This window comes from Nicotiana sylvestris, chromosome 5 (genome assembly GCF_000393655.2).
Source record: "Nicotiana sylvestris chromosome 5, ASM39365v2, whole genome shotgun sequence".
NCBI lineage: Eukaryota > Viridiplantae > Streptophyta > Magnoliopsida > Solanales > Solanaceae > Nicotiana > Nicotiana sylvestris.
In genome coordinates this window covers 48760038-48832126 of record NC_091061.1, presented here as the reverse complement: position 1 = coordinate 48832126, position 72089 = coordinate 48760038, and the positions used below count along the sequence as shown (strand labels likewise).

Below are 72089 nucleotides of genomic sequence, written 5' to 3'. Positions count from 1 at the left end.
CTAATGCTGACTGAATGGAAAAAGTTCAGTTTAGGGTTTAAAACCCTTATGTTGACTAAAGGAAAAAGTTCAGTTTAGGGTTTAAAACCCTAATGCTGACTGAAGGAAAGAGTTCAGTTTAGGGTTTAAAACCCTAATGCTGACTGAAAGGAAAAGCTCAGTTTAGGGTTTAAAACCCTAATGCTGACTAAAGGAAAGAGTTCAGTTTACGGTTTAAAACCCTAATGCTGACCAAAGGAAAAGTTCAAGTTAGGGTTTAAAACCCTAATGCTGACTGAATGGAAAAAGTTCAGTTTAGGGTTTAAAACCCTAATGCTGACTAAAGGAAAAGTTCAGTTTAGGGTTTAAAACCCTAATGCTGACTGAATGGAAAAAGTTCAGTTTAGGGTTTAAAACCCTATTGCTGACTAAAGGAAAAAGTTCAGTTTACGGTTTAAAACCCTAATGCTGACCAAAGTAAAAGTTTAGTTTACGGTTTAAAACCCTAATGCTGACTGAAGGAAAGAGTTCAGTTTAGGTTTTAAAACACAAATGCTGACTGAAAGGAAAAGTTCAGTTTAGGGTTTAAAACCCTAATGCTGACTAAAGGAAAGAGTTCAGTTTAGGGTTTAAAACCCTAATGCTAACTGAATGGAAAAGTTCAGTTTAGGGTTTAAAACCCTAATGCTGACTAAATGGAAAAGTTCAGTTTAGGGTTTAAAACCCTAATGCTGACTGAATGGAAAAAGTTCAGTTTAGGGTTTAAAACCCTTATGTTGACTAAAGGAAAAAGTTCAGTTTAGGGTTTAAAACCCTAATGCTGACTGAAGGAAAGAGTTCAGTTTAGGGTTTAAAACCCTAATGCTGACTGAAAGGAAAAGCTCAGTTTAGGGTTTAAAACCCTAATGCTGACTAAATGGAAAAGTTCAGTTTAGGGTTTAAAACCCTAATGCTGACCAAAGGAAAAAGTTCAGTTTAGGGTTTAAAACCCTAATGCTGACTGAATGGAAAAAGTTCAGTTTAGGGTTTAAAACCCTAATGCTGGCTGAAGGAAAGAGTTCAGTTTAGGGTTTAAAACCCGAATGCTGACTGAAAGGAAAAGTTCAGTTTAGGGTTTAAAACCCTAATGCTGACTAAAGGAAAGAGTTCAGTTTAGGGTTTAAAACCCTAATGCTGACTAAATGGAAAAGTTCAGTTTAGGGTTTAAAACCCTAATGCTGACTGAATGGAAAAAGTTCAGTTTAGGGTTTAAAACCCTAATGCTGACCAAAGGAAAAAGTTCAGTTTAGGGTTTAAAACCCTAATGCTGACCAAAGGAAAAAGTTCAGTTTAGGGTTTAAAACCCTAATGCTGACTGAATGGAAAAAGTTCAGTTTAGGGTTTAAAACCCTAATGCTGACTGAAGGAAAGAGTTCAGTTTAGGGTTTAAAACTCTAATGCTGACTGAAAGGAAAAGTTCAGTTTAGGGTTTAAAACCCTAATGCTGACTAAATGAAATAGTTCAGTTTAGGGTTTAAAACCCTAATGCTAACTGAATGGAAAAGTTCAGTTTAGGATTTAAAACCCTAATGCTGACTAAATGGAAAAGTTCAGTTTAGGGTTTAAAACCCTAATGCTGCCTGAATGGAAAAAGTTCAGTTTAGGGTTTAAAACCCTAATGCTGACTAAAGGAAAAAGTTCAATTTAGGGTTTAAAACCCTAATGCTGACTGAAAGGAAAAGTTCAGTTTAGGGTTTAAAACCCTAATGCTGACTGAATGGAAAAAGTTCAGTTTAGGGTTTAAAACCCTAATGCTGACTAAAGGAAAAAGTTCAGTTTAGGGTTTAAAACCCTAATGCTGACTGAATGGAAAAGTTCAGTTTAGGGTTTAAAACCCTAATGCTGACTGAATGGAAAAAGTTCAGATTAGGGTTTAAAACCCTAATGCTGACTAAAGGAAAAAGTTTAGTTTAGGGTTTAAAACCCTAATGCTGACTGAAAGGAAAAGTTCAGTTTAGGGTTTAAAACCCTAATGCTGACTAAAGGAAATAGTTCAGTTTAGGGTTTAAAACCCAAATGCTAACTGAATGGAAAAGTTCAGTTTAGGGTTTAAAACCCTAATGCTGACTAAATGAAAAAGTTCAGTTTCGGGTTTAAAACCCTAATGCTGACTGAATGGAAAAAGTTCAGTTTAGGGTTTAAAACCCTAATGCTGACTAAAGGAAAAAGTTCAGTTTAGGGTTTAAAACCCTAATGCTGACTGAATGGAAAAGTTCAGTTTAGGGTTTAAAACCCTAATGCTGACTGAATGGAAAAAGTTCAGTTTAGGGTTTAAAACCCTAATGCTGACTGAAGGAAAGAAAGTTCAGTTTAGGGTTTAAAACCCTAATGCTGACTGAGGGAAAGAGTTCAGTTTAAGGTTTCAAAACCCTAATGCTGACTGAATGGAAAAAGTTCAGTTTAGGGTTTAAAACCCTAATGCTGACTGGCTGGAAAAGTTCAGTTTAGGGTTTAAAACCATAATGCTGACTGAATGGAAAAGTTTAGTTTAGGGTTTAAAACCCTAATGCTGGCTAAATGGAAAAGTTCAGTTTAGGGTTTAAAATCCTAATGCTGACTGAATGGAAAAAGTTCAGTTTAGGGTTTAAAACCCTAATACTGACTAAAGGAAAATGTTCAGTTTATGGTTTAAAACCCTAATGCTGACTGAATGGAAAAGTTCAGTTTAGGGTTTAAAACCCTAATGGTGACTGAATGGAAAAACTTCAGTTTAGGGTTTAAAACCCTAATGCTGACCAAAGGAAAAAGTTCAGTTTAGGGTTTAAAACCCTAATGCTGACTGAATGGAAAAATTCAGTTTAGGGTTTAAAACCCTAATGCTTGCTAAATGGAAAAGTTCAGTTTAGGGTTTAAAACCCTAATGCTTGACTGAATGGAAAAGTTCAGTTTAGGGTTTAAAACCCTAATGCTGACCAAAGGAAAAACTTCAGTTTAGGGTTTAAAACCCTAATGCTGACCAAAGGAAAAAGTTCAGTTTAGGGTTTAAAACCCTAATGCTGACTGAATGGAAAAAGTTCAGTTTAGGGTTTAAAACTCTAATGCTGACTGAAGGAAAGAGTTCAGTTTAGGGTTTAAAACCCTAATGCTAACTGAATGGAAAAGTTCAGTTTAGGGTTTAAAACCCTAATGCTGGCTAAATGGAAAAGTTCAGTTTAGGGTTTAAAACCCTAATGCTGACTAAATGGAAAAGTTCAGTTTAGGGTTTAAAACCCTAATGCTGCCTGAATGGAAAAAGTTCAGTTTAGGGTTTAAAACCCTAATGCTGACTAAAGGAAAAAGTTCAATTTAGGGTTTAAAACCCTAATGCTGACTGAATGGAAAAGTTCAGTTTAGTGTTTAAAACCCTAATGCTGACTGAATGGAAAAAGTTCAGTTTAGGGTTTAAAACCCTAACGCTGACTAAAGGAAAAAGTTTAGTTTAGGGTTTAAAACCCTAATGCTGACCAAAGGAAAAGTTCAGTTTAGAGTTTAAAACCCTAATGCTGACTGAATGGAAAAAGTTCAGTTTAGGGTTTAAAACCCTAATGCTGACTGAAGGAAAAAGTTCAGTTTAGGGTTTAAAACCCTAATGCTGACTGAAAGGAAAAGTTCAGTTTAGGGTTTAAAACCCTAATGCTGACTAAAGGAAAGAGTTCAGTTTAGGGTTTAAAACCCTAATGCTAACTGAATGGAAAAGTTCAGTTTAGGGTTTAAAACCCTAATGCTGACTAAATGGAAAAGTTCAGTTTAGGGTTTAAAACCCTAATGCTGACCAAAGGAAAAAGTTCAGTTTAGGGTTTAAAACCCTAATGCTGACTGAATGGAAAAAGTTCAGTTTAGGGTTTAAAACCCTAATGCTGGCTAAATGGAAAAGTTCAGTTTAGGGTTTAAAAACCTAATGCTGACTAAAGGAAAAAGTTCAGTTTAGGGTTTAAAACCCTAATGCTGACTGAATGGAAAAGTTCAGTTTAGGGTTTAAAACCCTAATGCTGACTGAATGGAAAAAGTTCAGTTTAGGGTTTAAAACCCTAATGCTGACTAAAGGAAAAAGTTCAGTTTACGGTTTAAAACCCTAATGCTGACCAAAGTAAAAGTTTAGTTTACGGTTTAAAACCCTAATGCTGACTGAAGGAAAGAGTTCAGTTTAGGTTTTAAAACACAAATGCTGACTGAAAGGAAAAGTTCAGTTTAGGGTTTAAAACCCTAATGCTGACTAAAGGAAAGAGTTCAGTTTAGGGTTTAAAACCCTAATGCTAACTGAATGGAAAAGTTCAGTTTAGGGTTTAAAACCCTAATGCTGACTAAATGGAAAAGTTCAGTTTAGGGTTTAAAACCCTAATGCTGACTGAATGGAAAAAGTTCAGTTTAGGGTTTAAAACCCTTATGTTGACTAAAGGAAAAAGTTCAGTTTAGGGTTTAAAACCCTAATGCTGACTGAAGGAAAGAGTTCAGTTTAGGGTTTAAAACCCTAATGCTGACTGAAAGGAAAAGCTCAGTTTAGGGTTTAAAACCCTAATGCTGACTAAAGGAAAGAGTTCAGTTTACGGTTTAAAACCCTAATGCTGACCAAAGGAAAAGTTCAAGTTAGGGTTTAAAACCCTAATGCTGACTGAATGGAAAAAGTTCAGTTTAGGGTTTAAAACCCTAATGCTGACTAAAGGAAAAGTTCAGTTTAGGGTTTAAAACCCTAATGCTGACTGAATAGAAAAGTTCAGTTTAGCGTTTAAAACCCTAATACTGACTAAAGGAAAAAGTTCAGTTTAGGGTTTAAAACCCTAATGCTGACTGAATGGAAAAATTCAGTTTAGGGTTTAAAACCCTAATGCTGGCTAAATGGAAAAGTTCAGTTTAGGTTTTAAAACCCTAATGCTGACTGAATGGAAAAGTTTAGTTTAGGTTTTAAAACCCTAATGCTGACCAAAGGAAAAAGTTCAGTTTAGGGTTTAAAACCCTAATGCTGACTAAATGGAAAAATTCAGTTTAGGGTTTAAAACCCTAATGCTGGCTAAATGGAAAAGTTCAGTTTAGGGTTTAAAACCTTAATGCTTGACTGAATGGAAAAGTTCAGTTTAGGGTTTAAAACCCTAATGCTGACCAAAGGAAAAAGTTCAGTTTAGGGTTTAAAACCCTAATGCTGACCAAAGGAAAAAGTTCAGTTTAGGGTTTAAAACTCTAATGCTGACTGAATGAAAAAAGTTCAGTTTAGGGTTTAAAACCCTAATGCTGACTGAAGGAAAGAGTTCAATTTAGGGTTTAAAACCTGAATGCTGACTGAAAAGAAAAGTTCAGTTTAGGGTTTAAAACCCTAATGCTGACTAAAGGAAAGAGTTCAGTTTAGGGTTTAAAACCCTAATGCTAACTGAATGGAAAAGTTCAGTTTAGGGTTTAAAACCCTAATGCTGACTAAATGGAAATGTTCACTTTAGGGTTTAAAACTCTAATGCTGACTGAATGGAAAAAGTTCAGTTTAGGGTTTAAAACCCTAATTCTGACCAAAGGAAAAAGTTCAGTTTAGGGTTTAAAACCCTAATGCTGACCAAAGGAAAAAGTTCAGTTTAGGGTTTAAAACCCTAATGCTGACTGAATGGAAAAAGTTCAGTTTAGGGTTTAAAACCCTAATGCTGGCTGAATGAAAGAGTTCAGTTTAGGGTTTAAAACTCTAATGCTGAGTGAAAGGAAAAGTTCAGTTTAGGGTTTAAAACCCTAATGCTGACTAAAAGAAATAGTTCAGTTTAGGGTTTAAAACCCTAATGGTAACTGAATGAAAAAGTTCAGTTTAGGTTTTAAAACCCTAATGCTGACTAAATGGAAAAGTTCAGTTTAGGGTTTAAAATCCTAATGCTGCCTGAATGGAAAAAGTTCAGTTTAGGGTTTAAAACCCTAATGCTGACTAAAGGAAAAAGTTCAGTTTAGGGTTTAAAACCCTAATGCTGACCAAAGGAAAAAGTTCAGTTTAAGGTTTAAAACCCTAATGCTGACTAAAGGAAAAAGTTCAGTTTAGGGTTTAAAACCCTAATGCTGACTGAATGGAAAATTTCAGTTTAGGGTTTAAAACCCTAATGCTGACTGAATGGAAAAAGTTCAGTTTAGGGTTTAAAACCCTAATGCTGACTAAAGGACAAAGTTCAGTTTACGGTTTAAAACCCTAATGCTGACCAAAGTAAAAGTTCAGTTTACGGTTTAAAACCCTAATGCTGACTGAAGGAAAGAGTTCAGTTTAGGGTTTAAAACCCAAATGCTGACTGAAAGGAAAAGTTCAGTTTAGGGTTTAAAACCCTAATGCTGACTAAAGGAAAGAGTTCAGTTTAGGGTTTAAAACCCTAATGCTAACTGAATGGAAAAGTTCAGTTTAGGGTTTAAAACCCTAATGCTGACTAAATGGAAAAGTTCAGTTTAGGGTTTAAAACCCTAATGCTGACTGAATGGAAAAAGTTCAGTTTAGGGTTTAAAACCCTTATGTTGACTAAAGGAAAAAGTTCAGTTTAGGGTTTAAAACCCTAATGCTGACTGAAGGAAAGAGTTCAGTTTAGGGTTTAAAACCCTAATGCTGACTGAATGGAAAAGTTCTGTTTAGGGTTTAAAACCCTAATGCTGACTAAAGGAAAGAGTTCAGTTTAGGGTTTAAAACCGTAATGCTAACTGAATGGAAAAGTTCAGTTTAGGGTTTAAAACCCTAATGCTGACTAAATGGAAAAGTTCAGTTTAGGGTTTAAAACCCTAATGCTGACTGAATGGAAAAAGTTCAGTTTAGGGTTTAAAACCCTAATGCTGACTAAAGGAAAAGTTCAGTTTAGGGTTTAAAACCCTAATGCTGACTGAATGGAAAAGTTCAGTTTAGCGTTTAAAACCCTAATGCTGACTAAAGGAAAAAGTTCAGTTTAGGGTTTAAAACCCTAATGCTGACTGAATGGAAAAATTCAGTTTAGGGTTTAAAACCCTAATGCTGGCTAAATGGAAAAGTTCAGTTTAGGGTTTAAAACCCTAATGCTGACTGAATGGAAAAGTTTAGTTTAGGGTTTAAAACCCTAATGCTGACCAAAGTAAAAAGTTCAGTTTAGGGTTTAAAACCCTAATGCTGACTAAATGGAAAAATTCAGTTTAGGGTTTAAAACCCTAATGCTGGCTAAATGGAAAAGTTCAGTTTAGGGTTTAAAACCTTAATGCTTGACTGAATGGAAAAGTTCAGTTTAGGGTTTAAAACCCTAATGCTGACCAAAGGAAAAAGTTCAGTTTAGGGTTTAAAACCCTAATGCTGACCAAAGGAAAAAGTTCAGTTTAGGGTTTAAAACCCTAATGCTGACTGAATGAAAAAAGTTCAGTTTAGGGTTTAAAACCCTAATGCTGACTGAAGGAAAGAGTTCAGTTTAGGGTTTAAAACCCGAATGCTGACTGAAAGGAAAAGTTCAGTTTAGGGTTTAGAACCCTAATGCTGACTAAAGGAAAGAGTTCAGTTTAGGGTTTAAAACCCTAATGCTAACTGAATGGAAAAGTTCAGTTTAGGGTTTAAAACCCTAATGCTGACTAAATGGAAATGTTCACTTTAGGGTTTAAAACTCTAATGTTGACTGAATGGAAAAAGTTCAGTTTAGGGTTTAAAACCCTAATGCTGACCAAAGGAAAAAGTTCAGTTTAGGGTTTAAAACCCTAATGCTGACCAAAGAAAAAGTTCAGTTTAGGGTTTAAAACCCTAATGCTGACTGAATGGAAAAAGTTCAGTTTACGGTTTAAAACCCTAATGCTGACTGAAGGAAAGAGTTCAGTTTAGGGTTTAAAACTCTAATGCTGAGTGAAAGGAAAAGTTCAGTTTAGGGTTTAAAACTCTAATGCTGACTAAAAGAAATAGTTCAGTTTAGGGTTTAAAACCCTAATGGTAACTGAATGAAAAAGTTCAGTTTAGGTTTTAAAACCCTAATGATGACTAAATGGAAAAGTTCAGTTTAGGGTTTAAAATCCTAATGCTGCCTGAATGGAAAAAGTTCAGTTTAGGGTTTAAAACCCTAATGCTGACTAAAGGAAAAAGTTCAGTTTAGGGTTTAAAACCCTAATGCTGACTGAATGGAAAAGTTCAGTTTAGGGTTTAAAACCCTAATGCTGACTGAATGGAAAAAGTTCAGTTTAGGGTTTAAAACCCTAATGCTGACTAAAGGAAAAAGTTTAGTTTAGGGTTTAAAACCCTAATGCTGACCAAAGGAAAAGTTCAGTTTAGGGTTTAAAACCCTAATGCTGACTAAATGGAAAAAGTTCAGTTTAGGGTTTAAAACCCTAATGCTGACTGAAGGAAAAAGTTCAGTTTAGGGTTTAAAACCCTAATGCTGACTGAAAGGAAAAGTTCAGTTTAGGGTTTAAAACCCTAATGCTGACTAAAGGAAAGAGTTCAGTTTAGGGTTTAAAACCCTAATGCTGACTGAGGGAAAGAGTTCAGTTTAAGGTTTCAAAACCCTAATGCTGACTGAATGGAAAAAGTTCAGTTTAGGGTTTAAAACCCTAATGCTGACTGGCTGGAAAAGTTCAGTTTAGGGTTTAAAACCATAATGCTGACTGAATGGAAAAGTTCAGTTTAGGGTTTAAAACCCTAATGCTGACTAAATGGAAAAGTTCAGTTTAGGGTTTAAAACCCTAATGCTGACTGAATGGAAAAAGTTTAGTTTAGGGTTTAAAACCCTAATGCTGACTAAAGGAAAAAGTTCAGTTTATGGTTTAAAACCCTAATGCTGACTGAATGGAAAAGTTCAGTTTAAGGTTTAAAACCCTAATGGTGACTGAATGGAAAAAGTTCAGTTTAGGGTTTAAAACCCTAATGCTGACTAAAGGAAAAAGTTCAGTTTAGGGTTTAAAACCCTAATGCTGACTGAATGGAAAAGTTCAGTTTAGGATTTAAAACCCTAATGCTGACTAAAGGAAAAAGTTCAGTTTAGGGTTTAAAACCCTAATGCTTACTGAATGGAAAAATTCAGTTTAGGGTTTAAAACCCTAATTCTGGCTAGATGGAAAAGTTCAGTTTATGGTTTAAAACCCTAATGCTGACTGAATGGAAAAGTTCAGTTTAGGGTTTAAAACCTTAATGCTGACCAAAGGAAAAAGTTCAATTTTGGGTTTAAAACCCTAATGCTGACTGAATGGAAAAATTCAGTTTAGGGTTTAAAACCCTAATGCTGGCTAAATGGAAAAGTTCAGTTTAGGGTTTAAAACCCGAATGCTTGACTGAATGGAAAAGTTCAGTTTAGGGTTTAAAACCCTAATGCTGACCAAAGGATAAAGTTCAGTTTAGGGTTTAAAACCCTAATGCTGACCAAAGGAAAAAGTTCAGTTTAGGGTTTAAAACCCTAATGCTGACTGAATGGAAAAAGTTCAGTTTAGGATTTAAAACCCTAATGCTGGCTGAAGGAAAGAGTTCAGTTTAGGGTTTAAAACCCGAATGCTGACTGAAAGGAAAAGTTCAGTTTAGGGTTTAAAACCCTAATGCTGACTAAAGGAAAGAGTTCAGTTTAGGGTTTAAAACCCTAATGCTGACTAAATGGAAAAGTTCAGTTTAGGGTTTAAAACCCTAATGCTGACTGAATGGAAAAAGTTCAGTTTAGGGTTTAAAACCCTAATGCTGACCAAAGGAAAAAGTTCAGTTTAGGGTTTAAAACCCTAATGCTGACCAAAGGAAAAAGTTCAGTTTAGGGTTTAAAACCCTAATGCTGACTGAATGGAAAAAGTTCAGTTTAGGGTTTAAAACCCTAATGCTGACTGAAGGAAAGAGTTCAGTTTAGGGTTTAAAACTCAAATGCTGACTGAAAGGAAAAGTTCAGTTTAGGGTTTAAAACCCTAATGCTGACTAAATGAAATAGTTCAGTTTAGGGTTTAAAACCCTAATGCTAACTGAATGGAAAAGTTCAGTTTAGGGTTTAAAACCCTAATGCTGACTAAATGGAAAAGTTCAGTTTAGGGTTTAAAACCCTAATGCTGCCTGAATGGAAAAAGTTCAGTTTAGGGTTTAAAACCCTAATGCTGACTAAAGGAAAAAGTTCAGTTTAGGGTTTAAAACCCTAATGCTGACTGAATGGAAAAGTTCAGTTTAGGGTTTAAAACCCTAATGCTGACTGAATGGAAAAAGTTCAGTTTAGGGTTTAAAACCCTAATGCTGACTAAAGGAAAAAGTTCAGTTTAGGGTTTAAAACCCTAATGCTGACTGAATGGAAAAGTTCAGTTTAGGGTTTAAAACCCTAATGCTGACTAAATGGAAAAGTTCACTTTAGGGTTTAAAACCCTAATGCTGACTGAATGGAAAAAGTTTCAGTTTAGGGTTTAAAACCCTAATGCTGACTAAAGGAAAAGTTCAGTTTAGGGTTTAAAACCCTAATGCTGACTGAATGGAAAAGTTCAGTTTAGCGTTTAAAACCCTAATGCTGACTAAAGGAAAAAGTTCAGTTTAGGGTTTAAAACCCTAATGCTAACTGAATGGAAAAATTCAGTTTAGGGTTTAAAACCCTAATGCTGGCTAAATGGAAAAGTTCAGTTTAGGGTTTAAAACCCTAATGCTGACTGAATGGAAAAGTTTAGTTTAGGGTTTAAAACCCTAATGCTGACCAAAGGAAAAAGTTCAGTTTAGGGTTTAAAACCCTAATGCTGACTAAATGGAAAAATTCAGTTTAGGGTTTAAAACCCTAATGCTGGCTAAATGGAAAAGTTCAGTTTAGGGTTTAAAACCTTAATGCTTGACTGAATGGAAAAGTTCAGTTTAGGGTTTAAAACCCTAATGCTGACCAAAGGAAAAAGTTCAGTTTAGGGTTTAAAACCCTAATGCTGACCAAAGGAAAAAGTTCAGTTTAGGGTTTAAAACCCTAATGCTGACTGAATGAAAAAAGTTCAGTTTAGGGTTTAAAACCCTAATGCTGACTGAAGGAAAGAGTTCAGTTTAGGGTTTAAAACCCGAATGCTGACTGAAAGGAAAAGTTCAGTTTAGGGTTTAAAACCCTAATGCTGACTAAAGGAAAGAGTTCAGTTTAGGGTTTAAAACCCTAATGCTGACTAAATGGAAATGTTCACTTTAGGGTTTAAAACTCTAATGCTGACTGAATGGAAAAAGTTTAGTTTAGGGTTTAAAACCCTAATGCTGACCAAAGGAAAAAGTTCAGTTTAGGGTTTAAAACCCTAATGCTGACCAAAGAAAAAAGTTCAGTTTAGGGTTTAAAACCCTAATGCTGACTGAAGGAAAGAGTTCAGTTTAGGGTTTAAAACTCTAATGCTGATTGAAAGGAAAAGTTCAGTTTAGGGTTTAAAACCCTAATGCTGACTAAAAGAAATAGTTCAGTTTAGGGTTTAAAACCCTAATGGTAACTGAATGAAAAAGTTCAGTTTAGGTTTTAAAACCCTAATGCTGACTAAATGGAAAAGTTCAGTTTAGGGTTTAAAATCCTAATGCTGCCTGAATGGAAAAAGTTCAGTTTAGGGTTTAAAACCCTAATGCTGACTAAAGGAAAAAGTTCAGTTTAGGGTTTAAAACCCTAATGCTGACTGAATGGAAAAGTTCAGTTTAGGGTTTAAAACCCTAATGCTGACTGAATGGAAAAAGTTCAGTTTAGGGTTTAAAACCCTAATGCTGACTAAAGGAAAAAGTTTAGTTTAGGGTTTAAAACCCTAATGCTGACCAAAGGAAAAGTTCAGTTTAGGGTTTAAAACCCTAATGCTGACTAAATGGAAAAAGTTCAGTTTAGGGTTTAAAACCCTAATGCTGACTGAAGGAAAGAGTTCAGTTTAGGGTTTAAAACACAAATGCTGACTGAAAGGAAAAGTTCAGTTTAGGGTTTAAAACCCTAATGCTGACTAAAGGAAAGAGTTCAGTTTAGGGTTTAAAACCCTAATGCTAACTGAATGGAAAAGTTCAGTTTAGGGTTTAAAACCCTAATGCTGACTAAATGGAAAAGTTCAGTTTAGGGTTTAAAACCCTAATGCTGACTGAATGGAAAAAGTTCAGTTTAGGGTTTAAAACCCTTATGTTGACTAAAGGAAAAAGTTCAGTTTAGGGTTTAAAACCCTAATGCTGACTGAAGGAAAGAGTTCAGTTTAGGGTTTAAAACCCTAATGCTGACTGAAAGGAAAAGCTCAGTTTAGGGTTTAAAACCCTAATGCTGACTAAATGGAAAAGTTCAGTTTAGGGTTTAAAACCCTAATGCTGACCAAAGGAAAAAGTTCAGTTTAGGGTTTAAAACCCTAATGCTGACTGAATGGAAAAAGTTCAGTTTAGGGTTTAAAACCCTAATGCTGGCTGAAGGAAAGAGTTCAGTTTAGGGTTTAAAACCCGAATGCTGACTGAAAGGAAAAGTTCAGTTTAGGGTTTAAAACCCTAATGCTGACTAAAGGAAAGAGTTCAGTTTAGGGTTTAAAACCCTAATGCTGACTAAATGGAAAAGTTCAGTTTAGGGTTTAAAACCCTAATGCTGACTGAATGGAAAAAGTTCAGTTTAGGGTTTAAAACCCTAATGCTGACCAAAGGAAAAAGTTCAGTTTAGGGTTTAAAACCCTAATGCTGACCAAAGGAAAAAGTTCAGTTTAGGGTTTAAAACCCTAATGCTGACTGAATGGAAAAAGTTCAGTTTAGGGTTTAAAACCCTAATGCTGACTGAAGGAAAGAGTTCAGTTTAGGGTTTAAAACTCTAATGCTGACTGAAAGGAAAAGTTCAGTTTAGGGTTTAAAACCCTAATGCTGACTAAATGAAATAGTTCAGTTTAGGGTTTAAAACCCTAATGCTAACTGAATGGAAAAGTTCAGTTTAGGATTTAAAACCCTAATGCTGACTAAATGGAAAAGTTCAGTTTAGGGTTTAAAACCCTAATGCTGCCTGAATGGAAAAAGTTCAGTTTAGGGTTTAAAACCCTAATGCTGACTAAAGGAAAAAGTTCAATTTAGGGTTTAAAACCCTAATGCTGACTGAAAGGAAAAGTTCAGTTTAGGGTTTAAAACCCTAATGCTGACTGAATGGAAAAAGTTCAGTTTAGGGTTTAAAACCCTAATGCTGACTAAAGGAAAAAGTTCAGTTTAGGGTTTAAAACCCTAATGCTGACTGAATGGAAAAGTTCAGTTTAGGGTTTAAAACCCTAATGCTGACTGAATGGAAAAAGTTCAGATTAGGGTTTAAAACCCTAATGCTGACTAAAGGAAAAAGTTTAGTTTAGGGTTTAAAACCCTAATGCTGACTGAAAGGAAAAGTTCAGTTTAGGGTTTAAAACCCTAATGCTGACTAAAGGAAATAGTTCAGTTTAGGGTTTAAAACCCTAATGCTAACTGAATGGAAAAGTTCAGTTTAGGGTTTAAAACCCTAATGCTGACTAAATGAAAAAGTTCAGTTTCGGGTTTAAAACCCTAATGCTGACTGAATGGAAAAAGTTCAGTTTAGGGTTTAAAACCCTAATGCTGACTAAAGGAAAAAGTTCAGTTTAGGGTTTAAAACCCTAATGCTGACTGAATGGAAAAGTTCAGTTTAGGGTTTAAAACCCTAATGCTGACTGAATGGAAAAAGTTCAGTTTAGGGTTTAAAACCCTAATGCTGACTGAAGGAAAGAAAGTTCAGTTTAGGGTTTAAAACCCTAATGCTGACTGAGGGAAAGAGTTCAGTTTAAGGTTTCAAAACCCTAATGCTGACTGAATGGAAAAAGTTCAGTTTAGGGTTTAAAACCCTAATGCTGACTGGCTGGAAAAGTTCAGTTTAGGGTTTAAAACCATAATGCTGACTGAATGGAAAAGTTTAGTTTAGGGTTTAAAACCCTAATGCTGGCTAAATGGAAAAGTTCAGTTTAGGGTTTAAAATCCTAATGCTGACTGAATGGAAAAAGTTCAGTTTAGGGTTTAAAACCCTAATACTGACTAAAGGAAAATGTTCAGTTTATGGTTTAAAACCCTAATGCTGACTGAATGGAAAAGTTCAGTTTAGGGTTTAAAACCCTAATGGTGACTGAATGGAAAAACTTCAGTTTAGGGTTTAAAACCCTAATGCTGACCAAAGGAAAAAGTTCAGTTTAGGGTTTAAAACCCTAATGCTGACTGAATGGAAAAATTCAGTTTAGGGTTTAAAACCCTAATGCTTGCTAAATGGAAAAGTTCAGTTTAGGGTTTAAAACCCTAATGCTTGACTGAATGGAAAAGTTCAGTTTAGGGTTTAAAACCCTAATGCTGACCAAAGGAAAAACTTCAGTTTAGGGTTTAAAACCCTAATGCTGACCAAAGGAAAAAGTTCAGTTTAGGGTTTAAAACCCTAATGCTGACTGAATGGAAAAAGTTCAGTTTAGGGTTTAAAACTCTAATGCTGACTGAAGGAAAGAGTTCAGTTTAGGGTTTAAAACCCTAATGCTAACTGAATGGAAAAGTTCAGTTTAGGGTTTAAAACCCTAATGCTGGCTAAATGGAAAAGTTCAGTTTAGGGTTTAAAACCCTAATGCTGACTAAATGGAAAAGTTCAGTTTAGGGTTTAAAACCCTAATGCTGCCTGAATGGAAAAAGTTCAGTTTAGGGTTTAAAACCCTAATGCTGACTAAAGGAAAAAGTTCAATTTAGGGTTTAAAACCCTAATGCTGACTGAATGGAAAAGTTCAGTTTAGTGTTTAAAACCCTAATGCTGACTGAATGGAAAAAGTTCAGTTTAGGGTTTAAAACCCTAACGCTGACTAAAGGAAAAAGTTTAGTTTAGGGTTTAAAACCCTAATGCTGACCAAAGGAAAAGTTCAGTTTAGAGTTTAAAACCCTAATGCTGACTGAATGGAAAAAGTTCAGTTTAGGGTTTAAAACCCTAATGCTGACTGAAGGAAAAAGTTCAGTTTAGGGTTTAAAACCCTAATGCTGACTGAAAGGAAAAGTTCAGTTTAGGGTTTAAAACCCTAATGCTGACTAAAGGAAAGAGTTCAGTTTAGGGTTTAAAACCCTAATGCTAACTGAATGGAAAAGTTCAGTTTAGGGTTTAAAACCCTAATGCTGACTAAATGGAAAAGTTCAGTTTAGGGTTTAAAACCCTAATGCTGACCAAAGGAAAAAGTTCAGTTTAGGGTTTAAAACCCTAATGCTGACTGAATGGAAAAAGTTCAGTTTAGGGTTTAAAACCCTAATGCTGGCTAAATGGAAAAGTTCAGTTTAGGGTTTAAAAACCTAATGCTGACTAAAGGAAAAAGTTCAGTTTAGGGTTTAAAACCCTAATGCTGACTGAATGGAAAAGTTCAGTTTAGGGTTTAAAACCCTAATGCTGACTGAATGGAAAAAGTTCAGTTTAGGGTTTAAAACCCTAATGCTGACTAAAGGAAAAAGTTCAGTTTACGGTTTAAAACCCTAATGCTGACCAAAGTAAAAGTTTAGTTTACGGTTTAAAACCCTAATGCTGACTGAAGGAAAGAGTTCAGTTTAGGTTTTAAAACACAAATGCTGACTGAAAGGAAAAGTTCAGTTTAGGGTTTAAAACCCTAATGCTGACTAAAGGAAAGAGTTCAGTTTAGGGTTTAAAACCCTAATGCTAACTGAATGGAAAAGTTCAGTTTAGGGTTTAAAACCCTAATGCTGACTAAATGGAAAAGTTCAGTTTAGGGTTTAAAACCCTAATGCTGACTGAATGGAAAAAGTTCAGTTTAGGGTTTAAAACCCTTATGTTGACTAAAGGAAAAAGTTCAGTTTAGGGTTTAAAACCCTAATGCTGACTGAAGGAAAGAGTTCAGTTTAGGGTTTAAAACCCTAATGCTGACTGAAAGGAAAAGCTCAGTTTAGGGTTTAAAACCCTAATGCTGACTAAAGGAAAGAGTTCAGTTTACGGTTTAAAACCCTAATGCTGACCAAAGGAAAAGTTCAAGTTAGGGTTTAAAACCCTAATGCTGACTGAATGGAAAAAGTTCAGTTTAGGGTTTAAAACCCTAATGCTGACTAAAGGAAAAGTTCAGTTTAGGGTTTAAAACCCTAATGCTGACTGAATAGAAAAGTTCAGTTTAGCGTTTAAAACCCTAATACTGACTAAAGGAAAAAGTTCAGTTTAGGGTTTAAAACCCTAATGCTGACTGAATGGAAAAATTCAGTTTAGGGTTTAAAACCCTAATGCTGGCTAAATGGAAAAGTTCAGTTTAGGTTTTAAAACCCTAATGCTGACTGAATGGAAAAGTTTAGTTTAGGTTTTAAAACCCTAATGCTGACCAAAGGAAAAAGTTCAGTTTAGGGTTTAAAACCCTAATGCTGACTAAATGGAAAAATTCAGTTTAGGGTTTAAAACCCTAATGCTGGCTAAATGGAAAAGTTCAGTTTAGGGTTTAAAACCTTAATGCTTGACTGAATGGAAAAGTTCAGTTTAGGGTTTAAAACCCTAATGCTGACCAAAGGAAAAAGTTCAGTTTAGGGTTTAAAACCCTAATGCTGACCAAAGGAAAAAGTTCAGTTTAGGGTTTAAAACTCTAATGCTGACTGAATGAAAAAAGTTCAGTTTAGGGTTTAAAACCCTAATGCTGACTGAAGGAAAGAGTTCAATTTAGGGTTTAAAACCTGAATGCTGACTGAAAAGAAAAGTTCAGTTTAGGGTTTAAAACCCTAATGCTGACTAAAGGAAAGAGTTCAGTTTAGGGTTTAAAACCCTAATGCTAACTGAATGGAAAAGTTCAGTTTAGGGTTTAAAACCCTAATGCTGACTAAATGGAAATGTTCACTTTAGGGTTTAAAACTCTAATGCTGACTGAATGGAAAAAGTTCAGTTTAGGGTTTAAAACCCTAATTCTGACCAAAGGAAAAAGTTCAGTTTAGGGTTTAAAACCCTAATGCTGACCAAAGGAAAAAGTTCAGTTTAGGGTTTAAAACCCTAATGCTGACTGAATGGAAAAAGTTCAGTTTAGGGTTTAAAACCCTAATGCTGGCTGAATGAAAGAGTTCAGTTTAGGGTTTAAAACTCTAATGCTGAGTGAAAGGAAAAGTTCAGTTTAGGGTTTAAAACCCTAATGCTGACTAAAAGAAATAGTTCAGTTTAGGGTTTAAAACCCTAATGGTAACTGAATGAAAAAGTTCAGTTTAGGTTTTAAAACCCTAATGCTGACTAAATGGAAAAGTTCAGTTTAGGGTTTAAAATCCTAATGCTGCCTGAATGGAAAAAGTTCAGTTTAGGGTTTAAAACCCTAATGCTGACTAAAGGAAAAAGTTCAGTTTAGGGTTTAAAACCCTAATGCTGACCAAAGGAAAAAGTTCAGTTTAAGGTTTAAAACCCTAATGCTGACTAAAGGAAAAAGTTCAGTTTAGGGTTTAAAACCCTAATGCTGACTGAATGGAAAATTTCAGTTTAGGGTTTAAAACCCTAATGCTGACTGAATGGAAAAAGTTCAGTTTAGGGTTTAAAACCCTAATGCTGACTAAAGGACAAAGTTCAGTTTACGGTTTAAAACCCTAATGCTGACCAAAGTAAAAGTTCAGTTTACGGTTTAAAACCCTAATGCTGACTGAAGGAAAGAGTTCAGTTTAGGGTTTAAAACCCAAATGCTGACTGAAAGGAAAAGTTCAGTTTAGGGTTTAAAACCCTAATGCTGACTAAAGGAAAGAGTTCAGTTTAGGGTTTAAAACCCTAATGCTAACTGAATGGAAAAGTTCAGTTTAGGGTTTAAAACCCTAATGCTGACTAAATGGAAAAGTTCAGTTTAGGGTTTAAAACCCTAATGCTGACTGAATGGAAAAAGTTCAGTTTAGGGTTTAAAACCCTAATTCTGACCAAAGGAAAAAGTTCAGTTTAGGGTTTAAAACCCTAATGCTGACCAAAGGAAAAAGTTCAGTTTAGGGTTTAAAACCCTAATGCTGACTGAATGGAAAAAGTTCAGTTTAGGGTTTAAAACCCTAATGCTGGCTGAATGAAAGAGTTCAGTTTAGGGTTTAAAACTCTAATGCTGAGTGAAAGGAAAAGTTCAGTTTAGGGTTTAAAACCCTAATGCTGACTAAAAGAAATAGTTCAGTTTAGGGTTTAAAACCCTAATGGTAACTGAATGAAAAAGTTCAGTTTAGGTTTTAAAACCCTAATGCTGACTAAATGGAAAAGTTCAGTTTAGGGTTTAAAATCCTAATGCTGCCTGAATGGAAAAAGTTCAGTTTAGGGTTTAAAACCCTAATGCTGACTAAAGGAAAAAGTTCAGTTTAGGGTTTAAAACCCTAATGCTGACCAAAGGAAAAAGTTCAGTTTAAGGTTTAAAACCCTAATGCTGACTAAAGGAAAAAGTTCAGTTTAGGGTTTAAAACCCTAATGCTGACTGAATGGAAAATTTCAGTTTAGGGTTTAAAACCCTAATGCTGACTGAATGGAAAAAGTTCAGTTTAGGGTTTAAAACCCTAATGCTGACTAAAGGACAAAGTTCAGTTTACGGTTTAAAACCCTAATGCTGACCAAAGTAAAAGTTCAGTTTACGGTTTAAAACCCTAATGCTGACTGAAGGAAAGAGTTCAGTTTAGGGTTTAAAACCCAAATGCTGACTGAAAGGAAAAGTTCAGTTTAGGGTTTAAAACCCTAATGCTGACTAAAGGAAAGAGTTCAGTTTAGGGTTTAAAACCCTAATGCTAACTGAATGGAAAAGTTCAGTTTAGGGTTTAAAACCCTAATGCTGACTAAATGGAAAAGTTCAGTTTAGGGTTTAAAACCCTAATGCTGACTGAATGGAAAAAGTTCAGTTTAGGGTTTAAAACCCTTATGTTGACTAAAGGAAAAAGTTCAGTTTAGGGTTTAAAACCCTAATGCTGACTGAAGGAAAGAGTTCAGTTTAGGGTTTAAAACCCTAATGCTGACTGAATGGAAAAGTTCTGTTTAGGGTTTAAAACCCTAATGCTGACTAAAGGAAAGAGTTCAGTTTAGGGTTTAAAACCGTAATGCTAACTGAATGGAAAAGTTCAGTTTAGGGTTTAAAACCCTAATGCTGACTAAATGGAAAAGTTCAGTTTAGGGTTTAAAACCCTAATGCTGACTGAATGGAAAAAGTTCAGTTTAGGGTTTAAAACCCTAATGCTGACTAAAGGAAAAGTTCAGTTTAGGGTTTAAAACCCTAATGCTGACTGAATGGAAAAGTTCAGTTTAGCGTTTAAAACCCTAATGCTGACTAAAGGAAAAAGTTCAGTTTAGGGTTTAAAACCCTAATGCTGACTGAATGGAAAAATTCAGTTTAGGGTTTAAAACCCTAATGCTGGCTAAATGGAAAAGTTCAGTTTAGGGTTTAAAACCCTAATGCTGACTGAATGGAAAAGTTTAGTTTAGGGTTTAAAACCCTAATGCTGACCAAAGTAAAAAGTTCAGTTTAGGGTTTAAAACCCTAATGCTGACTAAATGGAAAAATTCAGTTTAGGGTTTAAAACCCTAATGCTGGCTAAATGGAAAAGTTCAGTTTAGGGTTTAAAACCTTAATGCTTGACTGAATGGAAAAGTTCAGTTTAGGGTTTAAAACCCTAATGCTGACCAAAGGAAAAAGTTCAGTTTAGGGTTTAAAACCCTAATGCTGACCAAAGGAAAAAGTTCAGTTTAGGGTTTAAAACCCTAATGCTGACTGAATGAAAAAAGTTCAGTTTAGGGTTTAAAACCCTAATGCTGACTGAAGGAAAGAGTTCAGTTTAGGGTTTAAAACCCGAATGCTGACTGAAAGGAAAAGTTCAGTTTAGGGTTTAGAACCCTAATGCTGACTAAAGGAAAGAGTTCAGTTTAGGGTTTAAAACCCTAATGCTAACTGAATGGAAAAGTTCAGTTTAGGGTTTAAAACCCTAATGCTGACTAAATGGAAATGTTCACTTTAGGGTTTAAAACTCTAATGTTGACTGAATGGAAAAAGTTCAGTTTAGGGTTTAAAACCCTAATGCTGACCAAAGGAAAAAGTTCAGTTTAGGGTTTAAAACCCTAATGCTGACCAAAGAAAAAAGTTCAGTTTAGGGTTTAAAACCCTAATGCTGACTGAATGGAAAAAGTTCAGTTTACGGTTTAAAACCCTAATGCTGACTGAAGGAAAGAGTTCAGTTTAGGGTTTAAAACTCTAATGCTGAGTGAAAGGAAAAGTTCAGTTTAGGGTTTAAAACTCTAATGCTGACTAAAAGAAATAGTTCAGTTTAGGGTTTAAAACCCTAATGGTAACTGAATGAAAAAGTTCAGTTTAGGTTTTAAAACCCTAATGATGACTAAATGGAAAAGTTCAGTTTAGGGTTTAAAATCCTAATGCTGCCTGAATGGAAAAAGTTCAGTTTAGGGTTTAAAACCCTAATGCTGACTAAAGGAAAAAGTTCAGTTTAGGGTTTAAAACCCTAATGCTGACTGAATGGAAAAGTTCAGTTTAGGGTTTAAAACCCTAATGCTGACTGAATGGAAAAAGTTCAGTTTAGGGTTTAAAACCCTAATGCTGACTAAAGGAAAAAGTTTAGTTTAGGGTTTAAAACCCTAATGCTGACCAAAGGAAAAGTTCAGTTTAGGGTTTAAAACCCTAATGCTGACTAAATGGAAAAAGTTCAGTTTAGGGTTTAAAACCCTAATGCTGACTGAAGGAAAAAGTTCAGTTTAGGGTTTAAAACCCTAATGCTGACTGAAAGGAAAAGTTCAGTTTAGGGTTTAAAACCCTAATGCTGACTAAAGGAAAGAGTTCAGTTTAGGGTTTAAAACCCTAATGCTGACTGAGGGAAAGAGTTCAGTTTAAGGTTTCAAAACCCTAATGCTGACTGAATGGAAAAAGTTCAGTTTAGGGTTTAAAACCCTAATGCTGACTGGCTGGAAAAGTTCAGTTTAGGGTTTAAAACCATAATGCTGACTGAATGGAAAAGTTCAGTTTAGGGTTTAAAACCCTAATGCTGACTAAATGGAAAAGTTCAGTTTAGGGTTTAAAACCCTAATGCTGACTGAATGGAAAAAGTTTAGTTTAGGGTTTAAAACCCTAATGCTGACTAAAGGAAAAAGTTCAGTTTATGGTTTAAAACCCTAATGCTGACTGAATGGAAAAGTTCAGTTTAAGGTTTAAAACCCTAATGGTGACTGAATGGAAAAAGTTCAGTTTAGGGTTTAAAACCCTAATGCTGACTAAAGGAAAAAGTTCAGTTTAGGGTTTAAAACCCTAATGCTGACTGAATGGAAAAGTTCAGTTTAGGATTTAAAACCCTAATGCTGACTAAAGGAAAAAGTTCAGTTTAGGGTTTAAAACCCTAATGCTTACTGAATGGAAAAATTCAGTTTAGGGTTTAAAACCCTAATTCTGGCTAGATGGAAAAGTTCAGTTTATGGTTTAAAACCCTAATGCTGACTGAATGGAAAAGTTCAGTTTAGGGTTTAAAACCTTAATGCTGACCAAAGGAAAAAGTTCAATTTTGGGTTTAAAACCCTAATGCTGACTGAATGGAAAAATTCAGTTTAGGGTTTAAAACCCTAATGCTGGCTAAATGGAAAAGTTCAGTTTAGGGTTTAAAACCCGAATGCTTGACTGAATGGAAAAGTTCAGTTTAGGGTTTAAAACCCTAATGCTGACCAAAGGATAAAGTTCAGTTTAGGGTTTAAAACCCTAATGCTGACCAAAGGAAAAAGTTCAGTTTAGGGTTTAAAACCCTAATGCTGACTGAATGGAAAAAGTTCAGTTTAGGATTTAAAACCCTAATGCTGGCTGAAGGAAAGAGTTCAGTTTAGGGTTTAAAACCCGAATGCTGACTGAAAGGAAAAGTTCAGTTTAGGGTTTAAAACCCTAATGCTGACTAAAGGAAAGAGTTCAGTTTAGGGTTTAAAACCCTAATGCTGACTAAATGGAAAAGTTCAGTTTAGGGTTTAAAACCCTAATGCTGACTGAATGGAAAAAGTTCAGTTTAGGGTTTAAAACCCTAATGCTGACCAAAGGAAAAAGTTCAGTTTAGGGTTTAAAACCCTAATGCTGACCAAAGGAAAAAGTTCAGTTTAGGGTTTAAAACCCTAATGCTGACTGAATGGAAAAAGTTCAGTTTAGGGTTTAAAACCCTAATGCTGACTGAAGGAAAGAGTTCAGTTTAGGGTTTAAAACTCAAATGCTGACTGAAAGGAAAAGTTCAGTTTAGGGTTTAAAACCCTAATGCTGACTAAATGAAATAGTTCAGTTTAGGGTTTAAAACCCTAATGCTAACTGAATGGAAAAGTTCAGTTTAGGGTTTAAAACCCTAATGCTGACTAAATGGAAAAGTTCAGTTTAGGGTTTAAAACCCTAATGCTGCCTGAATGGAAAAAGTTCAGTTTAGGGTTTAAAACCCTAATGCTGACTAAAGGAAAAAGTTCAGTTTAGGGTTTAAAACCCTAATGCTGACTGAATGGAAAAGTTCAGTTTAGGGTTTAAAACCCTAATGCTGACTGAATGGAAAAAGTTCAGTTTAGGGTTTAAAACCCTAATGCTGACTAAAGGAAAAAGTTCAGTTTAGGGTTTAAAACCCTAATGCTGACTGAATGGAAAAGTTCAGTTTAGGGTTTAAAACCCTAATGCTGACTAAATGGAAAAGTTCACTTTAGGGTTTAAAACCCTAATGCTGACTGAATGGAAAAAGTTTCAGTTTAGGGTTTAAAACCCTAATGCTGACTAAAGGAAAAGTTCAGTTTAGGGTTTAAAACCCTAATGCTGACTGAATGGAAAAGTTCAGTTTAGCGTTTAAAACCCTAATGCTGACTAAAGGAAAAAGTTCAGTTTAGGGTTTAAAACCCTAATGCTAACTGAATGGAAAAATTCAGTTTAGGGTTTAAAACCCTAATGCTGGCTAAATGGAAAAGTTCAGTTTAGGGTTTAAAACCCTAATGCTGACTGAATGGAAAAGTTTAGTTTAGGGTTTAAAACCCTAATGCTGACCAAAGGAAAAAGTTCAGTTTAGGGTTTAAAACCCTAATGCTGACTAAATGGAAAAATTCAGTTTAGGGTTTAAAACCCTAATGCTGGCTAAATGGAAAAGTTCAGTTTAGGGTTTAAAACCTTAATGCTTGACTGAATGGAAAAGTTCAGTTTAGGGTTTAAAACCCTAATGCTGACCAAAGGAAAAAGTTCAGTTTAGGGTTTAAAACCCTAATGCTGACCAAAGGAAAAAGTTCAGTTTAGGGTTTAAAACCCTAATGCTGACTGAATGAAAAAAGTTCAGTTTAGGGTTTAAAACCCTAATGCTGACTGAAGGAAAGAGTTCAGTTTAGGGTTTAAAACCCGAATGCTGACTGAAAGGAAAAGTTCAGTTTAGGGTTTAAAACCCTAATGCTGACTAAAGGAAAGAGTTCAGTTTAGGGTTTAAAACCCTAATGCTGACTAAATGGAAATGTTCACTTTAGGGTTTAAAACTCTAATGCTGACTGAATGGAAAAAGTTTAGTTTAGGGTTTAAAACCCTAATGCTGACCAAAGGAAAAAGTTCAGTTTAGGGTTTAAAACCCTAATGCTGACCAAAGAAAAAAGTTCAGTTTAGGGTTTAAAACCCTAATGCTGACTGAAGGAAAGAGTTCAGTTTAGGGTTTAAAACTCTAATGCTGATTGAAAGGAAAAGTTCAGTTTAGGGTTTAAAACCCTAATGCTGACTAAAAGAAATAGTTCAGTTTAGGGTTTAAAACCCTAATGGTAACTGAATGAAAAAGTTCAGTTTAGGTTTTAAAACCCTAATGCTGACTAAATGGAAAAGTTCAGTTTAGGGTTTAAAATCCTAATGCTGCCTGAATGGAAAAAGTTCAGTTTAGGGTTTAAAACCCTAATGCTGACTAAAGGAAAAAGTTCAGTTTAGGGTTTAAAACCCTAATGCTGACTGAATGGAAAAGTTCAGTTTAGGGTTTAAAACCCTAATGCTGACTGAATGGAAAAAGTTCAGTTTAGGGTTTAAAACCCTAATGCTGACTAAAGGAAAAAGTTTAGTTTAGGGTTTAAAACCCTAATGCTGACCAAAGGAAAAGTTCAGTTTAGGGTTTAAAACCCTAATGCTGACTAAATGGAAAAAGTTCAGTTTAGGGTTTAAAACCCTAATGCTGACTGAAGGAAAGAGTTCAGTTTAGGGTTTAAAACCCTAATGCTGACTAAAGGAAAAGTTCAGTTTAGGGTTTAAAACCCTAATGCTGACTAAAGGAAAGAGTTCAGTTTAGGGTTTAAAACCCTAATGCTAACTGAATGGAAAAGTTCAGTTTAGGGTTTAAAACCCTAATGCTGACTAAATGGAAAAGTTCAGTTTCGGGTTTAAAACCCTAATGCTGACTGATTGGAAAAAGTTCAGTTTAGGGTTTAAAACACTAATGCTGACTAAAGGAAAAAGTTCAGTTTAGGGTTTAAAACCCTAATGCTGACTGAATGGAAAAGTTCAGTTTAGGGTTTAAAACCCTAATGCTGACTGAAGGGAAAAAGTTCAGTTTAGGGTTTAAAACCCTAATGCTGACTGAGGGAAAGAGTTCAGTTTAAGGTTTCAAAACCCTAATGCTGACTGAATGGAAAAAGTTCAGTTTAGGGTTTAAAACCCTAATGCTGACTGGCTGGAAAAGTTCAGTTTAGGGTTTAAAACCATAATGCTGACTGAATGGAAAAGTTCAGTTTAGGGTTTAAAACCCTAATGCTGACTAAATGGAAAAGTTCAGTTTAGGGTTTAAAACCCTAATGCTGACTGAATGGAAAAAGTTCAGTTTAGGGTTTAAAACCCTAATGCTGACTAAAGGAAAAAGTTCAGTTTATGGTTTAAAACCCTAATGCTGACTGAATGGAAAAGTTCAGTTTAAGGTTTAAAACCCTAATGGTGACTGAATGGAAAAAGTTCAGTTTAGGGTTTAAAACCCTAATGCTGACTGAATGGAAAAATTCAGTTTAGGGTTTGAACACCTGGTGTCTTAATTGATTATTTGTTGCAGCGAGCTCAACGGAAGGCATTAGACGTCCTGAACACTTTGGGGCTATCAAATTCTGTAATGAGACTTATTGAGAAGAGGAATCGTGTCGATAGATGGATCAAGTATGCCGGAATGATCTTAACGATCATAGTGCTGATTTTCATTTGGAGGTGGAGAAGATGATAGGTGCTTGACCGTCAAGATGAATTCTTAGTTAAAATAGTCATTGAAAGGATTGTAGAAAAGTTGACTCAAAGCCTTCTAACTCATACACAAATCTTGATAACATTGTATTGCAGTTCGGGTTGCATGCAATCTGTAAAATGAGACTTTGGAAGAAAATATAGTACTATTTCTTTTTTTAGGAGGAGGAGGAGGGGGTCCCATTACTTTATTTTTCTTTTTGAAATTAGGAGAAGTCTTCTTTTCATACAACAAGAATATTGTGCATTGAAAATGCTTAGATTCTCTATCATCTTCAGTTTCACTCTGTGGCCACCTGTTTCTCTGTAATTCTCCTTTTCCTTTTGTTTCCTGTGGCAAATAAACCAACTCTTATAAGAGGTGATCTGAAATGTTATGTCATCGGATGCAAGTCAGCTACACTTATTACTTACTCCGTTCCAGTTTATGTGAACCTATTTCCTTTTTGGTCCGTTCCAAAAAGAATGACCCCTTTCTAAATTTGGAAACAATTTAGCTTAAACTTACAATTCTACCCTTAATGAGAAGCTTTTATAACCATACAAATACTCTGGACCCCTTTTTGACTTGTTTAGGACTACAAATTCCAAAAGTATTCATTTTTTCTTAAACTCCGTGCTCAGTCAAACAGATTCACATAAATTGGAACGGAGGGAGTACCATTTATGGATCTGAATTTGAAGTTTTAAGTCGTTGGATGCAGAGTAAAACTATATTAAAGTTCTAGCAAAAAGCAGATCGTTGTCATGGACCGAAGAATTTATGTCGCATATCAATGATCAACTACGAGCTTACGAGAAGGCAGATGGTAACTGTGTTATCAAATCTTGATATTACTTGTTATCGGTACTATCTTGTTATTCTTTGTTGTTATCTCCGATTTAGTTTTCTAACTACTTGTCTTGCTATCACTTGCTATTAGGGCTTCCTTCACCTTCTTTAGCCGAGGGTCATTCAGAAACAGTCTCGTAAGGCTGCGTACATCCTACCCTACCCAGACCCCACTTGGTGGGATTATATTGGGTAGTAATTGTTGTTGTTTGTGTAGATTCAGTTGATGAACATCTGAAAATAATATTACAGAATGAAGTTGCAGACAACCAAGATTAGAATGAAATTTCAGCAACAGAGTTCTTGCAATCAGTAATATGCATGATAATGAGTATTTACGAGACTTGAATTCTGTGTATAAACTAGCAACGATAATCTTACTGTCAATAGCAATATGGTGTTTACTGAAAACTTATCCAGTTGAGGATATCAACATGACTACATTTTGAACACGATTAGGCATTGATTGAACCATTAGGTTCTTAAATTCTCCACTCTCAGGATCATAGGAAACTAAGATTCCACCATTGTACTCCAACAAGATCTCTCCACTCTTAAGCATGTATAGAACTCTGGGTGATTTGTCCGACTGAAATATTTACCATCATTAAAACTCCATGGTAAGTAAGGCTTCACAGAGAACATCATGACCCAAATCCCCAACCATTCCTTAACGCAAAGATTTACTTAAACAGCAGAAAGACACCCTCCTATAACTGCAAGATGATAAGCAGACCTGTCCAGTTGGTTAAAGCTGAAATTAGGCCTAGGGACCTGACCAAATCTCTCATCATCTAGGTCAAGGGACACAATGGATCTCTCGAAATGGCCATTTTGCCTTCTCCTTTTACTCAACCAATGTAGCCGTCCCTTCACCAAAACTCCTGTTGATTTGGTGTCAAGAAAATAGTGTACTTCCCCAATGCTCCTGCATTTACTTCTACTAAGACTAAATATTTGAACGTCGCTTCTGCATAGCATCCACACTTCAACATTACGGATCTTTGAAGGTATGCTATAGGTATTTGAGTAGTACACAATCTTGATAGCCTTGTACTCCTTTGTAATAGGATGAAATCCAAATCCAGATATTACTTGTTGCTCTTCAAACTCAATAAATTTTGGGAGCTTCTTGTAGTCACCAGTAAAAGGATTGTTCAGAATGAGTCTATCATTGAGTAATGAATCATATATAAACATAATAAGCCACTACAGGCGCCAACCACATTGAACTTTGGCATAGTTGTTGAGAAAGGAAAGTTATGTTTCCTTACAAGTCCTTTGTCTTCATGATCAGATAGTACGAGGCATTTTGGGCGTAGGGGCTTAGTTTTGTCCAAAGCAGACAATATCACACCTTGTTAAGAGTATCTGTATGTTGGTTGAGCCCCGGATTAAAGCTGATTCTTGATGGGGCAATCACAGTGAAAAATAAGGCATGGATCATTCTTCACTGTCTGAGACAGTTGCAAACAAACGAGCTCTTGGATTATGCGATAATTCATTCCTGGATCTGCATCTCGTCCTAAACTCTGGATTACAATATTAAAGTGCATTATTTCTTCTGAGATAGTGGTTATAAATTGGCAAGAAAGTGGTCATTACTTTGGTGTAACTCATGAAACCACTAATGTCATGATCTACCACTAATTACTCACTAAAGATTAAATTTTGTAACCACCAACCATATTCTACAATTTTATTATCCCACTACCTTATTATTTATTTATTGAAAGAGATTCCACACTTATAAATAGTGGTGTTTCTTCTTTGTGTTGGAGAAGGGGAAAATTTGGTAGTGTGTATGAAAAAAGTGAACTAGGTGTAGTGAAAAAGAGAGTTAAGAGAAGGAGAAAATCTAAGTCTCCAACTTATTACCGACAAAAGAGAATATTATTCTTGTTGAAGGAAGGTGTTCATTTTGGAGGAGCTTTGGACTCAACAGCTTATCCAGAGTTTGTTCGAGTCATACGATATTGTCGGACTATTGTATCCTGGAGGGAACAAGTCAAGAGTATTACTGCTGGATCAGTGAAGATGCTACCGCAGTGGGCTTGAATCTCCTTAAAAAGAGAGCGAGATATCAGCACCTCAACCTGAAGAATATTTATTTATTTTTCTTTATCTTATTTTTCAACTGTAATTACTTGTAATTTCACCAATAATGTGGCAAAAGCATTTCTGATCTGATCATCCAACTTACAATCCTGTTTTTTTGTTTCCTTTTGATTGCAAGAATCCATAATTCTGTAGGAAAGAGAATTTCTAAGTCTGACGAACCATAGAACAGGGGGAGAATTTAGTAGATTAAGGGTGTGTTGTATACGAAGGAAAATATTTTCTGAAAAAATATTTTTCAATTTTTTCAAGTTTGGTTGGCTTAAATACTATGGAAAATATTTTCCTCCAATTGGAGGAAAAAGTTTTTCCTATTAAGAAAAGGAAAAATATTTTCCAAAATACCTTTTTAACCTTCCCCACCCTATTTCTCATCCCCACCAACCCACCCCACTCCTATCCCACCCTACTCCACCCACCCCACCCTTCCCCCCACCCTCACCCCACCCCTACCCTAAATAAAAATATTATTAATAGTATTTTCTTTTCATGTTATAGATAGATTTTTTTTTCATTTCAAGAAATGAGAATTTTCTTTTCTTCATTAAAAAAAAATTGCATTTTAACAAAAAATACTTTATTTTCAAGATGTAGAAAAAGTATATTCTTTCATTTCAACAAAATGAGCATTTTCTTTTCATGATGTAGAAAAAGTATTTTCTTTTATTTCAATAAAATGATTACTTTATTTTTATATTGTAGAAAGAGTACTTTCTTTTTCAGCAAAGAAAGAGTGTTTTCTTTTTAGTTATGGAGCATAAATTTCACCGTTCTTTGGGGTAAAAAGTAAAGCAGCACATTAGTTCGTTTGGATTTGTGAGAATTGTTTGAAGAATAATTAAATTATTGAAGAAAATAGAGTCCTAAAAACATTGGGTATTTGGGGGGGGGGGCAAAGAAACATGAGGACTTGGGGGAAGGGGGTGAGGAGAGTAGCATAAAAAAATATTTTCCAAAAAAAATATTTTCTACTCTTTAGCTAAACAATAGAAAATATTTTCTAGAAAAGGTTTTCTACTCACCAACCAAACAAGGGAAAATAAGTGATAAAACAACTCATTTTCTATGAAAATCCGTAAAAAATATTTTCCTTCGTACCAAACACACCCTAAGTCTCAATTTTTACAGATATTGATAACTATAGGCAACGGATATTACGAAGGGAATATAGTGATCATCCCGTGCCAATAGTGTTGGTTTTTTGTGCCTTCCCTGTCTTATGGTGCCTTTTGGATCTAGCCCACTTTTCCCTGTAGCCCACTAATATCAAGACATATAAATAGGGAAATTTTTAGAAAACTTTTCATAAAACACTATCTTTTAGGTGTAATTATCCATTTATAGATACCTTTTGCTATATTACGGATTATAGATACTTTTTATGTGGTCATAAGATGTATTTGATGTATTTAAGCTATTGTATTCATTAATACAATAGCAAAGATAGGCATGAATTTTGGAATTTCAGCTAAGCTTGAGATGTATTCAAATGTATTCACGCGGCCTTATTGTGAATACAGTAGCGTATTTCGCGTAAAATATGGAAGGTTGAACTTGTTTAAAATGGAAAGGAAATCAATTCACCTGATATTTTCCTAATTTAACTCAACTAACACAAACTATTGCCCATAAATCTGTATTCTTCCATTCACGATTCAACAAGAAAAATAGCGAAAACCAGAGCAACATCTGAATTTTCAGTTCTTCCTTTTTTCTATACCCAATTCTCTTTTCAACCACGAAACAGTGCGTTTGATACAATTGTATACAGAATACAGTATAATTCAGTTATACCGTATGACAAGTTTAACAGTATTGTTGCGTCATTCTGGCAAGTGGAACGGTGAGAGCAATTACGTCGAATATTCAATTGAGGGAATACTGATAAAGGAGTATGCATCGTATAATGATTTAGTTGAGTCAATTTCTAATCAACTGGGCATAGATTTGAGCTCAAAGTCCATTAAAATTCAATACAAAGTAGAAGGGAATAGCACGCCAATGGAAATACACAATGACATGGGTTACAGGGTGTATGTAGAGTTGAAAAAAGAGAACAGAGAATTCGGGATGTATCCTTTGTGCATAACAACGATTGAAAAAGAACTTGTTTCCGTGGTAGTTTAATTCAAGGAGATATTGTGCAAATAGACGAATCACTTCAAAGGTATGATTCCGGTACAGATGATACGCTTGCTCAAGATTTTGTCCATTCAGGAGAAGCAATTAGGGTGTTTGAACTGGACAAGGATTTGATAATTTCAAAAACTAATCAAAGGCAGGTTATGGTTGGACAAGTATAAAAGGATAAGGCTACATTGAAAAAGGTGATGCAGAATTATGCTATATCTCAAAGGTTTCAATTTCGGGTTGATAGGTCTAATGCTGTCAGGTTTGAGTGTATTTAATTTTTTTTTTGTATATTGTATTATCTGTTGGAGTTGTAAGTTATACATTGATGTATTTATGCGTATTTGTGGATTTTCACTTGATCTTCACTGATGTGTTTAACATTTGTTTGTTTATGGTCTTTAAATATATGTATTCATATGTATTTTACTGGTATAATTATGTTACAGTGGCTCTAATTATTTTCCTATTTTGTTTACTGTTTGTATTTAAGTGTATGCATATAACTATAATTGTATTCAGTTGTATTCATTGTATTTAAATGCATATAACTATAATTGTATTAAGTTGTATAATAATTTATATATATAGATGTCAGAATGTATTCATATGTATATGAGTGCATTTTTGGTAAACATTTATGCTAATCATATGTAAAATGATAAATTCTTTGTAGTTATGCATTATTATGTATGTCAGAAGATTGTGAATGGAGGTTTAAGGCTTCGAGCATTAACAAATCAGAACTATTAAAAGTGAGAGAGTTCATTGATAACCATACATGTCCGCTGAAGAAAAAGGTGTATGAGCAGCGACAGACAAGTAGTAGCCTTATAGGTGGTATGATTAAGCCTAAGCTTGCTAATCATAAGAGGAAATACACCCCAAAGGATATTATTGATGATGTGAAATCAGATTTAGGTGTATATGTTAGCTACATGTTGGCGTGGCGGGCTAAAGAAAAGGCAATGAATTTTTTGAGAGGTGAACCAGCTGATTCATACAAAAAATTACCAGGATACCTATATACAATGGATATGACATATCCTGGTTCGCATATCAGAATGGTAAAATCGCCCAAAAATGAGTTCATGTATATGTATATATCTTTGTATGCCTTTATAAAGGGGTTTGATAATTGTAGACCCATTGTGGTCGTGGATGGAAGTTACCTAAAATGTTACTAGACCGGGATATTTGTCTCGGCAAGCACGTTGGATGGCGCAGGTGAGTACGTGAATTATAATAAATTCTGTTAATATTTTAAAGATTGAAATACATGTTTTAAAAATGTGTATTCAATTGTCTTTACAGGTCATATATTGCCATTAGCATATGGTGTTATTGATTCAGAGAACGATGCTGCTTGGACGTGGTTCTTTGAGCAATTCAAGATAGCATACGGTGACAGGGAAAACACGTGCATCGTTTCAGATAGAAATGAGAGTATCATTAAATCTGTACCGAGAGTGTATCCAGATGTACCGCATTTTGCATGTATATGGCATCTATGGAACAACGTATATAAGAAATTCAAAAAAAGCCATGCAAAGTTGAGCGAGATATACTTCTCGATGGCAAAAGCATACACACAAGTTGAATTTGACAGTCTGATGGAGAAGGTGAGAAGGTAGATATTAGGGTGAAAGAATACTTGGAGTTAGCTGGATACGAAAAGTGGGCTAGGTTCTATGCACCTGTTAATAGGGGATGGACCATGACGTCAAATATTGCTGAGTCAATCAATGCCGCACTAGTGTCAGCAAGGGAATTGCCAATATACGACTTCCTCGAAGAAGTTAGGAAGATGTTTGGACGTTGGAATTGTAGTAACCGCAAAGAAGCTACACAGACATACACAATGCTTGGAAAAAAATACCAGGAGATGCTGACTTTGAATGAGGCAATGTCTACACGCATAACTGTAAGTTTTATTTTGATGTCATTGTATCATATAATAAGCTATTTCTTTAGATAGCTTAATTGTTTTCTGAAATAACTTATACATAATTTTTTAGATAGATGTATTCAATTGTATTATCATGCAGTAGCCTTATAATGTTTTTGTTTCTTTTCAACTGCCTAAAGTTAAGTAGATGTTTGATGTATGTCACTGTATTCATAAGATAAGACGTAATTATAGTTTATAGTCTGTCGGTCTACATATATGATGTATTCTTCTGTATTCAAACGTTTCAGTTGTATTTAACTGAATAATTCAGCATTATACATAAAGAAATTCATTTATATGTGCTCAAAACTTATAGGTCTATGTTTAAATGTAAGTGGTACCATCGACTGAATACTTACATACGGTTAACGATGGAGGGAGGCATTACATTATCTGCCTGTTAGAGAAAAAATGCATTTGTGGGAGGTTCCAAGTTGATGAATTACCATGCCCACATGCTTGGGCTGTATTGAAAAGCAAATTTCTAATGCTAGAAGATTATTGCTCTAACTATTACAAACCAAATTATGTTGTAATGACATACGATGTGCCTGTGTACCCGCTACCGGACAGAAATGACTGGAATATTCCAGCACATGTTGCAGAGGAAGTTGTGTTACCACCCAAATGGAAAAGACCTCCTGGAAGGCTAAAGAAGAAGCGCGATAAACCTTTCAGTGAATTGTTGCAGCCGAAAAATCAATATTCATGTAGCATATGTGGGCAGGGAGGACATAACAAGCAAACATGTATAAATGCTCCACATAGGATTTAGTTAGAACTCTGACATATATTAGTGCTCCAACGATTTGTCATTACTTCTGATGACATTATGAAGTAATAAAATTTGAAATGTCTTTCGTGAATAGATTATGGATACATTTAGTTGTAGTATTGTGTTGAATACTTTCGAATACAACCTTGTCAACATATACTTAGATAATTTATTATAGACAATGCCTAAGTTGTATATACATAACTAATCAAAATACATCGGAATACAACTATATACTCAGCTATAATATAACAATTTCAATAAATACATATAACCGGAGTAAGTAAAATAAATACATCAAGTTGAGTACATACGTATAAACCTGAAGCATACAGTTGCTGACTTTGATATATAAGTCAAGTGACTGAATATTAATACACATTTATACGCCTTGTTTAATATGTATGAATATATCCTGTAAGATACATACGAGTAGAAATTGTAGATTAAGCATGAATACTTGTAAAAAAATAATGAAACATAGATTGAAAAGTTGCAATTGTCACACATGAACACGGTTGATATAGTGATTAAAACATTGGTTTTTCTAACTGAATACCATCTTCTGTCAAAAAAGATATTCTAAAAAACAGTATTCACCTAAAACAACATTCCAAAACTACATTCATCTAAAGCTACTCTAACACTATCTGTAACTTTGAATCTGACTCCGTGATTTGCCTAGCAATCTTTGAGGGTGCTTCATTCTTACTTATGGCATCAGCGTCTATCTTCCGCAAAGCATAGTCCCAAAGGAGAGCACCATATCTTTGACGGAGTAGATTTGAATCAAATATTGTTTGTGGAATCTCTCCAAGAGTGCTCAGAAACTCTGCGTATGCCGCAACATGCACCTCACAATCCCTGAAAAATGTTGATTGAAACAATTAAAAATAATTCATACAATTAGAGTTCTAAAATGATACAAGAATTATGATTGAATACATACATGCTCCCAGCTTGTTGTTGAGGCAGATTTGATATGAAAACAACTTCAAAGGGATCAGTATGTGACTTGTCAGTGTATGCTGAGTAAGTAGACCAATCTATGTCTTGACTATCTCTATAAAAGCCACTGATTGATAGATACAGAGGTACAAGCTTAGCTAGCTTATCTATCTCAGAAGCTACATAGGCATCATGACCTGCAAATCTGTACGAGTCATACACTTTGATACATCTCTCCTTGAATGAGACAACAACCAATATCCAATGTAGTTTGTCCTTCAAGTTGACTGGTATCAAGACATTGTCAATAGTATGCCAAGGTACATTAGCTAGCAATCTGTAGCCCCTTATGTACTCACATACCACATCCCCTTCTTTGGCTAATTTGCATTACTATCTGTATCAGCATACATGTCGAAGATTTCTGCGATTCTTGTCTTGAATATACAATCAACAGTTGTATACTTGAAGTTGCTTGTTTGGTTGTACTTTCCCTTCTTTCTCAGATAGTAGAATATGACGTCAATATGCTATACACAAATTTAATTACATAGTGTTAGTGCAATGAATCAAATTAAGAAAAAGAAACTGAATATGATAAGTGAAAACTCAGTTAAATACATCACACAGATTCAAGAATAATACATCTGAATACATTAAAATACATCTGAATATAGTTAAAATATAATAGTTATTCAAAAATAATGAGGCCATTCAATACATCATACAAATTCAGTTAAATACATCTGTTATTTACTACTACCGAGTAATGTTGAAAAACATCTGAATACATTTAAATACATGTTGTTACTCAAGACTAATGAGGCAATTAAACACATAGTACTAAAATACATCTGTTAGTTACAACTACTCAGAACTTTTAAAATACATCCGAATATAGTAAAATACAGCAGTTATCAGAGAATAATGATGCCATTAAATACATCCATCAGATTCAGTTAAATACATCTATTATTTACAACTATCGAGTAATGTTAAAATACATTTGAATACATTTAAATACATGTTTTTATTCAAGACTAATGAGGCAACTAAATACATAGGACTGAAATACATATGTTAGTTACAATTACTCAGAACTTTTAAAATACATCTTAATACAGTAAAATACAACAGTTATTTAAGAATAATGATGCCATTAAATACATCATACAGATTCAACTAATAACATCTGTTATTTACAACTACTGAGTTATGTTAAAATACATCTTAATACAATTAAATACAGCTGATGTAAGAGATACATCTGAGTACAATTGAATACATAAAAGTAATGTAAGACAAATTTGTGTGAGAGCTCAATTTGTGAATTATGCAATTAGACAAATTAATACTAAAGAAATGAATTATAGTGGAGTTGGAAGGGGTAAAACTTACATTGGCATCTCATAGTTTACCGTCAAACGATAGAAGGTAAAACCAATTTTTTGAATTGACTTGATCAACTCCAAAATCCAATGGTATATGAAGTGTTGACTTGTTCTTCTTGTAATGGTTTTCCAAATTACTTCTACAAATATGATATAAAAAATATTATATCCATTTTAAAAAATATAAATATGTAATAGGCATATTGGGAAAAAACTCACTTCTGTTCATGTCTAGCCAGAAGACCATCACGAACCCATTTGTCGTATTCCTGAATGATTAATGTAGGATGTGGCTCTGTTATTGAATCATCCTCAAAGGGGTATTTTTTTTCAAAAATGGGGGTCAACTTTACTGAGGTACCTGTTGTTCATGAATAGAGACTTTTAATTATAAAAACCATGGGAAAATAGATCATTAGTTTATAAACACACTAACCTGCGGAGTCAAAGTTTGACTCGTAAGGCGAAGAATACCATCTACTTGGTCACCGATTCCTATGAGATGGTACTGGGGTTGATTCAACTTTTTTTGCACTGTTGTATATCACAATTCTAGTTTCTGGAATTTGACTAGGAAGAAACTTGTCGTCCAGCTCAACTTGAGATACATAGAAATCTGTAGATACACCATCTTGGCCTATATGTGGTATGTTGCACGGCACCTCTGATGTAGTAATCCCCTCTACTCTTGACTCTACACAAAGAACATTAACCACTGTATTCTGTTAGACGTATGCATCAATGTTAGTGTAGTAACTGACTGTATGAATACAGTTAAATACATATAAATACAATACATATTTGATCTTGAATTTGTATTTTGCTGAGGTTGTATTTACGTGGAGGATTTAAATACATTGAACAACATATTAAGAATACATCTGAATACATCTAAATACATATCAATACATTACATATTTGGGGCAGAATTTAAATGCATCTAACTGAAAGTTATAACATTACTATATAGAGGAAGCTTAAATATATACAAGTATCATATTTTAATATATATGAATACATCTAGATACAACATACAAATATCACAATAATTATGTATAAATAAAGTCAGGAAAATACAAATGCATATAGAATTAAGATAATTAAAATACTGAAATATTCTGTATATACTTGTATTTCATAATGTTACAAATTGTTTTGTATATGATTAATCCGAGTAAGAGCAAATAGGAGATATAAACATATACTGAAGAGGTTAAAAAATGTTAAACCTCAACATTATCGCCGACAGCTATATCAGTGTGTCTGTGACCTTTTGGAATATCTTGCAAGTTGGCATCATATGGCATTTCAATACCATCATCACGTCTCTCTATGGTTTCCTTTCTCTGGTGTAAGCTTTCTTTTTGCTGATTGTCTTGAAGATGCTCAGAAAGCATCTTAAAGTTATCATTGATCAATGATCTCAGAGACTTGAACTCGCCCACAACATTAGCAAGACATAAATAATTAGAAAAGTGCGCCAAAAATATATGAATGTTAAGCACTAAAATGTAATGTTTAATATGTGGATAATAAACTCACGTATTCTTTGAATGAATTTAGGTCTTTCCTCAAAGAAGATACTTCATCATTTTTGGAATCTGAAGGCTGATTGTGATGCAAAACATTTTGTGCAATTTCTGATACACCAACAGTAGGAATCTTGGATTGATTATCTGTATTTGAGGGATGAATAATCTGTTCCTTGCGCTTTTTATAGGGCGGTGTTGAAGATGGCCCAACACTTGTAGCGTGTTTCTTCTTACACTGAAGATCAGGTGTAGGAGAAAAGTCATCCGAATCCTCTGCCGACTTGTCTGAACGAGTAGGAGTAGGACTGTTCTCAACAACAATGCCTACTGGAAGAATCTGAATAACGACAAGCTCCATATTGGTTGTATAGATGTCTCTGTAAACAATCTGAAAAATGAAATACAATCAAATTCTTACTATAATGGATGTATGCAAATCTGGAATCAAAATGTAATTTGTATTCAAATGAAGGCAGCAGTAATGATTAGTAAATTATATGCAAATGTATGCAACAGTAATAATGAATGCAGCAACAACTGTATTCAACTGTATACAGTTGTATCCATTAAACTGTATGCAACTGTATAAATGCAGTAGCAACTGTATGCAGTTGTATGCAGAAGTGACTGTATGCAACTGTATACGACATTAATGATTAGTAAATTGTAAAATAGCCAGGATAGAAATTGTAAATTACCATGTTTCCCTTGTCATTGAACATGCCGTTCATCAATTAAGCAAAGTTTGGCTGGTTTCCGGTGGATCTCTAATTGAGTATTCTGGGGACCGCGTTATCAACTCGGAGTGCAATTTTGGGATCAACATTTGAACAACACTCATAAAACCATACTTGCATAGCTAGGGGCATCCCAGCTATCTTGTAGTACTTCTTCTGAGCATCCATCTTCTTGCTAATAAATTTTGTTAGGCTTTCAAATGCTTTTAAACCCCATGGATATTCAGAATAGCGCCCACTCTCGACCAAGTCAAAATGTAGCCTTGGGATGGTTGTGCTGTTCTTCTCGGATGAAAAAATGAAGGTGTGTATTAAATACAACACAACTATCTTTAATGCATCCCTATCGTTGTCGTGACCCCAGTTCTTGTTAGCAAAGCATTTCATCAAATCTTTATTCTTGAAAAGATTGGCACCTCCAAAGTAAGTCTCAATAAGCCAGTTAGGAACCTTTTCATTGATCACAACATCAGCATCGTTACCAACACATTTGAGGCCAGTCACAAGCGCAAACTCCCTTGTTGAGAAAGATAAAGAAGTACCATTGACGTGTATTGCAAATACATTGTTAGGACATCCTTCTAACTGGAGAGCCATGAAGCATCTGAAGAGTTGATGTTGGACTTCACAACGCTTCAATTAAAGGAAATTTCCAAAACAAGTATTACCCAGTTGTTTGTACTTCTCTGGAGTAAGATTTTCTTTTATCTCGGAAACTATGTCTTTGTTAGTATATACACTGATATGCGGTGCAAATATAGGCTATTTTTTCACAAATAGCTTAATTCCTTGCATTTAATAAGAATAAATATATATATAAATACAACTGAATACAACACATATTTTATAGTACAACTGACATGAATACAACTAAATACAGACTGCAAAAATAAACTGGAGTAAGATATCAGTGATAGAAATATATGTACTAATATAATATATACGCATACAACAAATAAAGACATTGTAATTAGAATAAAACAATGATGGGAACTTTGAAAATCATTATAAATACAACTATAAGAATACATCAGAATACATATACATATCTATATCATTGATTTCTATAAGTACAAAAATACATTGAATATCCTTTTTGAACAGAGAATTCAACAGGTTTATACATACAAATACAGATGAATACATCAATAATACAGATGAATACATCAGAAATTACCTTTTCTTCCAGTGTATCCGAGCTTTTACTTGCTTCAACCTCCTTCCCTTTGACAGATGAAGCTTCAGAAATATGATTTTTCCTCTTTTCCGCAATGGGAAGTCTTGTTTCCTTTAATGGTTTCTCAACTTGGGTTTCTTTGAAATTGTCATGTCGAGATATTGTTCTCTTCTCCAATGCCATATTTTTTGCTAAACCTATATCCAATTCCCCTTGAGTGATTTGCAAGGAGAAAGAGGGCCTATCGAAAGTGAGAATTTTAGTGGGTATACCTCTAGTAATAAATTTGTGGGGTGTATTCTCAGGCATTGTGAGAATACGCTTGGATACTGTTGATTAGAGAAATTTTGGTAAGTAGAGATGTTGAGAATAAACAAAAATAGGGAAAATCAAAAAAATTAAATACTTACCACACTAATTATAGAAACAAATGAGTAAAATCTAGAGAAGATTAGGGTTTATGCCGAGATTGGGGAAGGAGGAAGCATCGGTGTGGGTGAGGAGGTTTCTCTGATTTTGGGCGTTTTTACAAGGAATGGGAAATAAAATAGATTGTATCAAAATAGAGAGAGGATGAACGTGTATTGAGAAGTTGTATGAAAAACGTTAATTATGAGAGAGAAAAATCTGAGAAGGGAGAGAGAAAAATAAAACATAGCATCTTTAGTGGCTAAAGTATAGGAGATAACCAAAATTAAAAATTTTGCTATAAACAATAAAAGGTATCTATAGAATATAATTTATTTAAATGATATTTATTTTAAATAAATAAGGTGTTAACCTTTGCTATAGGAGGTAAAAATTCCTATCAAATTTTTATAAAGCACTATCTTTTAGTAGTAATTAGCCATCTATAGATACCATTTATTATATTACGGATTATAGATACTTTTTCTGTGGTTATAAGATGTATTTGATGTATTTAAGCTATTGTATTCATGAATACAGTAGCAAAAATAGGCGTGAATCATGGAAGTCAAGCTAATCAGTTGTTGTATTCGAGTGGATTCGACTATATTCATGGCGTGAAACATGGGATTACAACTGGACAGATTATTGTATTCGACAGTATTCACGGCGTGAAATATGAGAATACACTATTTTTAAATGGAAAATGAATCAATTAACATAATAGACTCCTAATATAACCCAACAAACTCAATTATAACACACAAATTTTGTATTTCCCATTATAAAAAAGATTCTCAACCGAAAAATACTCCAAAAACATAGCAATCTTCAGAAAGTTTATATAATACATCTGAATACATAAATTATATTAATTTAAAAAATCATATGAATACATTCATGGCATATAACGAGACAGTGAATACAAATGAAATACATAGAATATAGCGAGATACATTGAAATACAATAAAAAAAAGACAGTGAATACAATGAAATACATGGAATACAGCGAGATACATTGAATTACAATGAAAAAAAAGACAATGAATACAATGAAATACATGCAAATACAGTGTAATACGTTAAAAATACATTAATATATATTAACAGAAATCTTCTTCTTCATCGCAATTAATTGAATACCAGGGCTTCTAATTTGATTGTAAAGATTAACCTTTTTTGTATTAGGCCACCATCCGACGGGTTCCATTTTGAGAAAGCCTTCCAATGCTTTATGCATCCCTTGAAAACCTAAACCCAACAAAAAGAAAAATTGTTGAGCACATCCGCACAAATGTAATATTGTGTTTATATACTGCTATAGGTATATTTTCTCAATTAGAGAAGTCACCGCTTGGACATTTTTGGGTTCAATTTGAGAAGAGAATATCTCTGGCGACGGAATTTCGACGAACATGTGTATATGCAAATTTTCTTCCACCATTGTTACACTGGAACTGCTCTGAAACCCGATGCTTGTTCGAGACTGGGCCAGGCATAACGACAACTTTGAATTGGTGAGAGGAATTTTGAGATTAAGCATCGTATTTTCAGGGAATGAGAGAAGAGAATGAGATGTATTAAAGTAGAGAGAGAGAAAGAAAATAGTGTAACTGAATAGCGTATTTAGTGGCTTAGGACTAGGAGGTAACCAAAATTAAATATTTGCTATAAACTTTAAAAGGTATCTATAGAATATAATTTTTTAAAATGGTATTTATTTAAAATAAATAAGGTGTTAACCTTTGCAATAGGAGGTAAAAATTCCATATAAATATGACCGATTTTAGGTTTGAAACATAATAAGAGAAAAAAATATATGGGGTGCAGCCGTTTTGAAGCTTTGTGAGAGAGAAAAATATATTCTTTTGCTCCAAAACATTTTTTCTCGGGCAATCCACTTCAAATTGCATTTTTCGACTCGTTAACTGTTGGATCATGTTCAAATTTAAAATGGGAGTTTTCAACATCTGGTTCTTAGTTTTCAACGATGAGATTGGATTTGGAGTCATGTAGCTACGATTCTGGAGGCATGAACAGTAGCGTGTTTTTTTTTGAATGATTTCTCTTCTTTCTTCTATTATTTTGGTGCAATCTTGTTTCTATTGTTGCTGTTGGATTGGCACTTGCTTTGTACCCAATTTAGAGAAATTTTATAACTCTTGTTGATTGATTTAATAGAGATTTGAAAGCCTTTAGTCCCGTGATTTTTACTCTTCATATTGAAGAGGTTTTCCATGTAAATCTTGGTGTCTTGTGTGTTTGATTATTTTACATTGAAGCAGAGGAGCACTGAAGAAATCGTTAAGTTGAGAGCTCTAGAGGTCCATTGAGAGCTCCATTGCAGAGGATCACTGAAACCACAGCTTGGAAGATAAATCAGATGAATTTTTATCGTGTCTTGTTTTTATATATCAAGAGGATCCAAATGTATGTCTATTGGAAACAATCTTTCCTATCTCCACAAGATAGGGGTAAGGTTTGTGTACACACTATTCTTCCAGACCCCACTATATGGAATTATACTGAGTATGTTGTTGTTGTTCGGATCCAAATGTCTAGGAAGAGCAGTAGCTCGTATGAGTAGAGATGAGGTGCTAGAAGACTAGAGTGATGCTCAAGTCGTTAGTTTTTATTCTGTTTTTCTGATCTGTAAAGTTTACTTGGTAAATAATACTTCTTCCGGTCCACAATAAGTGACCAATTTATTTTTTTATTTTAGTTCAAAATAAGTGTCTATTTATATAATCATGAAAAAATTCCATATATTTTTCCAAAATTACCCTTATGTACGTATCCCTAAAAAGTCATTTACTCCTCACATTTGAGAAGAGAAGTAAGTACTACTATAACTATGCTGCAACATTTAATTAAGCTAAGTTTAGTCACACTAATTATTTTTGTCTAAAATTTAGTATTTTCTTAATGGGTGTACCCAGAAAAAATTGATCACTTATTATGGACCGGAGGGAGTACTATATTTACTTGCCAAAAAAAAGAAAAAATTGGAAAAAATCTAAGTAGGATGGTAAAACATATAAGTTCGACTCGAAATGTTCGAGTATTAATTTGTGTATCAAACCTTTTTATTTATCCATGTTCAACATGTTTTTGACACATACGGTGCGAGGGCTCAAATCTAGTTAATCCTTTCTTGCCCATGTTTCAAATTCTTATGTCACCTAACAATTTCTGTGTGGCATCCTCGTAATATTTCTGGTTTCAGTGTCTTCCCGTCTTAAATGTTTCTTGATTTAGCATAAACATCAACAAACTGGCCGTAGTTTATATTTCTTTGGTAAAGAAAATCTAAGCTTGTTAAAGTATGAAAGGTACCTTAAGCTACTCCTGAGCCAAAATGATTGCTGGGAGAGTGCGCAATCCTCTCTAGAACACATCTTTCTTCTTCGTACAGAGGAGAAAACATAAAAACAGCTGTTACACATATTCCCCGTAAAAATAAAATAAAATAGAAACAAAACAAAACCAAGAAATTTGCTAATCCAAACGCCACCTGGAGTCAACATGATATGCCAGAGAATTACTCTGTAACATCACATTGTTTCTGGAGTTGCAACTACACACAATACAAACCAGTAATAGTAATGAGGCCATTTACAAAGACGTTTCATTTGGTTGGTTGTCTGGCTTTAGTAAGAGCTCTGAGCTATTGTACATTCTTAAGGATCTCTTGTATTTTAGATAAGAGTGCTTGCGGGGGATCCCCCGTGCCATTACTTTGTGATGAACGCGAACCCTGATCTTGAAGTTTAATCTTCTCGAGAAGGAATTGCCTCTCAGCCTCAGCCTCATTAAGGCTTTGTTTTAGGTATCTGCTGGCATAGTCTTCTTCAGATTTCCCTAATTTTGAAAGAGCAATCATATGCAACCTGTCCACTTCTCGTCTTGCCTCATCAGCCTTAAGCTGGAACATATCAGCCTCTGCTTGTTTAAGCCTAACAATGCTCTCCAATTCATCTACCTGTTGCCCTTTCTGCTGCCTTTCCATTTTTATTTCCGCAAATTCCTTTGCTTTTTCCTCCAGTTCACGATCACAAGCCTCAAGAGCTACGCGAGCTTTCTTTAGCATTCTCATCTTTTCATCAGCCACCAATTCCATTTTCTGCACTGCCTCTTGTACCGCTTGGGCGATTCGGTTGCATGCCTCCTGCGGTGGCAGCTGCATACTACTGTTTCCAGCCTCGGAGCTCTTTGGTGTGTCCAACTCAAGCTCTTTACCCAAAGAGTAAATGAATCAATCCTAGCCAAAATCATTCTTCTAGAAAATAGACAGCAGATATAAAGAAGAATTTTCCAACATTCTACAACTTTTCTTACTTCAAATTTTTGGGACGGCAAACTGGAAAAAGGACGAGAGGAATCAAAATGTAATCCATTTAAGGTAGATGTGATTGAAAAAGAGGCCCTTAAATCTTTTTCTGCTTGATGAACCATCACAAATGAGAGACCAGTTTTTTTTTTTTTTTTGGTCATCTGGCTACAAAGACTATGAGATCAATGCTGAATTATACGAACCACCCACGGAATCTAAAATCTTAAATTGTTAGAGAGAATACTCCTAAATTCAAGAATTTCAACAAGCCCCCTCAAGTCTTGGCCTGGTTATTATTAGAACAAAAATTACTACGGCTCAAGGCCAAACAAGTTGGGATCAAATATATGAATCCTCATTGACTGTGTTTCCCATTTAAATTCATCTCAAGCCAACATAATACAAAATAAAAACTAAAAATATGAAGTGCTAAAAGTTCTCTGTAATTTCTACCGGCATAAGAATCTCTAATAAGGTTAAAACTCCTAGAGAGCATTGGACATAAGGTAAACTTATATAGCATGACTAAAATATACTCCCAACTAATTGGTATATTGATTCTAAGAGGTTGTAGGTCTTCCAAAACAACTTCATATAATTTTAGGTGTACCTCGTCCCATTTAACACTTTCATTCACCATGGTTTCACATTTATGGATCGGTGCATTTGGAGGTTGACGTATGACATGACCACACCATCTCAAGCGATCTTATCTCATTTTATCCTCAATGTGTGTTACTTGCACCTTCTGGTGAATATGATCATTTTTAATCTTGTCTAATCTGGTATGACAATATATCCATCTTACCATTTGTATCTTTGCGACATTTATCTTGTGGATGTGTTGGATTTTAGCAACCCAACATCCACTTCCAATTGTTGGTCTTATATTGATTTAAAGAACTTACCTTTCACTTTGTATGCCTGGTTATTGTTATTTATTTCTTAAACCAAGCAAGTAGAAATATTTTGTTGATCAGTGACAGTGAGCTGATCTTTAACTGAGAAATAAAAGACAAGCTTTAACTCTAGATATTCATCCTTTCATTAATACCAGTCCATCCATTCATTTGTGCAGGATTTCCACATTTGCCAATTGTTTATGTGTATGACTAACTCTTCTCATTCCCACCAACCCCCTCCAACCCCACCTCCCCCCAAAAATAATTTTTGCCACAAAAACTTGGCAGGTTAATACTTGCGAGAAGGGATAAATGTCCATCCCTTCACGTCTTTCCCCTAAATTTTGTTTATAGTGCAAAAAGGTCAACGGCAGAAAATGACAATGAAGTGAATGGCAAAGAAGGGTCCAAACCAGTTCAGCCGAGAAATTTTATTTTGGGCGAGACTCACCCAACAATAGTTATATGAGGTCACTTTATGTTGTTGACAAGTGTATTTGTGGGGTTCAAAGAACACCTAAATAAATATGGGCGGCTCAACAATTTTTGTGGCCTAAAGCAAAAATATATGAAAAGGCTCTTAAATTTTCTTTGTAAAATTCATATAATAAATGAGATACAAAGCTAACTCCTAGGACTTTGGCCTAGTGGTAAGTGTATAACGTGTGATGTGTAAATTAGGTACACGTCACAATTTAGAACTCTATCGTAAATATATACCATTAATTAAGTGGAAGAAGATAGAGGAGGCACGCCGATAATATGTCGACTTTCGAACCTTGCACACCATTGCATTTGGGGATTTCGATTAAAAGGATGAACAAAAAAAATTCTTTCAAATGGATGGATCAATAACTATGGTGAAAAGAAATAGCCAATACATGAGTTCTCTTTTAGGAGAAAAAAATTAGATTTGATAACAAAGGTTAGAAATTTAACGTTATGTATCACTCAACTATATAAATTTAATTAAAACTTTTAAAATATTTTATTAATAATAATTACATAAAATATATGTGACACATTATACTTAAAATTGGGGCCCTTAATATTTTGGGGTCTAAGGCAATGACTTCATTTGTCTTACCCTTAGGCTGCCCCTGTAAATAGATCTAGTACAAAAAAAAATGGAGGGAAAGGAAAAAGTGAGTCATTTTCCCTCCTTAATTACTATCTTTGCTCATTGTAGTCAGACTCAAGCAAGGAACCACCACTTTGTACTGTTGATAAATATATTCCAGCGAAGCATCGGAAATTGAACTCACTGATCAAGAATTGGACCAACTAAATCGCAGCACTGACAAACCAAAAGAAGAACACCGTCCAAGCATACCAATTGCACCATGGCCATCGGTAAGTTATCGTGACTCCTTTACACCACCACCAACTACACTGCTTACTAATTTTGAAAACAAGTTCTTAACAAAGCTATGTCTAGCTGTTGAGCAGGATAACTCCAGGCACCATCCTCACTTCATCCCCATCACCACCCAAGACAAAGAACGTCTCTACTAGCCTTGGCATCAAGCAATAATTACTAAACTCCTACGAAAGAAAGTAGCCTATAATTTTCTCAAAACAAAACTACAATTACTGTGGCAAATATCTGAACCTCTACACCTTATAGACTTAGGTTATGAGTACTACCTTATTAAACTAACTGATCAAACCAATTATCAGAAAATTCTCCGTCAGGGACCATGGTTTATTAGATCACAATTCTTAACCGTTAGACAATGTGAACCTAAATTTAATCCGGCCTTACCACACACTAACTATTCTACCATTTGGCTTAGACTTCAAGAGCTACCAATTGAATACTATGATGCCTCCATACTGAATAAAATAGCATCTCTAATTGGACAACTCCTCAAAGTAGATACTTGCACAATGCATGCTATTAGAGGACGTTACGCCAGACTTTGCATACTTGCACCATTAGAGGTACCATTACCCACTGAGCTCATGATAAGAACTTACCTCCAACAAATTCGTTATGAAGATAATTACTCTCTCTGTACCCATTGTGGCTGCCTTGGCCACTCTCCACAATCTTGTACCAAGAAACCCACTACGACTCAATCCACAACACCTACAGATCCAAAACCACTAAGCACTACCACCCCAGGCCCTTGGAAAATTTAACCTACACAAAACCTACACACAAACCACTAAAAAACCAAACCCAAAACCAGACCACTACTACGTCTGCTATCCCAAAACCTACAAACCACCAACACAATAGTAATCATACTACCACCACTACTTCCACCATTCCTTTATACAATCAAGTACCCATGCTACATCTGATAACACAACACAGCCGCAATATGAAGAGCCCACGACCGCCTCAAAGCAAACTCTTCCTTCTCCCCATCATACCCCTATGACTCCAACTTCTAAAATCCCAAATAATACTGCCTTTCCTACCCCTAACCCCCCCTCTTCCAACACATTTCCATTACTATTTACCGCTGGCCCAATACACGAAACTATACTGCCTACTCACCCTCTATAAAAAAAATTAAAAAACATTTAATGGCTACTAAGAACAATCATAACATTACTCACTCGCATGCTCCTTTCCCACGAGGTAATCATACCACACCAAGCAATCATCACACATTCAACACCATCGTCCCTAACCTCATCCTTACAACAATAGACATGCCATACTATATCCTAAACACAAACTTGTCATCACTTTCGACCTCCACAGTTCAACACCTAAACAGCTCTACTCCAGCTCAACTCCCTACCACCTCTTCTACCCTATCACAGACCCCAGCACCTCTCCCCATACACTCAACCTCACATACAAACCCCATGCATATTACTACATCGACCATGCAACACCACAAGGAACCTCCTGTATCTTCCACAGGTAGCATTACCCACTGAGCTCATGATAGGAACTTACCTCTAACAAATTTATTAGGAAGATAATTACTCTCTTTGCACCCATTGTGGCTGCCTTGGCCCCTCTCCACAATCTTGTACCAAGAAACCCACCACGACTCAATCCACAACACCTACATATCCAAAAACACTAAGCACCACCACCCTAGGCCCTTGGAAAATAGTAACGTACAAAAAACCTACACGCAAACAACTAAACAACCAAACCGAAAACCAGATCACTACTACACTCGATGTCCCAAAACCTACAAAACACCAACACAATAGTAATTATACTACCGCCACTACTTCCACCATTCCTTTACACAATCGAATTTCCATCCCAAGTACCCATGCTACATCTGATAACACAGCACAACCGCAATATGAAGAGCCATGGCCACCTCTGAGAAAATCCTTCCTTCACCCCATCATACCCTTACGACTCCAACTTCTAAAATCCCAAATAATACTGCCTCTCCTACCCCCTAACCCTCCCCCCTATTTTAACACATTTTCATTACTATTTACCGTTGTCCCAATACACGAAACTACTTTGCCTACTCACCCTCTACAAAAGAAATTAAAAAAATATTTAATGGCTACTAAGAACAATCATAACATTACTCACTCACTTGCTCCTCTCCCACGAGGTAATCATACCACACCAAGCAATCATCACACCTTCAACACCATCATCCCTGACCTCATCCCTACAACAATAGACATGCCACCTTATACCCTAAACACAAACTTGTCATCACCTTCGACATCCACAGTTCAACGCCCAAACAGCTCTACTCCAGCTCAACTCCCTACCACCTCTTCTACCCTATCACAGACCCCAGCACCTCTCCTCATACACTCAACCTCACATACAAACCCCATAAATATTACCACACTGACCATGCAACACCACAAGGAACCTCCTGTATCTTCCACAAGTATCTTCCATCGATGCTTACCCCTATTACCACATCCAATTCTATAAATTTGCTACCACAAACACAGACAACTACAGACGAAGATACGCACAAATCCTCTCCATCTTCAACCCCTCACCAAAGATTTCAACATGAACCACTCATGCACTCACAGACACCATTGCCACTCCCACCACTATCGTCGCTACATCAACAACATACACCTTAATCACTACTTCATCCCACCACCAATCCCATGCGTGCCATTGCCACTACCCTATCAACCAACATCACTACCAATAATTGCCCTTCATTGTCCTCCACTTCCACCATCAACATCCTCCTTTCCACTGAATCTGCCCCACCTGCAGGGGCAACTCAACTCACTACTCGAAAACAACGACAACTTGGCAATGATCATCCAGGAAGGCATCCTCTCCCCATTGCAACATGATACTGCCATGCAACTCATCTACCAACAGGAAATAGCAGCCCTGGAGCTCCATAACCACTTCACACAGGTTCTACAATGGTCTCAACAATTGGAACATCAATATCCCCAGCAGAACTTACCCCCACTTCCACCTTACTCGCCATGGTTTGCAACTACAAGTCAACAATAACTGGGAATACCTTCCCAACCACCACAAGCTCAACAAACTCCAATACCACCTCCCCATCCACCCTCACTACCTTTGATAGAAATAGCACAACCCCAGGAGGAAGAAGAAGAACACAAGAGGCCAGAGACTTTCATGGAGTCCATGACACTCCACGACCTATTGACGATCACCATGTAGGAAAACTCAGAAAGAAAAGTGCTCGTCTTTATTCCGCCAACATTGGAAAAAACCTCCTTGAATATTCGCCTAGATCCCTTCTCCTAACTGGAGAGATATGTGATTCTTATGATACCGATGTTGAACGACAATATCCTACTAGCAGCACTCTACAACCCACTTCATCTATTGATGCACCTGGAACTGGCTTTGACCCCACGAGGGGGTCCCCAACAAAATGAAGATCATGCTTTGGAATTGCAGAGGAGCTAATGGCCCTGACTTTCGTCGCAACTTACATTTCCTACTCAACTAGAATGATCTTTCCATCTTATACCTCACGAAGACAAAAATGGAGGATCACACATCCCTTCTCCAAGAATTTAACTACAATGATATTATTCAAGTAGCAGCCAGAGGTCGCTCAGGAGGTATAGTGCTACTGTGGCAAGCCAATGAGCTTCATGTGGATCCTGTTGCTGTCACTAGCTAATAAATACATACATCAGTTCAGGTAAGTAGCTCGACCTCACCTTAGCTAATATCATTAGTTTATGCAAGTACTACGTACAAGAATCGACAATTACTATGGAATAACAAAATAGAATTCAATATGCATCATAATACGGCCTAGTTATTATGTGGTGACTTTAATGAAATATGCTCATCATCCGATAAATTTGGCGGCAACCCTATAAGTCCTCATCGCTCCTCAAATTTCAATAACTGCCTACACAATCTTAATATGCTTGACTTGGGTTTCACTGGCACATTTTACTTGGACTAATACACCTAAAAATATTAACAAGTCACCAACTGCCAAAAAATTAATTCTTGAGCGACTCGATAAATTTTTTGGCAATGATCAATGGTTACTTTTGTTTGAGGATGCAACTGTCCAACACCTCTCACGCACTCATTTAGATCAAGCAGACCCTACTCCAAACAAAACCCTTCGTTCAAATTCGAAATTATGTGGTTACAACATCCCAATGTTTTAAATGTTGTAACCCATAATTGGCTTCATAACAATGATTATCTGGATGTGGCCATAAAATATATAGACCATGCTTCCAATTGGAACATCCATACTTTTAAAAATATTTTTTACAAAAAGAAAATCCTTCTCAACCGCCTAGGTGGTCATCAACACATGGACCCTAACAAAAAAAACAGTTTCCATTATAATCTTGAAAATAGGCGTATCACTGACTTTAACACGATCCTTAAACTAGAGGAAGAATTCTAGAAACTTAAATCACGCATTCAATGGCTTAATGATGGTGGCACAAACACCAAAATTTTCCACCTAACAACAATTCAACGACGTAGGCGTAACCGTATCCTGGGGCTCGAAGATTCAAGTGGTAATTGGACGTTTAATCTACCCCAATTGCACCACATAATCTATAACCACTTCAAGAACTTATACACCACAACTACTCAATCTAGTAATAAGAATATCCCTACTCTATACCATCTGAATGTTCTATCCAATGATGATCATTTAACACTCACAAGGGCCTTTAACTAAAGCTGAAATATATACAGCTGTTAAATCATTCCAACTCCTTAAAGCACCTAGGTCGGATGGCCTACACCCTATTTGTTTCCAAAAGTTTTGGAATGAAACTAAGTCAGTCGTCATAGACACTTGTATGACAACTTTTAACCACCTTGCTATTCACCCAGAAATTAATAAAACATATGTTTCTCTAATTCCTAAAGTTAATAGCCCTGAACACATCTCCCAATATCGATCTATAGGCTTATGTAACACCATTTATAAAATTATTACTAAAATATTGTTAATCGCATCCGCCTTTTTTTGCAAAAAATCATTCACCCCAACCGTGTAGCTTTTTACCTGGTAGGTGGGCAATTGACAACGCAATCCTCGTTCAAAAAGCAATTCATACTTTTTGCCATCAAAAAGGAAAGACGGGCAATATGATTTTTAAAATCCATCTTGAAAAAGCCTTTGACTGCCTTGAGTGGTCCTTTATACATTTCTCCCTCAATAACTTAAAATTTCCCCAGCCTCTAATTAAACTCATCATATCTTGTGTTACCATATCCTCCATTTCAATATTGGTTAACGGTAAACCCACTCCTTATTTCCAACCAACAAGAGGCATTCGTTAGTGTGACCCCCTCACCCCATATTTATTTATCATATGTATGGAATCCCTTTTCTCGTCTCGTTGACCATGACATTGATATACAATTATGGCACCCGTTCAAATTATCCCGCACTGCTCTCCCCTTCTCCCATCTTCTATTTGCGGATGATCTAGTCTTATAGGCAAACGCGGATGTTCACAATTCCTATACCATGAATAACATTTTTCACCAACTGAGTATCCAATCCGGGCTGCGTATCAACATCAACAAGTCAAAATTATTCTTCTCCTCTGTTGTCCCTCCTACAACTCAACAAACCCTCTCTTCCATACTAAACATACCTATAACAACTTCCTTTGGAAAATACCTAGGTATACCTATCACTACAACCACCCCAAAGGCTTCTGACTACCAATATACTTTAGTTAAAATACATCAAAAGCTCCAAGTCTGGAAAACAAAGTTTCTTTCATTAGCAAGACGTATCACGCTAATACGGTCAGTCCTGAGTACTATTCCCACATATGCTAGGCAAATAAAGCTTCTTCCCCCAAAACATTAAAGCTAGCTAATCGAATACAAAGAATTTCCTATGGGGCTCTATCAATAATCACAAAAAAATTTACCTTGTCAAGTGGAACACCACCACTTCTCCAAAAACAAAAATGGTAGACTAGGCATCCCAATACTTCTTAACAAGAATAAATCCCTTCTAATCAGCCTCTACTGGAGGTTTCGTATATCATCATCTTCTCCTTGGGCTTCTACACTCACTAATAAATATAGAAGTACCTACTCTACTATCCATAGTACCAATCACTCTTATATTTGGAAAAACCTTTCGAAAATAGCTAATCTTTGTCGCAAAAGAATTAGTTGGAACATTGTTAATGGCCTAAGTATCAATTTATGCCACGACCATTGGATCGCATCCCACCTATCTCTCCAACTCATTCATGGTCCCCTCCAACCTGCGATGCATCAATTACATTGAATTATATAATAAAGAACCAATCTTGGGCTTTAGAAAATCTTTCCATAGAATTGTCACCCGATATAATTGATGTCGCCCAAACTCACACCACAAATATAGGTTGTGAGGCGGTCGAAGCAATAATAAAAATCCAACGCAAGTCGGGGTCGAATCCACAGGGAATTAAATTTTGGATTAGGTATACACCTAGTGTGACTGTGTAATGTGCCCTAAATTACACTTCCATATTTTCAATTATTGTTTCTACTTCTACTTTTAAGCTATCAATTGTAATTGTAGAGCTAAGAGACAATACTTTTAGTTTTGGTTATTTTTCAAGTTATGAAAGATCTAGGATTGCGACCTCTGCCTAGTTGGTTACCTAACGGATTTAGAGCTTTAGGGCATGTTTGGTTGATCGGGATACAATTTAGCAATCACACTCAATTATTCAATCTATACCTCTCGGTAGTTTGAGTGATTTTGCCCGATTTGACTTTCTCAAGTCCAAACAGATATTTCACAAAGCAATTGATAAATGCTCTAATTGGGTCTTACTATCTCTAGGTTCGACCCTTTAATTGGGGCTATCAATTTTTTGAGTTCACCCCAATTCCTAGTTAGCCAAGTTTTCCTAGACTTAGTCTCTCTTTCTCTTTCTCAAGTAGAGACTAAGTCAAATAGGCATGAATCAATGTTTACAACCATCAATTCTCAAATTCAAGCAAGAACTAGGCTAAATATCATACACTCACTTATATCCTAAATCAATTACCCATTAAGTACCCATACTAGGGTTGGGTCATTATCCTAGCTAAGGGTTTAGCTACTCATGGAAAATGAAGAAATTAAAGAAGAAACTACGATAGAATTCATAATAGATGATTAAGGGAAGAAAATCTAATGTCTAAAAGCTAATCTAGTACAATGTTACCCAATACAGTAAATAAAAATGGCTCAGGTGCTCAAAACTTACAAAACCTAACCTAAAAATGACAAAAGGTTCTATTTATACTAAGCTGAAAATATCTGATAAAATTGACCTTGCGGAGGTTGTACGGCCGCAAAATTCTGTGTGTTTTCCACATGTTGAGATTGACTGGTCAATTGGACTTTCTGGGGTCGCACAAAATTGGAATGCGGCCGCACTTCATTTAATTGTGCGGACCGCACTTTTCTGAGTGCAGCCTCACACTTGAACTTGGACTGGAGCTGGCCTTCATTATGCAGACCGCACATTTATGAGTGCGGATGCATTTCTTCAATCTTCCAAAAACATGGCCCTCTGATTCTCCTCTTCTGCGGACCGCACAATAATAGTGCGGTCCGCACACCTTCAATCTCCTAACATGCAAGTTCTGTGAAGCTTGTTTTCTGTGACCGCACAATAAGTGTGCGGTTCGCACTTTGTGAGAAAATTCCATTAGTGTTCCTTCAGAGTTTATGGCCGCACACAATATTGTGCGGTCCGCACTGTGGCCCTTCTTGCCTTGTTTTGGTCCTTGTTTAATTTTTCTTCTTTTTGAGTTGATTTTCACTTCTTTGGCTCGTTTTCCAATATTCCTACAAGAAAGCACATTTCATTAGTTTTCAGGAATACCTTTAAGCATTTTTGAGCTAAATTGCAAGCAAAAGAGAGCAAATAAGCAGTCAAAGTCTCTACTTATCAACTCCCCCAAACTTAAGCTTTTGCTTGTCCTCAAGCAAATAAATTAATTCCCACCTCCACAAGACAAGAACTATTTCATCTAGCCTAAGGTGAATCAATCACACATCAGTTGGGACCAACAATTACCCACAATACATATGAATTATCAACAACACAGTGATTTGACTTTTTTGAGTACAATAGTTCTAATGTGACACTAGAGCATCAAGAGTTGACTTTATTCATCAAGGAAGCTCGCTCTTTCATGTATGTCATTGTGGATCCCAAACTCCTCCTCCTCTACTCTCCGCTAGCATATCTCACTTTAGAATATAACACTCAATTCAAGAATTGTGAAAAGTTCGCTCATCTCTCTCAAAAGAATGTCACAAGTATGGCTTTAAGTACCATATGTTTGCCCCTCATGTAAATCGACATTAATGTAAGCTTCAGTCAACTTGAAATCATGTAGGGCTTTGTCGGGATGTAATGAAGACTTTTTGGATCAAGGTAGGACTTGATGGAATAGAATGAATTTATCTTTCCTTAAGCACTCCCGTTCTCTTTTTGGCTCATACTTTGTCAAATTTTTTAGTCAATTTCTTTTTTCTCGGGGGACCTAGAGAGACTTAACGTCACTCTTTCTTCGTCATGAAATTCATTTTTCTTCTTTTCTATTTACTCCATGCCTTTCATCATTGTTTTTCTTTGAATCCCTTCAACTTTTTACTTTATTCACTTTTTTTTGGCATTTTTCTTTTTGTTCTTTCTTTCTTTTCTTTGCCTTCCCTTTTCTTTATTTCTTTCTCTTCTTTGTACCTTTATATCACTTTCAAACTCCTCGTCTCTCCCCAAACTTATGTTTTTGCCAATTATTTTTCAAGAATGCTAAGGAAAGATTGGGTGCCAAGAGAGGGTCATTACAAAACGGATAAAGGCTTGTAACGTGGTTATTAAAAGAAAAAGGGCTTAGGCTCAAATGGGTTGACTACGGATATCACATTAGTAGGATATGGAATATTTCAAATTTCAAATTGGATCAAGGAGAGCCTACAATCATTTCTCAAGCCAAGCTACACTTAGAATTTCGTCTAGAAAAATATTCGGGGCAAGTTCTAGACTATTAGCATGGGTAATTGGACTTGCAATTCAATATCTCACCTCTCATGCTGCTGGATTGCTAAAGAGAATGGAGTTGAGGGCCCACAAAAACCCTAGTTAAGATTGAGAATCACAAATGGCTCGACTGAACCACTCAATGACTATTTAAGTTAACACAAGAGTCAAAAGATCACAATTAGAGCTATTTTCTGCCAACAACTTGGTTTTAACCATAAGGCCGTAGGTAAATATGTTGGTACCAAGTGAAGCATGCTCGAGACTCTTTTATTCATTACTACTATTTCCCTAAACACAAAAGAAAGAAAACGGACTCAATCCCTTATGAAGGTTGTCACACCATCCATCGTTGGGAAGAGCCACCCGGTTCACACAAAACCCATCTTTGGAAAGAACCGTGGCATTAAGAAAATCAAAGGCTTATTGTTAACTAAAAATGTAAAAATAAGTTAACCAATCCAAAAGAAACTACTAAAGTAAATAAGAAGTTATACTACAAAGAAAGACAAACTAAAGAAGCTATGAAATAAATTACGGAAAGTAAGACAAATGAGTATACAAATCGAGGAAAAAATGAATATATATATATATATATATATATATATATATATATATCAAGGGAAAAGGGAGGAATATATACATAACCACAGAGAAAATAAAGATAGAAGAAAAAATAGTATTAGAGTTATTATAGGCCAATGTCAATGTCAAATCAATCAAAATAGACCATCCCCTGAATAAGAATGAGCATTGTCCTCAATGCTTAACGAAAATAATAACAAGGAAGGGTAGAGAATTAAGAGAACTCCCTATGTGGTCTAAGTGTGCATGGAATCCTCAGTACCCTCGGTCTCCTCTAATTGTATCTCATCATCAGCTGGTTGAGGGACAACAGGGTTGCTGAGCATTTGAAACATCTCCTCAGTGGTGTAGGCAGTAAGGTTCGGCTCCTCAGACTGGCCGGTTGTTGCCTTTGATGCCTCGAGTATTGTTGGTGATGCTGGTGTTATTGGGGTTTCTAGTGCTGTCTCCATAAGAAGGTCAAGAGGGATATTTCCAACTGATGCAAGCTTGGCTACCTATTTGCTAAATCTGTCCACTGACTTCTTTGATGCCTGAGATTTTCTCATCTTCTTAACCTGTTTGCCCAAATCCTCAATAGCTTTCCTGTGTGCCACCACTGTAGACATGATAGTCTTCTAGTTTACAAGAATCTTGTTCAATGTTTCCTCCACTAACGGAGGTACCTGTGGTGCTGCCGGGGCAGAAGACTCTGTTGCCACAGCACTAGATATGCCAGACAACATTGAAGTAGTTGTGTGCATCCAGTTGTTGAGGCTCGCCAATGTCTGGGAGACTCGCAGTGCAGTCTGTGGATAATTGGATGAGGCTGCCACTGACAATGAAGCTGATGGTCTAGAAGAAGAAGGTGGTGGCATGTCAGTTGTCCTGGTGGAAGGCTCGGCTGCTGTGGAAGGCATGTGCACTGTGGAAGGCTCAGCAGCTGAATCTGTAACTACTATCGTTGGCTCCTCAGACTGGCCAGCGGAGGTAGTTTCCTTATCCTTGAACTTTGGGTTGTCAGCACCCTGCAGGTTGTACAATGAGAAGTGCTTCTTGGCCTTTACTTTTGTATCATATGCCCTAGGCTCCACCTTTGCATCATTGAAGTACTCTGTGAGGAATTTTAGGCAAGGGTAAGATCTTTCACCTTTTTGGACAGAAAGTGTGATGTTGGTTGACATGTTGGCACCCATATTGATCTGGTACCCAGCAATAATAGAAGCCACCATAACTACTCGGGGAAGAGGGAGATTTTTCTCATTCAAACATGGATCAATTTAGCTGCACACGAAGGTCTGCCACCCTTTGGCTTCAAAATTTAGGGTGGCCCGGAAGATAGGAAGCCCTACTCTGATCCATGGGGGTGGTGGTCCTCTAGTAGCCAAAATCTCAGCTAGCCATGGGCAAGATGCATCACCCATAGCAAGCTTCTCCAAATACTGGATTGCTTCTACTTCTTCAAATCCCACATAAGTGTTCAAGGAGCAGGCATTGAATTTGACTTTCAGATTCATCACTTTGTTATCTTGGTACCCTTCTTTATGTGATCCACATTGGCATAAAATTCTTTAACCAAGTGCTCATTTGCATCGATGACACTTTGGTTGAACCACCTCCACCCCATTCGCTCCTGAAACAGTATAAGCACATTTGGATTGTGAATATCCAAATCCTTAAGTAAGAATTGTCGCTCAAGTGTGAGCGATCTCTGGGGCCACCACTCTTTGAATCTTATGAAGGCCATCAAAATCACAAAGCGATCCTTCCATATTTCCTTCTTCTTCGACCTATCAAGGCCGCACACTCGAGTGTCACCTTATCTACCATTATCATCATCATCATCATCATCTAAATCAATCGGTCTGAACCCTGGCTGCTTCCTCAAAAGAACTTGCTGAGGTGGAGGGTTTGTCACATAGTTGGTATCTCCCTTGAACTTGCTGCGATTGGGCTTCCGACTGCCCTTCCATAGAGTTACCCTCTGAAGCCTCCCTAAACAAGGCATATAAACTTGATTCATAGGGTTCTGCTACCCTACCTCTCCCAGTGGTTGGCTTTTTGGTGATTGGCTTGGATTGGACTCCCAGAGGCTAAGTACCTTTGCCCCGGCCTCGGGAGGATTCACCTCTCCCTTTAGATGTGTCACCTCTACCTCGTGAATGAACCATTGTCTGCAATGCATAACAATAGGAATCAGTTAGATTTCATCTTCATAGCACATAGATGCATGCATGATAGTTGCAGGACAGTTGCAACAAAGCAGACTCAAAAGAGGCAGTACGGACCGCACAAAAGTGAGTGCGGCTGCAGACTGCCTTGTGTGGACCACACAATTTTGAAGTGCGGTTACACAACTTGTTGTGCAGACCACACAATGTTGAGTGCAGCCGCACAACCCCAGGTTCAGACTACTGGGTCTCTAATCATTCAACAGTGTGGACCACACAATTTCACTGCGGACCGCATAATTTTGAGTGTGGTCCGCACAATTCATGCACACATATGCCCTAAGTTAGAGAACTGCAAACCGCACACAAGTGAGTGCGGCCGCATAATTTGAAATTACGCAACACTAGTTTTGTGGTTTGTAATTTTCACACAATTGAGACATGGTATTTGCAATTAAACACGATTATTGATCTATCCAGGCCCCAATGAACATATATGATAGTGCCCACATTATTCTAAGCACAAATGACTAAACAATTAACATTTTAGGCCTACAAATAACCCTAACACAAAATAACAAAAACTAAACTAAAAGAAATTGAAAAATCTAAAGATATAATAAACATACCAGTTATGAAGGATGCAGGAAAGAATCTACACTGATGAAATGAGGGAAGATTGAGAACTAATGGGATATGTACTGTGTTTGCTTAGGGTTCTAGAGCTCAGAGAGTGTAAGTGTGAATAGTTCATTGAGGTCCTATTTATAAGTTGACCTAGTCGGTCAAAATTGAAGCTGGGTGCGGCCGCACAGCAAGGCAACAAGAACAAGTTGAAGATAGATGAGACCTCATGATCCATAGTCTAGCTTAGCTTCTTGTTTTTCCTTTCAGAACAATGTAACAAGGAGATCGGCGAGCGGTAGCATCCTGCAGCAGCATGCAACAGCGCACAACAGCAGCGAGCACTACAGTCACACGGTAGTCCCAGCTACCAAAATTTCCCGAACTACATTGACCTGATTCCTGTTCAGCCCAGGATATGTAGGAAACCTCTGAAGCAAAGGTTCGGTCAAATCTTTTTCAAAAAATGCTTCACACGGAGTATTCGGACGGGCAAAAATCGCTCGCTTTATCTTTGCGCGAAAACCCTTCGTGTCTTCGTGCAAAGAGGGGCAGCTGTAAGCACGTGATTTTTGCTTCACGGACAATCGCTCCAAAAGAAAATAAAAATAGTGGCAAAAGGCTTCGCTGTACAATTTTTCGATCTTTCCGTGACATGTGTTGTTAGTCGTTTGTGAGTCTGTCCATTTTGCATCTAGTCATTATCAAACAAAAATACAAAAAATATATGTGGCGTTAAAAGAAAATTCAAAAAATATAAAGAAAGAAAATTCACAAAAAATATGTGTGCATTTTTATTTCAGGTTGTGATTTAACCATTTAGATTTTTTTTTAGTATGTGTGCAAATGATTGTGTCAAGTATTGATTAAGTTGGATGTGGCAAGTTCATTTTAATTTAGTTGTATTTTTAAAATTGGAAAACAAAAGAAAAAGAATTCAAATGGTGTAGCAAATCGGACTTGGGCCTATTTTTGAATTGAGGCCCAAGTTCAGCCCATCAGCCACGTCCAAGGACACAAGTCCAGTCCAAACATGACCTGCCCAGGCACCTCCCGAAACGACGCCGCATCAAGCGTCTGATCTGAGCCGTTCAACCACACCCATCCAACGGTCCACATCCGCACCCGTAACCCGACCTGTTTAGCCGGTCCAACCTAACCCCTCACTTAAATCCAAACGACCCCGTTTTAATGTCAAACGACCTCGTCTCACCCCTCACCGTCAGATCCAAGCCGTTGAGATCATCTGATCTAACGGCTCATATCCAATCCTCTACTCCGTATATAAACCTTCCCTCACACCCCACGCCCCCTATCCGAACCCCACCTTTCCTCATCATCTTCACCAAACACTGAAACCCCCCCCCCAAACCCTAGCAGCCGCCCTGATTTCCCTCTCACCAGAACCCGGCGGCATGAACGCCGGTGACCACCCCCTTCACACCCCTGAAACATCCAACCACCCTGAGCACGAATCCACTAATCATGTACCTCAAATCACCTCCCATCGTCTCGAATCTAGATTTGAAGATTCGAGACAAAACTCGATCTATACCAAACCTCACCATCTTCGTACCAGACATCCCATTACCTCCCTCGTGACCAAACCAAGCTTGGTTTGGTCCGAATCTACCCACAACTCCAAAAAAACCAGATCTGAAGATCCAAAACCTAGAACACGAGTAGCCTTGGAGTCCGGCCGGTCTTAACAGGGGATTGAGGTCTAATAGACCTTAATCAAGGTGTTCTCATGTGAGAACACCCTGATTAAAGTTTGTTCGGCCTCAAATGGTCAAAGCTAAGTCGGATTTGGGTCAGTTTGGTTCAAACTTTTTCGGTAAGTTTTCCCTTCTCTTTGTTTTAGTTTTGATTGAGTTGTTAGCATGCTTTGTTGTGACTGTTTGTTATTGTCTGATAGTTTTCTTAATTTCTTCCATCTCTGTCAAAGACCTTTTTATTTGGTCGATTGTTTTCTGTGTATGATTTGAACGTATCATGTGATAAACATGTCCGATTAGGATAGTCGTCGCATAAATAATTTATATAGGTTCCCAGTGATTGACCAAAGTTGTCCGAAGCCCTTTAGGTCCCTGTATGTATTTGTTTATATGAACGACTGATTGTTACCTGTTATAATTAGTATAGTCGACTTGATAAATGTCGTCGATTAACTTCCTACGACTGAAAGTTCAAATATTCTAATTCGTACAACTTCACGTAAGTGAATGAACCTGTTGATTGTTAATTGGATGCTTGACATTAGCTGTGACTACTAGCTTATAACTGCATTGTAAACAAATTAAAAGAATCAGGCTAGGGCAGTCTTGAATTTGAACTTCCAGAAGTTCAAAAGGCCCTGATACTGCAGTGATGCAGGACAGTAATAATCAAGGGCTAACAGGGGTAATTTGGGTTCGAAAAGAACAGGAAAAGCTTAGTTTAAGTGAGCTGACAAGTAGGGTACTAAATTAGGATCAAACTAATGCCAATGGGAAACAAGACACAAGAGTATGGGGTTTAAAATGAATACTTAAATGAACCCATAACTCTTGAACAAAAGGAATAAGCCAGGCGTGGGGAACAAAATGGTTGGCATCAAAAAGATGCTTAGGCATGAGATTTAATAGGTATGGGCAGTCTGCAATTAGGAGGATCCAGGCAGCTTGACTGCACTGGTTGTTTGGCTTATAAATAGGCTATTTCAGAACTTAGAAGGGGCTGGAAAATTTAGTCTAGAGGAGAGGTCTTGTGAGTTGAAGAAAACTGAAAAAAAAAACAGAAAGAAATTTCCAGAAATACTGTAACTGAACACTGTCCAAAAATTGCACAAAGAAACCAAGTTGGTTATCCTAACTGGGATTGTTATTTGTTCCATTAAGAGAAGTCTGTGTTCTTCTGCTGTGATTGTTACTACACTGAGCTTTCTGTGTGCTGTTGGTTTGAGTTTTAGTCTCCTTGATTGTCGAAACTGTGCTGGTTATTTGCTGAGCCTTGGTGGTTATTGAACTTCTGTGGCTATAGCACAAAATATTTTGTTTCCTTTCTCGACTGGTTTTGTTTCCTATCCTGTCTTCCTGGGATTATTAGTCTGTTGCTCGACCAACGTGTGAACTTCATCTTTGTGGCTGTTTGGTCGTTGCTGTGTTGTGCCATTTATCTGCTGCTGCTGTGCTTGCTGCGTACCACTCAGCTGATCATTTCCTTCTTCTTTTGTTTCTCTATACCAGGTACATGACTAATACACTGTCAAATGTAATTGGAAAGTTGAGCATGAATACAAAAGAAAAGACCTGAAGAGTGACTTTTATACATAGATTGTTACATTAGATATCATGTACTGTAAAATAATTTTCATTCCTGTTTTGATAATGGAAGTAGCTTGTATGCCCAGTATATATCAATGTAGATTAGCTGAATGTTAGTTTATATATGTATGCTGGTAGGTAAAAATATTCCCAATGTAATAGGTTGTATCTTAGACTTAGTTTAACTGTGTAGTATATTCTTTAATGTAGGCCAAGCATGAAAACTATCCACTACTAGTTAAGTTCTTTCCCTTTAATAGACGATCCCTTTATAACTGATAAACCACGCCAATAGAACCCAGAACAAGTTCACGGCCTCAACCTCATAGGGGTCGAGCCCAGGTCGGAACAGACCCAGCAGGCCCGCATCGAACAAACAATGGCCCAGGTTCGGCCCATCACGTATGAGCTGGATTTGGGCCCTTAATATTTGCTCGGCTGACTGTGTACGTGGCCGCGCTTCTGATTTTGCGCAAGCACTCAGAATTCTGTTATAGATAACTTGCAAGCATGTAATTAACTAGGGCTATCTACTGTTTTCAATTAGTAGAGATAAACGCGACAAGAAACGTAGTTGCAATAGGATATCCTTTTAAAATAAGGACGAGATGAGCCTCGACAAAAATAAGAAAAACGCACAAATTGCGGGGCCCTCGTTAAATGTATATATCGAAGCATTCAGTTCCCAAGGCGGGTCGTTTAGCAAATCTCACGACCCTCCCGGAATAATGACGTGATAGCCTCTTTAAGCGCGTATTTAATAATTTTACCTTCTTAAATTCGGGTGCACATTTATGTGACCCAAATCCAAATCTCGACGGATTCGAAATGTGTTTCTAATCACGGGTACATTGATTGTGACGTGGTTCAAGATGCATGTCCATGACGTCACAAATTCCTTTTAAAAAATAGAACGAGACGAGCCTCGACAAACAAAATGTACAAAGCTGCGGGGCCCTCCAGATGTATGTATATATTAAAGTATTTAGAATTCGGGATATGCTGTTTAACGAATTTTTACGACTTTCCCCAAAATAACAAGACGCTAGTTGCTTTAGGCGCGCCTTTAACAATTTATTTTCCTTAATTCGGGTACACATTTATATGACCCAAATCCAAATCTCAACCGAGTCGAGATATATCGATAACTACGGGTGCATTGATGTAATGTGGTTTGAGATATGTGTTCACGACGTTGCAATTCTTGTAAAATAATAATAACGACAAAAGCGGTTAAAAGTTAAAATTTGCACATAAGTTCATATTTGTATAAAATCAGATAATCGAGCCGAATATAACAGTTGAGCGACCGTGCTAGAACCACGGAACTCGGGAATGCCTAACACCTTCTCCCGGGTTAACAAAATTCCTTATCCAGATTTCTGGTACGCAGACTGTAATATGGAGTCATTCTTTTCCTCGATTTGGGATTAAAATTGGTGACTTGGGACACCCTAAATCTCCCAAGTGGCGACTCTGAAATAAACAAACCAATTCCGTTTCGATTGTCCTTTAATTGGAAAAACTCCCTTGCGCCCTCTCGGGTGCGGAAAAAGGAGGTGTGACAAAAGGAAGTCTGAAATTAATCAAAAATTGAAAGCAATTTTAGAGGGAAGTTCAGCACATATAAAGAGCACACAAGTATGCGAGGCTGAATTTAGGACAAAGAAAAATGTCATGCAATTGCAAAATCAGTAAGTAGTAGATTATAGGAACAAGGTAGTCACATAGGTCAGTCTCAGTAACTCAGCAATGTAGAAGAGAGAGAGTACCAAATAGCATACAAAGGGTACTGTAGAAAGACCTTAGAAGAGTTTAACAGGGAATCAGAACCATATAAAGAAACAAAGGTCGAAACAAAGCTTTGGAAGCCTAATCGAGTAGTAGACGTGATAACTTCAAAAACTTGAAATAGGTTCAAAGAAGTTAGGGCTTTTTTTTCTTTTGAAATCAAACAAGTTCAGAGATTTCAGAAAGGAACTGAGACCTTTAACATGCATCTTTCAGTAGAAGAAACTCACGAGAAACATAGTAAAAGAACAATATGCAAAACACAGTACAAGAACTCATAAGAACATAGTAGAAGAAACACATAGGAAGACGCAGTAGAAGAACTCGTAAGAACACACTAGGAGAGACACATAAAAATCACAATAGAAGAAACTAATAAGAAACATAGTAGAAGAAACACACAAGAGAAAAAGAAAATCAGAGAAGCATCTAAATAACTTAACAAAAACCCTAAATCGGAAAGATAAATATTTTGAAAGCATAGTTTGTTGAAAGAAATCTCGAGAAACCGTTTAAAAGTTTAGGGAAAACACGGATCTAGAACAGATCTAAAGAAATCAGAAGAACCTCAAAAGTTAGGGTTTTAGAAGAAACCAGATGGTGAGAAAGGCTTGGAGAGTCGTTGATCTGAGCAGGAGAAGTCGAGATCAGGCTCGAATAGCCATGGCTTGCCGGAGCAAGGCCGGAGGTGGCCATAGAACTCAAATCAAACAAGCTTTGGGCCAAGCTTCTTCGTGGTCAGGCCTTGAAACTTCAGTAACCAAATGTGTAGGAGTTATAGAAGGCCGGTATAGGACTTCTATGGCCTTGGAAACCATCAATTTCGGTGGTTTTAGGGTGGAAGTGGAGGGAGGCAACTAGGGTTTTTGAGAGAGAATTTGGGAGAGGGTGAATCCGGGGGCGACTACTGGTGAGAAATGATTAGGGTTTGGGGGGTATTGGGAAGTTAAAAAGGAAAGGGTGAGTATGAGTCGTTGATCTAAATGATCAACGGTTAGGATTGAAAGGGGGATCCGGGCGGGTTATTAAGAGGATCGTGGGTGGGGTAAATTTAATATTTGGGCTGGGTAATGGGATCTGAAATTGGGTTCAATTAGGGGTGCCCAATTTGGCCAGAATTGAAATACAAATGTGTTATCATTTAAATAGCCATTTTCCCTTATTTATTTTATAAAAAGTAGTAAAATAATTTCTGGAAATAATTTAAAGGTACTAAAATGATTAATAATATATAATTATAAAAATAAAAACACTGGAGTCAATTTTATAATTATAAACACAATTAAATCTTAAAATAGGCTAATATTGCAATTATATATAATTTAGCTTTTGAAAATACTAAATAAATTTGTAAAATTATGTTAGCTATATTTTAGTATAAATATGAGAATCTAATAAGTGAATTGCAAAAATAACAATTTTGGGAATAATTATTGGGTTTTTTCTTGGTAAAATAGGGCAATAAATTGATCTAAAAATCTTTAAAAATTAATAAAAAATAAGAAAACCCTTGGACATACTTATATATGCATACATATGCTATTTGAAAGGTAATTTGCATATAAAAATATACAGGGAAAAATTGGGTATCAACAGGTGTCACTCATAAAGTATCGACCCCTTATCACCCTCAAGCAAGTGGACAAGTTGAAGTCTTCAACCGGGAGATCAAGAGTATTTTGTCAAAGATAGTGAATGCCAACTGGGCGAATTGGTCAAGAAATTTTGATGATGCTCTTTGGGCTTATAGAACGACCTACAAAACATCGATCGTGGTATCTCCATACCGGTTAGTGCTCGAGAAGGCGTGTCATCTTCCGGTGGAACTTGAGCATAAGGCCATGTGGGCTTTGAAGAAGTTGAACCTTGAGTGGAATGTCGCGGCAAATCTAAAAGTGGCACAATTAAATGAGCTAGATGAATTTCTGTATCATGCCTACACAAACTCGTCTCTTTACAAGGAGAAGATGAAGTACCTCCATGACAAGTACATCTACAACTAGAAGTTTAAAGATGGTATCTTGTGCTATTGTTTAATTCCCAATTACGGATGTTTCCGGGCAAGTTGAAGTCTAAATGGAGTGGCCCATTTGAAGTGGTGAATGTAACCCCCTTTGGTGCTTTGGAATTGAAAAATAAGAATGATGAGGTGTTTAGAGTCAATGGGCATCGGGTAAAGCACTATCTTAGCAAGGTTGATGATGGCCACATCGTGGCGGTTCTTCATTTCAAATGATTGGTAATCTGCGTCGTGACGCGACGTTAAATCAGGCGCTTCTTCGGAGGCAACCCATGTTTCTTTTTCTTTTTCTTGTTATTCTTCATTAGATAGGATTTGTTTTATGCTAACTAGTTTTGAAGTGTATGCAGGAATGGGTGTGCATTGCAGGGACTATGTAAGAAAAATTGGCTAAGTGTCACAAAAGTGCAGACTGCACCAAAATTATGCAGACCACACAATCACTCTACGACCACACAATTCTATGTGCGGTTGCACAACTGGAAGACCAAAAGTGCTTGCTCTCTGAAGATTGGCTTGTCAAATTTCATTAACAATTTGCGACCGCACACAAAATTGTGCGGTCTACACAAATTCTACGGCCGCACTCACTTTTGTGCGGACCGTAGAGATTCTTCAAAGGTTCAGGTAAAGAGTGCAGACTGTACTCAAATTTAAAACCCTAATGCTGACTGAATGGAAAAGTTCAGTTTAGGGTTTAAAACCCTAATGTTGACTAAAGGAAAAAGTTCAGTTTAGGGTTTAAAACCCTAATGCTTACTGAATGGAAAAATTCAGTTTAGGGTTTAAAACCCTAATTCTGGCTAGATGGAAAAGTTCAGTTTATGGTTTAAAACCCTAATGCTGACTGAATGGAAAAGTTCAGTTTAGGGTTTAAAACCTTAATGCTGACCAAAGGAAAAAGTTCAGTTTTGGGTTTAAAACCCTAATGCTGACTGAATGGAAAAATTCAGTTTAGGGTTTAAAACCCTAATGCTGGCTAAATGGAAAAGTTCAGTTTAGGGTTTAAAACCCGAATGCTTGACTGAATGGAAAAGTTCAGTTTAGGGTTTAAAACCCTAATGCTGACCAAAGGATAAAGTTCAGTTTAGGGTTTAAAACCCTAATGCTGACCAAAGGAAAAAGTTCAGTTTAGGGTTTAAAACCCTAATGCTGACTGAATGGAAAAAGTTCAGTTTAGGGTTTAAAACCCTAATGCTGGCTGAAGGAAAGAGTTCAGTTTAGGGTTTAAAACCCGAATGCTGACTGAAAGGAAAAGTTCAGTTTAGGGTTTAAAACCCTAATGCTGACTAAAGGAAAGAGTTCAGTTTAGGGTTTAAAACCCTAATGCTGACTAAATGGAAAAGTTCAGTTTAGGGTTTAAAACCCTAATGCTGACTGAATGGAAAAAGTTCAGTTTAGGGTTTAAAACCCTAATGCTGACCAAAGGAAAAAGTTCAGTTTAGGGTTTAAAACCCTAATGCTGACCAAAGGAAAAAGTTCAGTTTAGGGTTTAAAACCCTAATGCTGACTGAATGGAAAAAGTTCAGTTTAGGGTTTAAAACCCTAATGCTGACTGAAGGAAAGAGTTCAGTTTAGGGTTTAAAACTCTAATGCTGACTGAAAGGAAAAGTTCAGTTTAGGGTTTAAAACCCTAATGCTGACTAAATGAAATAGTTCAGTTTAGGGTTTAAAACCCTAATGCTAACTGAATGGAAAAGTTCAGTTTAGGGTTTAAAACCCTAATGCTGACTAAATGGAAAAGTTCAGTTTAGGGTTTAAAACCCTAATGCTGCCTGAATGGAAAAAGTTCAGTTTAGGGTTTAAAACCCTAATGCTGACTAAAGGAAAAAGTTCAGTTTAGGGTTTAAAACCCTAATGCTGACTGAATGGAAAAGTTCAGTTTAGGGTTTAAAACCCTAATGCTGACTGAATGGAAAAAGTTCAGTTTAGGGTTTAAAACCCTAATGCTGACTAAAGGAAAAAGTTCAGTTTAGGGTTTAAAACCCTAATGCTGACTGAATGGAAAAGTTCAGTTTAGGGTTTAAAACCCTAATGCTGACTGAATGGAAAAAGTTCAGTTTAGGGTTTAAAACCCTAATGCTGACTAAAGGAAAAAGTTTAGTTTAGGGTTTAAAACCCTAATGCTGACTGAAAGGAAAAGTTCAGTTTAGGGTTTAAAACCCTAATGCTGACTAAAGGAAAGAGTTCAGTTTAGGGTTTAAAACCCAAATGCTAACTGAATGGAAAAGTTCAGTTTAGGGTTTAAAACCCTAATGCTGACTAAATGAAAAAGTTCAGTTTCGGGTTTAAAACCCTAATGCTGACTGAATGGAAAAAGTTCAGTTTAGGGTTTAAAACCCTAATGCTGACTAAAGGAAAAAGTTCAGTTTAGGGTTTAAAACCCTAATGCTGACTGAATGGAAAAGTTCAGTTTAGGGTTTAAAACCCTAATGCTGACTGAATGGAAAAAGTTCAGTTTAGGGTTTAAAACCCTAATGCTGACTGAAGGGAAAAAAGTTCAGTTTAGGGTTTAAAACCCTAATGCTGACTGAGGGAAAGAGTTCAGTTTAAGGTTTCAAAACCCTAATGCTACTGAATGGAAAAAGTTCAGTTTAGGGTTTAAAACCCTAATGATGACTGGCTGGAAAAGTTCAGTTTAGGGTTTAAAACCATAATGCTGACTGAATGGAAAAGTTCAGTTTAGGGTTTAAAACCCTAATGCTGGCTAAATGGAAAAGTTCAGTTTAGGGTTTAAAACCCTAATGCTGACTGAATGGAAAAAGTTCAGTTTAGGGTTTAAAACCCTAATGCTGACTAAAGGAAAAAGTTCAGTTTATGGTTTAAAACCCTAATGCTGACTGAATGGAAAAGTTCAGTTTAGGGTTTAAAACCCTAATGGTGACTGAATGGAAAAACATCAGTTTAGGGTTTAAAACCCTAATGCTGACCAAAGGAAAAAGTTCAGTTTAGGGTTTAAAACCCTAATGCTGACTGAATGGAAAAAGTTCAGTTTAGGGTTTAAAACCCTAATGCTGACTGAAGGAAAGAGTTCAGTTTAGGGTTTAAAACCCTAATGCTGACTGAATGGAAAAGTTCAGTTTAGGGTTTAAAAACCCTAATGCTGACCAAAGGAAAAAGTTCAGTTTAGGGTTTAAAACCCTAATGCTGACCAAAGGAAAAAGTTCAGTTTAGGGTTTAAAACCCTAATGCTGACTGAATGGAAAAAGTTCAGTTTAGGGTTTAAAACCCTAATGCTGACTGAAGGAAAGAGTTCAGTTTAGGGTTTAAAACTCTAATGCTGACTGAAAGGAAAAGTTCAGTTTAGGGTTTAAAACCCTAATGCTGACTAAATGAAATAGTTCAGTTTAGGGTTTAAAACCCTAATGCTAACTGAATGGAAAAGTTCAGTTTAGGGTTTAAAACCCTAATGCTGACTAAATGGAAAAGTTCAGTTTAGGGTTTAAAACCCTAATGCTGCCTGAATGGAAAAAGTTCAGTTTAGGGTTTAAAACCCTAATGCTGACTAAAGGAAAAAGTTCAGTTTAGGGTTTAAAACCCTAATGCTGACTGAATGGAAAAGTTCAGTTTAGGGTTTAAAACCCTAATGCTGACTGAATGGAAAAAGTTCAGTTTAGGGTTTAAAACCCTAATGCTGACTAAAGGAAAAAGTTCAGTTTAGGGTTTAAAACCCTAATGCTGACTGAATGGAAAAGTTCAGTTTAGAGTTTAAAACCCTAATGCTGACTGAATGGAAAAAGTTCAGTTTAGGGTTTAAAACCCTAATGCTGACTGAAGGAAAGAGTTCAGTTTAGGGTTTAAAACCCTAATGCTGTTCTGAAAGGAAAAGTTCAGTTTAGGGTTTAAAACCCTAATGCTGACTAAAGGAAAGAGTTCAGTTTAGGGTTTAAAACCCAAATGCTAACTGAATGGAAAAGTTCAGTTTAGGGTTTAAAACCCTAATGCTGACTAAATGAAAAAGTTCAGTTTCGGGTTTAAAACCCTAATGCTGACTGAATGGAAAAAGTTCAGTTTAGGGTTTAAAACCCTAATGCTGACTAAAGGAAAAAGTTCAGTTTAGGGTTTAAAACCCTAATGCTGACTGAATGGAAAAGTTCAGTTTAGGGTTTAAAACCCTAATGCTGACTGAATGGAAAAAGTTCAGTTTAGGGTTTAAAACCCTAATGCTGACTGAAGGGAAAAAGTTCAGTTTAGGGTTTAAAACCCTAATGCTGACTGAGGGAAAGAGTTCAGTTTAAGGTTTCAAAACCCTAATGCTACTGAATGGAAAAAGTTCAGTTTAGGGTTTAAAACCCTAATGATGACTGGCTGGAAAAGTTCAGTTTAGGGTTTAAAACCATAATGCTGACTGAATGGAAAAGTTCAGTTTAGGGTTTAAAACCCTAATGCTGGCTAAATGGAAAAGTTCAGTTTAGGGTTTAAAACCCTAATGCTGACTGAATGGAAAAAGTTCAGTTTAGGGTTTAAAACCCTAATGCTGACTAAAGGAAAAAGTTCAGTTTATGGTTTAAAACCCTAATGCTGACTGAATGGAAAAGTTCAGTTTAGGGTTTAAAACCCTAATGGTGACTGAATGGAAAAACATCAGTTTAGGGTTTAAAACCCTAATGCTGACCAAAGGAAAAAGTTCAGTTTAGGGTTTAAAACCCTAATGCTGACTGAATGGAAAAATTCAGTTTAGGGTTTAAAACCCTAATGCTTGCTAAATGGAAAAGTTCAGTTTAGGGTTTAAAACCCTAATGCTTGACTGAATGGAAAAGTTCAGTTTAGGGTTTAAAACCCTAATGCTGACCAAAGGAAAAAGTTCAGTTTAGGGTTTAAAACCCTAATGCTGACCAAAGGAAAAAGTTCAGTTTAGGGTTTAAAACCCTAATGCTGACTGAATGGAAAAAGTTCAGTTTAGGGTTTAAAACCCTAATGCTGACTGAAGGAAAGAGTTCAGTTTAGGGTTTAAAACCCTAATGCTAACTGAATGGAAAAGTTCAGTTTAGGGTTTAAAACCCTAATGCTGGCTAAATGGAAAAGTTCAGTTTAGGGTTTAAAACCCTAATGCTGACTAAATGGAAAAGTTCAGTTTAGGGTTTAAAACCCTAATGCTGCCTGAATGGAAAAAGTTCAGTTTAGGGTTTAAAACCCTAATGCTGACTAAAGGAAAAAGTTCAGTTTAGGGTTTAAAACCCTAATGCTGACTGAATGGAAAAGTTCAGTTTAGGGTTTAAAACCCTAATGCTGACTGAATGGAAAAAGTTCAGTTTAGGGTTTAAAACCCTAATGCTGACTAAAGGAAAAAGTTTAGTTTAGGGTTTAAAACCCTAATGCTGACCAAAGGAAAAAGTTCAGTTTAGAGTTTAAAACCCTAATGCTGACTGAATGGAAAAAGTTCAGTTTAGGGTTTAAAACCCTAATGCTGACTGAAGGAAAGAGTTCAGTATAGGGTTTAAAACCCTAATGCTGACTGAAAGGAAAAGTTCAGTTTAGGGTTTAGAACCCTAATGCTGACTAAAGGAAAGAGTTCAGTTTAGGGTTTAAAACCCTAATGCTAACTGAATGGAAAAGTTCAGTTTAGGGTTTAAAACCCTAATGCTGACTGAATGGAAAAGTTCAGTTTAGGGTTTAAAACCCTAATGCTGACTAAATGGAAAAGTTCAGTTTAGGGTTTAAAACCCTAATGCTGACTAAAGGAAAAGTTCAGTTTAGGGTTTAAAACCCTAATGCTGACCAAAGGAAAAAGTTCAGTTTAGGGTTTAAAACCCTAATGCTGACTGAATGGAAAAAGTTCAGTTTAGGGTTTAAAACCCTAATGCTGGCTGAAGGAAAGAGTTCAGTTTAGGGTTTAAAACCCGAATGCTGACTGAAAGGAAAAGTTCAGTTTAGGGTTTAAAACCCTAATGCTGACTAAAGGAAAGAGTTCAGTTTAGGGTTTAAAACCCTAATGCTAACTGAATGGAAAAGTTCAGTTTCGGGTTTAAAACCCTAATGCTGACTAAATGGAAAAGTTCAGTTTCGGGTTTAAAACCCTAATGCTGACTGATTGGAAAAAGTTCAGTTTAGGGTTTACAACACTAATGCTGACTAAAGGAAAAAGTTCAGTTTAGGGTTTAAAACCCTAATGCTGACTGAATGGAAAAGTTCAGTTTAGGGTTTAAAACCCTAATGCCGACTGAAGGGAAAAAGTTCAGTTTAGGGTTTAAAACCCTAATGCTGACTGAGGGAAAGAGTTCAGTTTAAGGTTTCAAAACCCTAATGCTGACTGAATGGAAAAAGTTCAGTTTAGGGTTTAAAACCCTAATGCTGACTGGCTGGAAAAGTTCAGTTTAGGGTTTAAAACCATAATGCTGACTGAATGGAAAAGTTCAGTTTAGGGTTTAAAACCCTAATGCTGACTAAATGGAAAAGTTCACTTTAGGGTTTAAAACCCTAATGCTGACTGAATGGAAAAAGTTTAGTTTAGGGTTTAAAACCCTAATGCTGACTAAAGGAAAAAGTTCAGTTTATGGTTTAAAACCCTAATGCTGACTGAATGGAAAAGTTCAGTTTAAGGTTTAAAACCCTAATGGTGACTGAATGGAAAAAGTTCAGTTTAGGGTTTAAAACCCTAATGCTGACTAAAGGAAAAAGTTCAGTTTAGGGTTTAAAACCCTAATGCTGACTGAATGGAAAAGTTCAGTTTAGGGTTTAAAACCCTAATGCTGACTAAAGGAAAAAGTTCAGTTTAGGGTTTAAAACCCTAATGCTGACTAAAGGAAAAGTTCAGTTTAGGGTTTAAAACCCTAATTCTTGCTAGATGGAAAAGTTCAGTTTATGGTTTAAAACCCTAATGCTGACTGAATGGAAAAGTTCAGTTTAGGGTTTAAAACCTTAATGCTGACCAAAGGAAAAAGTTCAATTTTGGGTTTAAAACCCTAATGCTGACTGAATGGAAAAATTCAGTTTAGGGTTTAAAACCCTAATGCTGGCTAAATGG

General features: G+C 36.2%; 2 protein-coding genes across 2 annotated transcripts; both read right to left on the bottom strand.

Moving 5' to 3' along the window:
- Nucleotides 1–26473: 26473 nt before the first annotated feature.
- On the bottom strand, nt 26474–26986 carry LOC104240932 (F-box protein At3g07870-like). The gene has a single exon (XM_009795836.1). The coding sequence runs from the start codon at nt 26984–26986 to the stop codon at nt 26474–26476; it is 513 nt and encodes a 170-aa protein (XP_009794138.1).
- Nucleotides 26987–33395: 6409 nt separating this feature from the next.
- On the bottom strand, nt 33396–38728 carry LOC138868623 (uncharacterized). The gene is made up of 12 exons (XM_070146186.1): nt 38546–38728; nt 37483–38001; nt 37146–37268; nt 36642–37019; nt 36329–36496; nt 35635–35821; nt 35319–35460; nt 35127–35239; nt 34956–34975; nt 34103–34238; nt 33710–33995; nt 33396–33624 (listed from the first exon to the last, which is right to left on the bottom strand). The coding sequence occupies exons 1-12, from the start codon at nt 38726–38728 to the stop codon at nt 33396–33398; spliced, it is 2484 nt and encodes an 827-aa protein (XP_070002287.1).
- Nucleotides 38729–72089: the final 33361 nt, after the last annotated feature.

Coding starts and splice junctions, on each gene's coding strand:
- LOC104240932 (XM_009795836.1), bottom strand. CDS start 26,986: ATGTTTATATATGATTCATTACTCAATGATAGACTCATTCTGAACAAT.
- LOC138868623 (XM_070146186.1), bottom strand. CDS start 38,728: ATGGCATTGGAGAAGAGAACAATATCTCGACATGACAATTTCAAAGAA. Junction 37,020..37,145: donor TTGCTGCATTCATTATTACT/GTTGCATACATT, acceptor TTCATTTTTCAG/ATTGTTTACAGAGACATCTA. Junction 35,461..35,634: donor TAGAATTGTGATATACAACA/GTGCAAAAAAAG, acceptor CATGAACAACAG/GTACCTCAGTAAAGTTGACC.